General features: G+C 49.8%; 18 protein-coding genes across 18 annotated transcripts; 10 read left to right on the top strand and 8 right to left on the bottom strand.

Annotated features, from left to right (window-relative positions):
• T310_6025 (uncharacterized protein) lies at positions 1-1229 on the bottom strand (the record flags this gene model as incomplete). The annotated part of the gene is made up of 3 exons (XM_013471149.1): positions 1-113; positions 225-1055; positions 1116-1229. Coding segments are annotated over 3 exons (1058 nt in total), but the record flags the coding sequence as incomplete, so codon positions are not given.
• A 909-nt stretch (positions 1230-2138) lies between these two features.
• T310_6024 (Nuclear pore complex subunit (SEC13)) lies at positions 2139-3081 on the top strand (the record flags this gene model as incomplete). The annotated part of the gene is made up of 3 exons (XM_013471148.1): positions 2139-2171; positions 2274-2632; positions 2757-3081. 3 exons carry the CDS (start codon positions 2139-2141, stop codon positions 3079-3081), a joined length of 717 nt encoding a protein of 238 aa, XP_013326602.1.
• Positions 3082-3484: 403 nt separating this feature from the next.
• On the bottom strand, positions 3485-10401 carry T310_6023 (Translation initiation regulator (Gcn20); the record flags this gene model as incomplete). The annotated part of the gene is made up of 17 exons (XM_013471147.1): positions 3485-3968; positions 4006-4030; positions 4183-4461; positions 4572-5178; positions 5234-5326; positions 5559-6558; positions 6622-6867; positions 6973-7265; positions 7489-7608; positions 7820-8066; positions 8129-8597; positions 8656-8742; positions 8802-8975; positions 9025-9328; positions 9384-9464; positions 9518-10249; positions 10339-10401. 17 exons carry the CDS (start codon positions 10399-10401, stop codon positions 3485-3487), a joined length of 5304 nt encoding a protein of 1767 aa, XP_013326601.1.
• A 1049-nt stretch (positions 10402-11450) lies between these two features.
• T310_6022 (uncharacterized protein) lies at positions 11451-16433 on the top strand (the record flags this gene model as incomplete). Its single annotated transcript, XM_013471146.1, has 6 exons — positions 11451-11461; positions 11888-12023; positions 12053-12298; positions 12599-12754; positions 12878-13196; positions 13369-16433. The coding sequence occupies 6 exons, from the start codon at positions 11451-11453 to the stop codon at positions 16431-16433; spliced, it is 3933 nt and encodes a 1310-aa protein (XP_013326600.1).
• A 1286-nt stretch (positions 16434-17719) lies between these two features.
• Positions 17720-19744, bottom strand: T310_6021 (MFS multidrug transporter; the record flags this gene model as incomplete). Its single annotated transcript, XM_013471145.1, has 4 exons — positions 17720-17917; positions 17982-18060; positions 18143-19261; positions 19320-19744. 4 exons carry the CDS (start codon positions 19742-19744, stop codon positions 17720-17722), a joined length of 1821 nt encoding a protein of 606 aa, XP_013326599.1.
• Positions 19745-23721: 3977 nt separating this feature from the next.
• On the top strand, positions 23722-26037 carry T310_6020 (uncharacterized protein; the record flags this gene model as incomplete). The annotated part of the gene is made up of 3 exons (XM_013471144.1): positions 23722-23960; positions 24037-25725; positions 25797-26037. The coding sequence occupies 3 exons, from the start codon at positions 23722-23724 to the stop codon at positions 26035-26037; spliced, it is 2169 nt and encodes a 722-aa protein (XP_013326598.1).
• Positions 26038-28823: 2786 nt separating this feature from the next.
• Positions 28824-30064, top strand: T310_6019 (uncharacterized protein; the record flags this gene model as incomplete). The annotated part of the gene is made up of 2 exons (XM_013471143.1): positions 28824-28842; positions 28926-30064. The coding sequence occupies 2 exons, from the start codon at positions 28824-28826 to the stop codon at positions 30062-30064; spliced, it is 1158 nt and encodes a 385-aa protein (XP_013326597.1).
• Positions 30065-30668: 604 nt separating this feature from the next.
• Positions 30669-35493, top strand: T310_6018 (uncharacterized protein; the record flags this gene model as incomplete). Its single annotated transcript, XM_013471142.1, has 10 exons — positions 30669-30686; positions 30773-31322; positions 31363-31493; positions 32019-32141; positions 32198-32248; positions 32355-32447; positions 32478-32561; positions 32719-34972; positions 35036-35199; positions 35272-35493. The coding sequence occupies 10 exons, from the start codon at positions 30669-30671 to the stop codon at positions 35491-35493; spliced, it is 3690 nt and encodes a 1229-aa protein (XP_013326596.1).
• Positions 35494-36014: 521 nt separating this feature from the next.
• T310_6017 (Peptide alpha-N-acetyltransferase Nat2) lies at positions 36015-36819 on the bottom strand (the record flags this gene model as incomplete). Its single annotated transcript, XM_013471141.1, has 2 exons — positions 36015-36166; positions 36237-36819. 2 exons carry the CDS (start codon positions 36817-36819, stop codon positions 36015-36017), a joined length of 735 nt encoding a protein of 244 aa, XP_013326595.1.
• A 343-nt stretch (positions 36820-37162) lies between these two features.
• T310_6016 (50S ribosomal protein L3) lies at positions 37163-38153 on the top strand (the record flags this gene model as incomplete). The annotated part of the gene is made up of 2 exons (XM_013471140.1): positions 37163-37958; positions 38047-38153. 2 exons carry the CDS (start codon positions 37163-37165, stop codon positions 38151-38153), a joined length of 903 nt encoding a protein of 300 aa, XP_013326594.1.
• A 297-nt stretch (positions 38154-38450) lies between these two features.
• T310_6015 (Cytochrome oxidase complex assembly protein) lies at positions 38451-39126 on the bottom strand (the record flags this gene model as incomplete). Its single annotated transcript, XM_013471139.1, has 2 exons — positions 38451-38543; positions 38659-39126. 2 exons carry the CDS (start codon positions 39124-39126, stop codon positions 38451-38453), a joined length of 561 nt encoding a protein of 186 aa, XP_013326593.1.
• Positions 39127-41355: 2229 nt separating this feature from the next.
• Positions 41356-44347, bottom strand: T310_6014 (JmjC domain protein; the record flags this gene model as incomplete). The annotated part of the gene is made up of 2 exons (XM_013471138.1): positions 41356-43991; positions 44080-44347. The coding sequence occupies 2 exons, from the start codon at positions 44345-44347 to the stop codon at positions 41356-41358; spliced, it is 2904 nt and encodes a 967-aa protein (XP_013326592.1).
• A 577-nt stretch (positions 44348-44924) lies between these two features.
• Positions 44925-46585, top strand: T310_6013 (uncharacterized protein; the record flags this gene model as incomplete). The annotated part of the gene is made up of 2 exons (XM_013471137.1): positions 44925-44994; positions 45258-46585. 2 exons carry the CDS (start codon positions 44925-44927, stop codon positions 46583-46585), a joined length of 1398 nt encoding a protein of 465 aa, XP_013326591.1.
• Positions 46586-47725: 1140 nt separating this feature from the next.
• T310_6012 (Glutaredoxin) lies at positions 47726-48510 on the top strand (the record flags this gene model as incomplete). The annotated part of the gene is made up of 4 exons (XM_013471136.1): positions 47726-47752; positions 47813-48095; positions 48203-48353; positions 48462-48510. 4 exons carry the CDS (start codon positions 47726-47728, stop codon positions 48508-48510), a joined length of 510 nt encoding a protein of 169 aa, XP_013326590.1.
• An 841-nt stretch (positions 48511-49351) lies between these two features.
• T310_6011 (uncharacterized protein) lies at positions 49352-50416 on the bottom strand (the record flags this gene model as incomplete). The annotated part of the gene is made up of 1 exon (XM_013471135.1): positions 49352-50416. One exon carries the CDS (start codon positions 50414-50416, stop codon positions 49352-49354), a length of 1065 nt encoding a protein of 354 aa, XP_013326589.1.
• A 418-nt stretch (positions 50417-50834) lies between these two features.
• Positions 50835-52378, top strand: T310_6010 (Ethanolamine-phosphate cytidylyltransferase; the record flags this gene model as incomplete). Its single annotated transcript, XM_013471134.1, has 4 exons — positions 50835-50958; positions 51016-51133; positions 51193-51967; positions 52019-52378. The coding sequence occupies 4 exons, from the start codon at positions 50835-50837 to the stop codon at positions 52376-52378; spliced, it is 1377 nt and encodes a 458-aa protein (XP_013326588.1).
• An 836-nt stretch (positions 52379-53214) lies between these two features.
• On the bottom strand, positions 53215-53876 carry T310_6009 (Mitochondrial protein sorting (Msf1); the record flags this gene model as incomplete). The annotated part of the gene is made up of 2 exons (XM_013471133.1): positions 53215-53637; positions 53724-53876. The coding sequence occupies 2 exons, from the start codon at positions 53874-53876 to the stop codon at positions 53215-53217; spliced, it is 576 nt and encodes a 191-aa protein (XP_013326587.1).
• A 1030-nt stretch (positions 53877-54906) lies between these two features.
• Positions 54907-55798, top strand: T310_6008 (Peroxiredoxin; the record flags this gene model as incomplete). Its single annotated transcript, XM_013471132.1, has 2 exons — positions 54907-55210; positions 55458-55798. The coding sequence occupies 2 exons, from the start codon at positions 54907-54909 to the stop codon at positions 55796-55798; spliced, it is 645 nt and encodes a 214-aa protein (XP_013326586.1).
• Between the last annotated feature and the right edge of the window lie 256 nt (positions 55799-56054).

The raw sequence follows: 56054 nt of genomic DNA, 5'->3' as shown, positions 1-56054 counted from the left end.
TCGTCGAATTTCCTGACGTCGTCGGCGGCGCCCGTCATCTCTGCCTCCGCCCTGTTGGACGGTCGGTGACCCTCAGGATAGTACCGACCACCTGGATGCAGGGGCTGCGCGGTCTGAAAGGCTGGTTAGCAAGGACAAGAGCCAACTCAGATGGCCGAAGTTATACCAGCGCCGATGCCACGCTTCCGAAAATTGCTTTCCCAAGTTTACGGAAGGGTACTGACTTCGCGAAACTCATCGCCCTCGATGTGCACCTCGCGATCACGGATCCGACGCATCAGGGCGAGGAAATTACTGTTCTTAAATTTCTGACTTTGTTCATGGCTGACGCTGTCGAGCAACTGTCCCGCAGTTTTTGCCAACTCGTCCGCATCATCTCTCCGCTCTTGAGCATCGGACTTGTTACCATGAAGGATGAGGTCGGAGCCAATTAGTATCTTCTTCGTCTTCTCCGTTTGTTCTGGGGGCAAATTCGTATCTGTTTGCAGCGACTCGCTTTCCGTGACGTCTTGCTGCGTAGCGGCTGCGTTTTCTTGTCGTTCCACCTCCTCCCTCGCCTGTTCAAATGCAGCTTCAAACGCAGCCTCATCGAAAGTCTCAGTCTTAGGTTGAATGTGGGCTTGTGATGTGTCCTGGTGCATTGGAAGAGGCTGCATCATGCCCCCACTCATTTGGTAATTTGGTCTGACAGAGGGCTGAAAAGTCGGCATGTGAGGTGACTGTTGCACTGAAGTTTGCTGCTGCTGCTGCTGCTGCTGCTGCTGCTGTCTAAGAAACTCGTCCTGCCAACCTCCGGGAGCAGCCTGGTTTACTGGTGCCCCTGGTCTAAACTGATGTTGAGGACCTTCATGAGAGGGTCCAGATAAGTGTAGCCTTTGAAAGTCTGCCGCCCAGTCCGCACCTCCTGCAGTAGGTAATATAGGATGCTGATGACCATGGTTGGGAGCAGCATAAGGACCAACATGTCCCGAGGCCGGCTTTCCCGCAAAGTTGGTCTCGAAAGCTTCGAATTCTGCATCCAGAGCGCCAGCATTGGGATTTGGGGACCGAAAGCCCTACAAAACCATTTAGCAATTTTGAGTCAAAATCGGGAAACGACGCTCAGACAGACTAACCTGGGCTGGTGACTGGCGTGTGACTAATCGGTCCTGCTGAAGGGTCCGGTCAACGGATGCATGCTTCTGGAAATTTTGGAGCGCATTCGAAGGTCCACAAACGGCATCCGCCATGGTGGCTACAGCAGCCCCGTGAAGTAGAGGCGGATTTCGGCGATGAGAAAGAGGACGACGGAATGCTATGAAGGCAGGTGAATGCGAATGTGCCGAAATCCCCCTACACAGGAATGACGCCGGTGAGAGAAGAGAACAAGAGAACGAGTGTGAAGTCGCGAGTTCAAACAGGAAGACAGAGGACGAAGATGAGAGAGACGATGGCGACAACAGCGAAGGTCGTCCTTCTCGCCGAGGCCTTCGCCTAGACCGAGGCACCCGTCTCACGTGGGGTTTGGCGGTCCGACCGGGGAGGGCTGATTGATAAGATAAGATCGGGTCCCGTCGCGGCCTCGGTTGGTGCCTTGCTGCTCAGGCGGAAATGGCCAGTCTGGTGTTTGGGGGTCCAAGCAGATCGTCGACCCAAGTCCGCAGAACGTCCATTGTGAGCTTCTCTGAACGAATTCTCCCACCCCACACTGTCCCTAGCAGGAAGTCGATCAGGGACAGGATCGCGGTGCTGTGTGAACACTGTTCCTTCCCTACTGTGGATTGCTTGCACCACAAACATGGTGCGTGAAGCTCCTCGGATTCCGTCCCCTTTCTACTCCGTGTCAACATGCTGACCTTGCAACTGAAGGCGCAAGTGATATCCAATTCCGGCCATGATGATATGATTGTACGTCGCGTCACCATCTATATCTCTCTGCAAAGAAACGATGAATATGCTTTCGGTGCTGGTCACATGTCTTGGACAGGTAACTAACGTTTGTTTAGCACGATGCCAGCCTGGACTACTATGGCCGGAGGCTAGCTACATGCTCCTCTGACAAAACTATCAAAATATTCGAGATTGATGGCGATTCACACCGACTGGTCGAGACTCTGAAAGGGTGAGCAGACTACCTGGTGTCTCTTCAGGAACCCAAGATGCTGATTCTGGACAATATCACAGCCATGAGGGTGCGGTGTGGTGTGTCGCATGGGTGCGTGGAATCCCACAAAATTCAGGGCTTTTCTTCAATCCAAAGCGGACAGGACTGATGAAAACTTCGGACCATCTAGGCACACCCCAAGTTCGGCACCATCTTGGCTTCCTCTTCCTACGATGGCAAGGTCTTGATCTGGCGCGAACAGCCCTCGGGCGCACCGTCAGCCACCGGTAGTTCATGGAACAAGGTTTTCGATTTCTCCCTTCACACCGCATCCGTCAACATCGTCTCCTGGGCTCCCCATGAAAGCGGGTGTCTTCTGGCTTGTGCCTCCTCAGACGGCCACGTCAGTGTTCTCGAGTTCCGCGACAACAGCTGGACTCACCAGCTCTTCCATGCTCATGGTATGGGCGTAAACGCGGTCAGTTGGGCACCGGCCGCATTACCTGGAAGCTTGATCAGCACCAATCCCGGAGCTGGCCAGCAGAGAAGGTTTGTCACGGGAGGCAGTGACAATCTCGTCAAAATTTGGGAATACAAGTATGTTGATCAACCTCAGCCCAACGTGAACACGGATGTATCCCCCTGCTAACTCTCTCTCTTCTACCCGCTAAAGCCCAGAGTCCAAGACATATAATTTGGTTCAGACCTTAGAAGGCCACACCGACTGGGTTCGGGATGTTGCATGGTCGCCGAGCATTCTCTCCAAGTCGTACATCGCCTCCGCCTCGCAAGACAAGACTGTCCGTATTTGGACGTCGGACGCGTCGAACCCGGGCCAATGGACCAGCACCCAACTCGAGTTTGACACGGTGCTATGGCGAGTCAGCTGGAGCTTGAGCGGCAACATCCTTGCTGTGAGCGGCGGCGACAACAAGGTCAGCTTGTGGAAGGAAAACCTGAAGGGCCAGTGGGAGAAGGTTAAAGACATCGAGGAGTGAAAGATAAATAAGATGTTAGTGGGGTTTCATTTTATTTTAAGTTAATCGTGGGCGGTTTCAGGCTTCTCTTGTAACCCAGTCTTTGGTGTAGTTCTTCTACAATTATGCTGTCTTACATACAAACAACAACCCGCATTGGTTGGTATCCTACGAGACTTGAAGAACCAAAAATAAAAGGGAAAAAACAACCATTTTTATGTCCCGTAGCTTGCTAATTGTTCTTTAGTAGAGTAATTGCAGTAGATACCCGCCAGAAGGGGGAAAAAAAAAGTTCAGTCCATTCCAACCCCATCTCATCTCAAAGATGTATGCTCATTATGTGCTCCCCTTTTTCGTCCCTTTATTTCTTTTCATGAATTTGCTTCCCCTATACATCCCAGAATATGAATGGCCCTCTACTGCACTATTCCTCGTCTGCCCTCGCCATATCAAGCCACTGGCCCAGCATGATCCTTCCTCCCGGGAGCAGGACGCCCTCATAGCCAAAGATCCAATGGAAGTCCATCCGGAGATCGACCGGTGGCCAGTCTTCCTCTGGAAAAAGCGCCTCTTTACTTCCATCCTCGCCATCATCGTCAGTATCAGATGGAACGAGCTTCAGAAAGTCGCGGTTCGCGTCGTAAATGACGAAGCAGATCCGACTCCAGCCGGGGATGCCACCCTGCGGAGAGGGAATGGGTTCGAGAAACCCACGGACGAGATAGCTGGGACTGTCCATGACCTGGTGGAATCTCTGGATTCCGCGGAAGTAGGTTCTCGACGATGCAGCGCCGAGGATGGGGATGATCCAGTCGAAAATGGCTGGCCAGTTCAGCGGATCTGGATCGATGGTCAGGTGGAGCAACTGAGAGGATCTAGCTGTTAGTTTACTTTCCGTTGTTCGCTTTCTATGTACACTACAAGTTCTGAGAATTATGGACATACGAGAGGAAATATCTGCGTTCAATGACTGTCCAGGTCAGCGCATGTCTGGCGTCCCTTGAGGAGCTTGAGCGTTTTCGGATACGGATGGATGCATGCTAACATCGACGATCGGCCTGTTAGAGTCTATACAAAAAATTTCCTTATTAAAACTGAATGAGAGGAAGAATGATCACTCACAGTAATAGCCCAACCAGAGACTCTTCAACTCCACTTTCTCATCCAGGGGACGGTCCCACGCTTTAGGTCTCTGGCTAACAGGCAGGCCTTCGAAGGAGCCATGAAAGGTATCTTCATAGGAAGTGGTCAGATGTCTCTGCCAGAAATTGCGAAGATGGAGTATCTTTTCAAGATCCACCTCGTGGATGGACACGAGTGGCTCTCGAGAGGGTACTTTGTAAGAGTAGACTTTCTGGATGTCATAGTCACCCCGAGAGCACCGATACGACCGTTCCAGGTCTAGAGACAAATAAGTCAAGCACTGCCATCAAAGGGTCGAAAAGAGTCAGCTCTAGTGCATTCTTTGAATTCATCAACAAGTCGGATTTTCAAGACGGGTTCTTACCAACTGGACAGCACAGAAACTGTCCGAGGGAGGGTTCTGTGAGCGCTGACCGTATCCGTTAACCGGCCGGTGTAGGAAATCGGAATGGCAGAGAACTTCGATGATCCTCGGTTCTTGGAATGGGATGGACGAGGATCACTGATGGTCCGGGAACGGTAGGACTCCAAATGAAGAGTCTTGATGAGCTCGAGCCATAACTCCTGCTCTTCCTTTTCCCCGTACCTGAACGAGATCTTCTGCGCCAAAACAATGGCTCGTGTTTGGTACTCGATCTTGATCTCGGCCGAGTTATGTCCCCGGGGCAAGTCGTACTGGTCTTCAAACCGCCTGCGCCAGATCGATGAGTGCGAGGGCAGCACTTGGTACGCCACAGATGTGCACACAGAAGTGAAACTTGAGAGATCGGCATCGTCGACGAGGAAACAGGCTATATGTTGGACGAGCTTGGAGGTCACATAGAAAGTACAGCGCTCAATTCCTCCTCCTTTGACAAGGAGCATCGAAAAGTCAAATACCTCAGCTGGTAACCTTCGAAAAGGGTTTGAGGGGCCCTCCATGACGGAAAACGATACAGGGCTCGTGGAGCAAGTCTCCCGAGATTGGAGAGAATTCTGAATAGTTGTTGAGTACAGCAAGTCTAATCTATCAAGAGTGAGATTGACATACCGAATGTGGCTCAGTTACTTCTGATGTAGTAATGAACTTCATCCGAAACTGTATTATGATTAACCTAACTTCAGTTGCTGGAATGACTAGATACTAAATTGGTCAGTTCAGGATGACATGAGAAAGTTGATCAGAAGCGCTTGTTGAAGCCCAAAATGAACACCAACTTTTACACGCAAGATGTCTAGTCAGAGTTGAGATGACGCCTTCTTAAGCTTTCTTCAACTCCCCATCCATCACTCAACAGTCCTTTCACTTCCTCCAGACTCAGCCCACTCATCTCTGGGTAGATGAACCACACACAAACCCATCCCACAGCGCATACCAGCGCATAGGCGACAAATGTCCAGCCAGGCGACAGAAGTTCCATCATTGGTAAAAAGGAGAGGCCAACGATAAAGTTGGATCCCCAGTTCGTGGCCGTAGCGAGGGATGAGCCCAGAGAGCGAACCGTCAAAGGGAAAAGCTCCGATTGTTGCCAAGGTACGTTTCCAAGACCAGTAGCATACGAGGCGGTGTATAGAGTCAAGGAAATAAGGATAATGAGTGGCTTGGATGAATCGCCATTTGAATTCCCTTCCCATCGCTGTCGAACGGCTAACGGCGATTTCGGCAGGTCTAGGGAGGAGAATGCGGCAGCACAAACGAGCAGAGCGAAGGTCATGACCGGAATGGAGTAAAGGAGAATTCGTCGGCGGCCTATGCGGTCAATTAAAGAGAAGGCGAGGAGGGTGAAGAGGAAATTCGTCATAGCCACGGTCAGGGACGTCAGAGTCGGAGACGAGAAAGAGAGCAATTGAAAGATTGTTGCCGAAAAGTACATGAGACTATTGAAGCCACAAAGCTGCTGGAGCCCTTGTAGCATCATCGCAATCGTCAAGGCTCGTCGGTTGCCGCCAACGCCTATTAGCTCGGAGAAAGTTTGTAAAGATCGGCTGTACCATGTCGCTGAGGAATTCGATGGCTTATTGCGGTTCATTTCCTCTTCTTCTTCCGTAACTTCCCTTTCGATAGCTCTCAGCACGACGTCTGCCATACGCTCCGCGTCCGGGTACGCTCTATAGACCTTCTCCAGCACCCTCTTTGCTGCGAACCCGTGCCCAGCTTGGACAAGCCAACGGGGAGTTTCCGGGAGTAAAACGATGACTGCAAGCTGCAAAAAAGCTGGAAGCGACCCAAGGCCAACCATCCAGCGCCAGCCCCCTGACATTGAAGAGAATAACCAGCCAATCACATAGGCGACCACTTGACCTCCCGTTATGAAGAGACTCAATATGGTGACAAGTCTGCCTCTCATTTCCGAAGGTGCAAGCTCCGAAATGTACCTGGGCCAGAGAGGTCAGCGCCGTCGCAGAGTGCAAGGAAAGGAGAAAGGCAGCGTTGCTTACAATGGAGAAACCAGACTCGCAGCTCCGACAGCCAAACCGACAGCACTCCGCCCAAATATCATCCCTTCAACCGACCCCGTGAGTGCTTGCCATAATGCTCCAAGGGCAAAGAGGCCATCAGCAATTAGGATCACCTTCTTCCGGCCGAACTTATCAGCGAGAACTCCAGCGAACGGGCTCGCAACTAACGCGAATAAACTGGTGCAGGATGTTATGAGACTCTTGTCAAGAGTGGTGAGAGGGCGACTAGATAGGTCAGAGCCGATTGACACGAGGGTCGAGGAAATCACACCTGTGCTGTCGAAGAATGAGAATGACGAGCTCTCATTGATGTGCTGGTGTTATACGTACTCATAGCCGAAAAGAAGGCCACTTATTCCCGCGGAGAACGTCAAGGCCCATATGAAGATACCTCCATAGGCCCTCGGCTCTGAGCTCAGCAGCAGTCGGTCTGAATCGTCATTGATGCCTCTCCGAACGTTCTGTTCGAGGAGCGGAGCATCTACCGCCGTCCGGTAGTCAGTATCGTGTGCTGCCATTTCCTCCAGCTCTACAGACTGTTCCGCCACTGGGCTCACTACCGTCGTGTCGCCATCGACAGACATGCGCGAAGATCTGGCAGGAAGTAATCTCCAGGCGGTAGACTTGTTGGCACGCCAGCAGCAATGTCCCTGGTATGGAGAACGGAGTTGCACACCGCACACTTGGCCATCTCAACTGCATTGCTGACCCACCGTCCGTGTCGGCACATGATTGGCGGGAACGAGCCCACGAGGTTCCGTATCCACGGACCATCCACCGCAACAACTCCCCAAGCAAGCTGGTCGCATGACCGTTGGAGACAGTCCAGCATTACCGTTGACTTACAATCTGGCGCTTACTAGTTCCTGATTGAGTTCTCTTAAATAGACTGTATCCATGGGGAAGAAGGTGGGATCTGGATGGAAAAACCATAGGCGTTGCCGCGTTTCCCTTCCTTACTATACCCTGAAGAGCAGTTCACACTACCAGGATAGAAAAGCTCGTCTTTGTCTTGCGTTTCCTAAGGCTAAAAATCCGCATGCCGATTTTGACAGGAATCATATCTATCCCGTTACTGGGGCCTCGCCACTCCAGCTGCATCTGCTTGCGCGGCGATCTTCCGCTTATACGCATCGACGTCCCCATCAAACTTCTCAACACGGCCGTTGTCACAGACCCAAAGGCTGGTGCAAACATTTTTCAACATGGTAACGTCGTGAGAGACCATGAGAACACCACCCTGGAACTTCTGAAGCGCCTCTGAGAGTGCATCCATGGCCTCGATATCCAGGTGGTTAGACGGTTCGTCCAGGACGAGGATATGCGGATTCGTCAGGGATAAGCACGCAAAGGCCACACGAGACTTTTGACCTCCGGACAGCAGTCCTAACTTCTGCAGGCCGGTCATACCGGTGATGCCAAACCTAGATTGTGTCAGTGCATCAATGTTTGCATGACAGGAATGTCTTTCAAGGGTGAGTCATACGCGCCGAGATGTCTTCGGTATTCCTCGTCTGTCTTTCCGGGATAGTTCTTGGCCATAAATCCCACTGCGCTGTCATTCAGATCCAGTGCGTCAACGTGGTGTTGAGCAAAGTAGCCAATGCGCAACCGCGGATGCTGGGAGATTAAACCACTGGTAGGCTGTAGCTGTCCGATGAGGAGTTTCAGGACGGTGGTCTTTCCGGCGCCGTTCGGTCCAACAATGCCAATGCGAGAATCAAGCTGGACATCCAAATCAACATTCCTGAGCAATAGCTTGTCTTTAGAATAACCAAACGAAACATCCGACATCTGAATAATAGGCGGCGAGAGCTTCTCGACTTCCGGGAACTTGAAGTGCACGACGTATTCGTTCTCTGGAGGCTGAAGGACTGGCATACGCTCGAGCTTCTTGATCCTTGATTGCGCCTCGGAAGACTTGGCTGCGTTATATCTGAATTTGTCAATGAACGCTGGTTGGATATGTCAGCAGGGAAACTAGAGAGCTTATTAAGGGGGATAGTGTTCGACCTTGCAAATGTGCTCGCTGAGCCATCTGATTCTCGTATTCCCGTTTAGCAGCCTTTCTTCGTTCCTCTTTAGTGGCGTAGAAGGAATCTGTCCAAAGTTAGACCGGATCACGCGTGGATGACTGATATGAGGATAGGTAAAAATACCGAAATTGGCTCCCCTGTAGTAGTCTAGCCGCTCTGAGTGCTGGTGGATGATATCAGTAGCAACTTCATTCAAAAAGGCCCGGTCGTGAGAAACGACAAGAACAGTGCTAGGATAGGTCTGTAAATAGTTCGATAGGAAAGTGATTGATGGCACATCCAACATGTTGGAGGGTTCTGCAAAGCGTTAGTTCCGTGCCTACTGAGCGGTCATGGATCGACAAACCGTCAAGCAGGAGCAGATCTGGCTCACAAAACAGCGCTCGGGCCAGAGCCAGTCTCATTCTCCAACCACCAGAGAATGTCTTGGTTGGTAACTGCTGTCGCTCGGGAGAGAACCCAAGACCTGCTAGAATACTGGCAGCACGAGATTCGGCCTTGTCAGACTCCATCTCCGCAAGCTTTGCGTGGATGTCACTTAGAGTCGTATCGAGGCCTTCACGTTCATGGTCCAACTTTGCTGCTTCTTTTGAGGTATCTGCCATCGACGCTCTCTCGGCATCAATCTCGGCCAACTTCTTAGTAATTTTCTATTGATTCTATTCAGTAACAAGCTTCTATGAAGAAAGGTAGGAAGAGACTGACCTCTTGCTCTTGAAGCAAGTGTTTTCGCCAGACGTCGGCATCCAGAACAGATTGCAATGCAGGGGTATCATCACCAGTAATCTGTTCTAAGAGGTTAGCAGCAAATACCGCAAAACTTTGTCGTGCCAACAAACCTCTTGCTCAACGTGCAGAATAGAAATGTGAGTCGGGATTGCTACTTCTCTGCGGCTCAAAGCGCGAAGCAGAGTACTCTTTCCAATACCGTTCTGACCCACCAGACCATATCTCCGGCCATAAGTCAACGTGAGAGAGGCGTCAGTCAATATCCGTTTCCCAGCAATCGAAATATCAATCCCGTCAACCTTAATATCCTTGCTCTTAGACTGTGAATCAGACCCCATCTGCAAAGGGTTGACAGCCATGAAGAACTCTTCATAAGATTGGGCGGGGTCTGGCTTAGTGAGCAAGCGCGACGCTTCGTACTCAACAGTTTTCATCGCCTTCTTATTCTGCTTGGCCTGAATCTTCCGCTCTGCCTTCTCCAGTTTCTTTCGATCAACGCGAGACTCCACCTTTCTAGAACTGGCAGACTCTAGGTCCACCGTTCCGCCTACAAGCCCCAGGGTGGAGGAAATGTTCCTCTGAGAGCCCACGTTGATTGTTTGATCAAGCTTCTTTGCAGCAAAAGGCATCTGCCTCCGCTCTGCATCAACTCCATCTGCGGAGCTTAGAGAGGAGATAAATTTCTCCACGAGATTGCGAATAGCCTCTTCATTCTGAGGAGAGAAATCCCCGGATGCTGACACCAAAAGCTCAGTGATGGTGTCTGCTGCCTCTGATAGTGGCGAGGGAGCATTGGGATCAGCATCCGCCACATATGCCTTTGAGGCATGAGTCAAATAGCCCTATAATCTGTTTAGTGCAAGTTCGTCTTTCCTGGTGAATGCGACCATGAGGGATTGGTGTGTTGTTGTTATTTCTTATGGGTACTCACCACTGAGTATTCTGAGATCACATGGTCGAGACCGGGAATTTGCGCTTGGAGTTCCGCCTCCATTCTGAGCGACCTCCTGGTGAATCGACAACCGTTTGATAGGCAACAACTGTTTAAAAACACGCTACACGATATGGATATGTCAAATAATATGACACAAGCTCCAATATCGGCAGGCGTCGCGTTCAATACCTCCCGATCTTAACCCAGTCAGTCTATGAGTGGGTTGGTTGAGAGTTTGTCGCGGCAAAGTTTTGGTTGGTGGAGAGGCGAACATAGCGACAACGAACCAATCACTGTGGCCATCTGAGATCTACATCTTCCGCTCCTTAAATTAAGTACGACGAATTCTTTGAGACGCTAGGCTAGGATATTAATTCTAATCACGTATCTCCGTATGCACCAAGCAAGATCCCGAATTGTATGGCTTTGAAGACGTTTTGCAGCAGATTGGTGGCCAAGGAGACGTAAAGCTGCTGATCTCAGACTGCCGTGATCATCATAAAAGCTTATGCGGAGTAGCTTTATTGTTTCAATTTAAACGTGGACTGTACTCAGTTGTCATCTGCAGGTTATATCAGCGGTCAGAATGGACAGCCTCCCCCCCCATCGTCAGAAAACGAGGGGGAAATGGAGTAAACAAGGATTTGATTCGACACGGCGCCATGAAACCCTTTGCCGAAATACATTATATAGATTTAGTGGCATATTAATGCGATCGCTCTGGTATCGGTGTCAGGATGAAATTTGGGTTCAGCAATAAAACATGGGAATACTTTTTGTTTGTTTTGTTAAGTTGATAGCTCGGGGCGAGATTTGACTTCAGCTATGGCTTAGAGGGATCTGAGTAAGCAAGAAATAATCTCTGGACTCGATATCTGATTCCAGAAAAGGAGATCAGCCTTGAGGTTCTGGGATAACAGCAAAAGCGGGTCTTGGATCTTACTTTGCCTACTGGCCCAAGGCGACTATGACAACCTGCAGAGATTCTTGAAGGTCAGAGTGCGAATATTCGAAGAGAAGATATAAGCAAAACGGCCACTATCTTGCATTTCGAGTCGCATATAGTATTGTCTGGTTTGAGTTACGCGACATTATTCCTGTTTATAGCTATGGCTATAACGTGCGCTCTTCTCGCCGCTGACAGGGATTGAATCAGGGCTGCTTCGATGTTTGGCAACGTGAGGATCGCCAAAGACCAAAAATGCACAGTCAATCTTAGAGACGCCTATTGTGAGGTATCAGACAGACCGGCCTGAGTTTATTACCAAAGGGATCCTTTCTGCACACGGAGTACTCCGTACACCGCACAAGAACAATGATGATGATGATGATGCTGGGGTGAAACCATGAAACGCGAATCGTCAACGCTAGCGAGTCCGGCCGCTGTGTGGCTTGTGCCCTCGACTAGGTAGGCGCCAGCCAAAGCTGCAAAGCCCACTTGTCGAGAGGCGACCCACATCATCTCTTTGTTCATCTCTTCATCGGCGCATCGAGATTCGCGGCCCTGCTTTTGCTCGAATCGTAATGTAATTACGATGGTGGCCAGATCGACCATGATATTTTATTGGTCGAATGCTGATCTCCTGTTTCTGGAAGAGGAGTTGTTTTCTCTCTTTGCAGAGAATGCCAGATTGTTTGGCACCGGTAAACCATCGTCGGACAGGGTCAGAATAATATTCTCCGTGTGTCAGTCAGCTGCTGTGTCGGAAAGTTTCGCGTCACGCCAACGAAGGGTGGTTGGGATCGGTATAGGCGCTGGGGAAGGCTGATGAGCGGGCTGATGCGAAGGGCTGAGCGCGATCGCCGCCCTTGGCAGCCGGGATCTCAGCAGGGCGAGCTGGGATCTCTCTCCAGGAAGACCCAGACACTAGGGACCTCCTGCGTCCCGCAGAAACCCACCTGTCTCTGCCTCACGCGTTCGAGCTGTGGCCCGCAAGGGGGCGCGACGGCAGCCCGTGTAAGTCTGGCATTATTGATGAGTTATTAGAAGCTATTGATTTCCTGACGTGCAATTGATTTCTGGGCGTCAGCTTTTCTCCTGAGAGAGCAATTCCTCCTGGACTAAAGCAGGGACAAGGGGTGTAGCTCCCACTCCATCGTTGTGATTGCAGATCGGTGCGGCGGCAGAGCAGAGTAATACCAAAACATACCAGTTCGCGCTACCAGATGGGGTCCGACAAAGAAGCTCTGGCCCAACAGGAGCTGTAGTTCTTCTTAATTGTTTGCCATAATATAATTCTTATAATAATCAGAGCAGGACAAGCTCTCTTCTTGTCAGCGTCTCAACAATTGCTTACAAACGCCCCCCCGGCCCTGTGTTTCCTTGCTCCAGGCTGTCTGGGGGCGTGCTGGCGTGATCTTCCCCGGCCTGTTTATGTCCACTGCAACCCGCGTCAAGAAATCAGGTGAAGAGGTCAATGTCCTCTCTCGTCCAAGGGAGCCTGGTCTAGCCCAGAGTTCTCTGTCCCATTTGTTTCAACTCTCCAGTTGATCTCCCTTCCACTCTGACGTCTGTCTGCCCCGCGTGTTCGATCAGCGTGTCAGCAATCTCGCCAGTCATATCATCGACGATTCTGCTTTGCACCTACGTGAATCGCGTGGTTCGTGTCTTGTCCACGGCAACAGCTCCGCGAATTCCGTGTCCAAAGTCGCTTTGCATCGTTTGTTTTTCGGAGTTTACGATTCGCGGCCAGATGTCCCTTCCTCGCTGACGACTACACGCCCATTGATCGAAGTCCGCCCAGCAATCGGGTCACAATGTGGATGGAACCTCGTTCATACAGGACGGCAGTGCTCAGCTGAGGTGGTGTTCGACGCTACTCGTGTTCCGGGCCAGGATGGAGCATGTGGCCACGGTGAGGATGCTTCCTGCCTCCCCTCTTTTCTGCCCTCGTTCTTGCCTGATGTTTCCCACGTGTTTACATTACGTGTCCTGTGATTCCACCGTGCAGTGCGATTTCCGTTCTTCGTTTTGACTCTCAACTGACCCGTCGTTTCCATCATAGCTCTGTGCTCTTAGCACCGTAGGCATCGCCGCTACCGGCTTTGCTCTTGGTTGCCAGGAACGACGCTCCTTCTCTGCTTCTGTCGCCAGACGCAGGAATACTATATCTCGATGCACCCAATCCTCCTATCCAGCAACGCCTACGGATACAAATGGACCTCCTCGCGCCGGACAATTCGTAACAGATGCACCGAGCAATTGCACTGCCCACGGGAATGATGCGCAGGCAGACAGTGGGCGACAGATCATTGGAGACCAGGGGTTGACAAAGCCGGCGCTATTTCAGAGGAGAAGGGAGCGTCGTCGGCGACAAACCTATTCAAATCCTCCCCTCAAACCTTCTAGCGATTTTCCCTCGCCGGCACCAAACACAGCGCGACCAGCGACTTCGTGGTTGCGGCGGTTATCAGCCCTCTCATCCAATACGGATAGTCCATTGTCAAGTCCAAGGCCAGCATCCTCGTCGATGCATGGGTCGACTGCGCCCATAAGTCCTCGGGCTGAGCAACCTTCCCGGGGGCCCAACAAACTTGTGAAACGTTCAACTTCGCAGCATTCGATCTCTCAACCGAGTGGTCGGACGTTCACCTTTCGTCGACCCGCTACGAGTCATCAGAGATCGGCGGACATGGAATATTTAGCAACCCTGAAAAGCAATGAGGAACTTCCACGGACTCCCGCCACGCTCGAGGGCTCACGCGGACTTGCGAGTCAAAATGGAGCTGACAATATCTGGAGACCGTATTTTGGTTCTTCTCGGAACGAAGCGTTCGAAAAGCCTCCTGGGACATTCTCGACATCAATTAGGCCGAAAGACCCGCCAATTCAGCTCATTACACCAGACCGTAGCAAATACCCGACTTTGATGCTCTCTACATCTCTCGACTCGCGGAAGCCTAGACATGCCTCCGTGATAGAAACTCCGATCCCTTCATCGCATCTGCAATTTAACGATCCCTTCCAGCTGGCTAAGGATACCACGGACAACGCCAACTCCCCGGCCCCCAAAGACCAGCAGGAACCAAGGCATTCATTCTCGTTTAATGATATGACCGGGGGTAGTTCGATATCCCAAGTGGCATCGAAGACAGGGACCCTCCACAGTCCGAAGGATGACCCAGTGTTCCACTCGAAAACTAGAAATGTGTCAAATCCTCTGCCTCAGCGTTCGGAAAGTTTGGACCCAAATGCGCCCGTCACACCTCGATTGCGTAGGAAGAGAAACTTTACCGACTCCAGTGTCTTCCGTCGCCCTCAAACGGCTCCACACGGGGAATTCTCCATTCTAAAATCGTCACAGTCCCGAGAATCCCATCCCAACCCGGTCTTTGCTCCTTTTGGCATGTACGCGCCTACGGAAATAACACCGGGTTATCTAAATGGCCAGGTCAACAATGGATCGATCCATCAGAGTCCACCGAACCTCCAAGGTCCGGGTTCTCCGCCAATTGTCCGATACCCCCGGATCAAGCGCCTATCGGTGACTACATCCGACCGGGCATCGACAGTGATCGGTTCCGATGATACTCGTATCTTCACTTCCGGAGACGAGGACGAGACAGATTTCCAGAGCGAGTCGGTCTTTGATTCGTTCCGTACGCGCATCACAGCCAGCAGCCTTTCTGGACGCCGCGGCCCGAATATTGAAACAATATTCCAAGACATTCCAGCGGCCGAGATTGTGAAAGATAAACCGGCAACTTTTGATGACTTTGTATTGCCGGATTCGTTCTTGTCACAGTCAACGCCTCAATCGCCTTCTTCCATCAGTAACCTAAACTCCGTTAGTACGCCTGTTCCTGTATCCCATGTTAGGGATGAAGATGAAACCCCGACTCCATCGGCGAAAACTGTGTCAAGAATTACCATACCGTCGTCCCCATCAAAATCTGCGGAGTTTCAACGGGCCTATCAGGGGGGATCGGCATTAATAGGAGAAGGGAAACAGCAAGACGTGCCGTCGAGTCCTCCGTTTCGGGCAGTTGAGGACATGGAAGATGTCAAACTCGAGATATCTCCCAAAACACTCCCAGAGTCTTTGCCAGCTACCGTTTCTCGATCTGATGCTTCTGTGCTGACGAGGAAAACATCTGGCATTGGAACCAAGGCGAGCGTTTTTGACTGGTCTGAACCATCACTGAATGAACGTGATATGCAAAACTCGAACAATCGTCCGAGAACTGTTGATGGAAAACAGTGCACTGATGTGAGAAGCAGCCTCGGTCCAGGTCGTAAAGCACCAAGTATGGTGCATCTACGGAGCCAAAGCGTGCCTGTCTCAAGAGATTCACCCCCATCTAATCAACCTTCATTAAAGTTTGGCACCTGGAGACTCGGGAATAAAGGTGTCAGCGAAGACTGGGACGGAGATTTTGACTTTGGCGATTCTGACGACCATTCTGTGGATGAGGATGGGAAGATCGGTTCCGGCGGTCGCGATCATCATCATACAATGAAAGTTCCTCAGGCCATAATAGAAACTCAGGCCAGTGTGCGTGGTCAGTTTAGCCAGGTCCAAGAGTTGATGCTCCTGGTCGAAGAGCTCAAACGTCTTCGTATGCAAGGGAACATGTTGCGCGTTGTCGATGGACCGTCAAGCGAGCTCTGGAAGGAAGCAGAGGGGATTATCAATCTCGCAACAGTCGAGGACGATGAGAACAATTGCCCTCCTCCACTTTCGCCGTCATCCCATCTGAGCTTTGATAGCTTCGATTTTGATTCATCTCCAACTCAAAAGACGCCTAAACGGAATGATAATGACGTGAGACGACCACCTCTCTCAGACTGGCCCAACCCTAGTCCCAACACTTCCCCTTCTCGGCGAAATGACACCTCTACAAAAGCAATGACTGTGCTAGAGACTATTTCCCAACACCGAGAATCGTCAGACTCTCACTCGCCTTGCGTGTATCCGCAGCAGAAGCTGCCATTTGACACGCAATCTCTCCGGGATCTTGTCGTTCGGGCAGGTGTAGTGACACGTGCACTGAAAGAGGTGATCCGCAAGGCCGAGGGTGTTGAACCCATTTCTGAACCTCCTTTCCCCCAAGATCCGCCGTTTAGCCGAATCTTCGAACAGTCTGCATGAGATACGTCATAGTTGACGAGCTCCAGCAGTTTGGACAGCTTCAGGCACGTCCATGTGATGCACGTGAATTATCCTACGATCCTTTGGTAATGGCATGATCCTTTTCTAGTGTACATTCTTGTGTCTGGAGTCGGTTGGCTACACTGGACAAAAGTGTCGAGCATAATGATCGGTGTTTCCCTTCCCTTTTTTTTTCTTTTCTTGTGGTCTATATTACTCCTTACGTCGTCTCTTGGCATTTTCTCTTCCTTTGTCTTGAGTCCATACCGCCTTTTCCTTTTTTTTTTCTTTTGTTTCTTTTGTAAGCCAATGGCAAGCATGGATTCTGTGGCTGTTATTGTTGGGATGCTATTATGTGTGACATGAGGGAAAACTAGGGTTGGGTCAACCAATGGTTCTTGCATTTGCATATTTCATGGCATGGCGGTACATGCATGAGAGACCTTTTTGTTAGAGTAAAGCGAAAAAAAAATAGCCTTGCGGGAAATAATCACTATTCTCATGCCAAAGAAAGACAGTACTGATTCATCTACATGGTATCTATATATTTCCTTTCTCTCGACAGTAATGAAAAATACAGTGAACGGAGCATATCGAATAACTAGCTATCCAGAAAGCAGTACGGTACAGTACAGTAGTCTGACCGCCATGGCGTTGCCAGAAAAGTTCGAACTTAACCAGCCCTCTGTCCCTCTTGTCAGCGTATCAGCACAAGAAGTTTGAAGTAGGTCCTAACTGCAAGTTAAAGAGATTTCTATCTATCCATCCATCTGTCTATTATCTAAGTCAGTGCAGACAGGAAGAGAGGTCAAAGCAAGAGCAAGGAGGAATCCTTGGTCACTGTAACTGCGATATGATCTATATAGATATATATATTCATCCACCGAGAGAACGACGCTTGTAATATGGGCTGTTAGCTGAAAGTTATAGAATATACTACAAGGATCAAACTGGTGTCATGGCATCTTCCTTTTTTTTTGGCTGAGTTGGTAACGCCAATATGTATATACATCTATACATACATGTACTGTACTGTACATGTGTTATACATACATACATACATGCAAAATTATGGCCACTCATATCAAGCCGCATAAATAATAACCAAGTTCCCACAAACCTCTTGTTTGATCTCCCAAAATAAACATATGGACAGCATATGCCTGGGTATCTCGTAGAAAAAGAAAACAAAAAATGGTAGTATGCACAGGCCCCAAATGTCAGAAAGCAATTCAGGGGCATCTGGTTACACACACATATATATGTCTTTCTTGACATTTACCCACCTATTCTTGGTGATCACGTTCATCTTGACGGTCACGTTCATCTTCGCTTGCCTGCACGGCAGGAAAGAAGGCGGGCGCAAATTTGCTCTTTGCACGCAGCTTAGGACCGTAGAAGTAGAACATTACCGGAATAGGAACCAGAAGAGAGGCGACACAACCAAGTAAGGTGCCGGCCCAATTGACACCCAGTCCGTGGAACTGGATCGAGATTGTTAGTTCGGTTATGCGAGAAAGGAGCTTACTAACGGAGAATGCTACATACCATGTATTGCGAGAAGAGGGGGAACCCTGCTCCCGCCATGGACCGCAGAAATGTGTTTGCAGCAACGGCAGAGGCAGCACTGAAAGAAGCAAAACAGTCAGTATCAGAGAAAGAATGAAGAATGGGTCGGCGGTCCTCCAATAGAGGGGTGGAACACATACAAGAGCAAATACGCGTCCACGATATAATTCAGAGATTGCAGAAAAATTGCCAGAAGACCAAAACCGGTCAAAAGACCAGACAGAGTAGGAACAATCCAGTGGATCGACGCTTTGTATCCCGCCCAGCCAAACCAGAAGAGGCCCCCAGCAAAGGCAACACCTCCAATGATGGCGGGAGGTAAACGCCACTCTGGAACAGGTATGTCATTGTTGGCTTGGAGTTTTCTATTGTATTGAGGTTGCTGCAAGATGATGAACAAACCCCCCAGCAGCTGGCCGACGACCATGCCAAAATATGGGAGACCGCCGACACCTTTATTAAAGCCGTGAATCTGTTGGAAAACTATGGGATATGCGGTCATGAAAAGATAGAGGAGTCCATATATGAAAGCCATGTAGATACTCAGGAGGAGGACAATAGGCTCGGTCACTAGGATTCTGAGGGGCCGGCTAAAATTCTTCTGGATCAATTCTCCAAAATCAATTTCGATCTCCTCCTGCTTGGCGTGGATGCCCCAGTTCTTGGTCCGGCGTCGCAGCTCGGCAGCTTTCTCAATCAAGACGACCGGGGGATAAGTTTCATGAAAGAAGAAAAGGTCGAGGACCAATGCCAGGGCACCCATGATCCCAGTAATGTACTCCGTCCAGCGCCAGCCGAGATAACTGTCCACGATGAATCCACCTACAAAAGGTGCAAAGAGCGGTCCCATGAAGACGGTCATGGAGAAAACGGTGATGGCTAGACCTCGAAGGCGGTTGTCGAAAATGTCGGAAAAGACGGCAGCAACAACTGCGATTGGACACGCGCCAAAGAAACCCCCAAAGAAACGACAGAGCATGATCGTTTGCAGGTCTTTGGCCGTGGCCACGGCAAACTGGAAGACGGTGAAGCCAAACATACTGAGGAGGATAGGTAACCTTCGACCGCGCAGCTCCGACAGGGGCGCCCAGCAGATCGGCCCAGTTGCAAAGCCAAGGACGTAGAGAGAAAGGCCGAGCAGCGCGACCTCGTTCGAAACATGGTAGATAGCTGCGACATTGGTGGTAGCGGTGGAGAAGATGCTGCTGGTAAAGGTCGAGACCAACGTCGTGTATGAGAGCATGACGCTCGTAAAAAACCTGGGAACGCAGTCAATATATGCACACGCAAAGCAAACGCAAACGAGTAATCACCGACTTTTTCTTCAACGACCAATTCTGGGGGTGTAGAGGGTCATCAGGCCCGTCGAATTCGACGACATAGGCCTCCTTCTCTGGCAGCGGCGGAGGGTAGGGCTTGCCAGCCCCAAATGGTGGCAGAGGCTTCTTCGAGACGCGGGTCTTAAGACCGGCGCCAACAGTCCCGCTGTGCTGGCTTCGCTGGGTTGCGATGCGGCTGAGGGCTGTGGGATGTCGCTCCAGGTCGTATGAAGATTGGATCTCTGAAGTCTGGATCTCTCTCATGTGCGGACCGTCCTGGAGCTCGGAGGAGGAACTGCTGGAGAAAGAATCGGACGAGGAGACAGAGCTGGAGCGAGCAGCCTGGCTTCCCTGGTCAACACCCTGGCGGGAACGGCTGGCGTCAAGCTCTGCCTTCTCCAGCTCCCACGATGCTTCGTCCATGATCGATCGGTCGTTTCCGGATTCGGATATATCCTATTTAATCGACGTGTTGCAGGATACTCCGCCAATGGTCTCTCGAAGAGATGGACCGAGAGCTCCTTTGGGACTTCGGAGAACGGCCTCTCGAAGGGTGACCATGGATATAAATCATAAACCAAATGGCCAAAGAAGGCAGCAAACAACGTGGGGGTAGAAGGCGATGAAACGCAAGCAATCCACAGCGCAACAACGGCTTGGCGGGTCTAGAAGCGGGCCGAGTGGCCGCGGTGATGACCTCACAGGCGGCAATCCGGTCAATCAGCATCATGGGCTGAAAGGGCAAAAAACTTTGCTAGAAGCCGGGTTGCCTTTGGATCCTGCTGGAGCTTGGAGTGCGGCACCAGGAGCCATGCCGCCATGATTGGCCCGTTCAGCAACGATCTGTATCGAAGACATGTCGTTCCGAGATCGATATCGATGTAGTTGTGTATCCCAGTCGTAGGGCGGTCTTGAACACAGGACAGGATACAACACTTAGAATTCTTTTCTAGAATTATCATTATCTCCCTGCTATCTTCAAAACATCATCAGCCCAACGGTAAGCTTTCCTACAGTGGCAACATTTGACCTAGGTACGCTTATCTTTTCCGAATAGTTCACCTGGCGGAGTGGCTGCTTCCCGCCCGGTTGTTGAGATTTATGCCCAATTGCGGATCCAGATTCCCGGAACCCTACCGAAAAACACTAGAAGCCCTAGAAGATTGACTTTGTAGGGAGTAGCGTTTTACTTTTTCCTTTTTTTGGCTTGTCGTTTATACCGCTTCCGGTCGGCTACTATCGGTAGGAAACGGCTAAACGAAGTCGGAAGCAACAGAACACGGAAGCAGGGAAAAATTTTTTTCTTATAGTACATTGCTATTTTATACTATTTACCAATTATGTCGGATGCCTGATTCTATTTTTGCCTTGTTGACTCACAGACAAAAAAGTCATGCTTGAAGGTTCGGTGATTCAAGGTGCGTCGATCCTCAGTGGGCCTCGGAATGGCCCGACGGGGCGGAACCATGACGTTGTTCTAGAATGCGAAGACGCCTCCATACAAGAAGAGAGATTGTTGAGTACGGAGACTAAACACAACAATTGACCCGGCTATCAATTGCTCTTAGATGTGACTATATATATAATAACTACAGTACAAAACAACTGGAGTGCAAGAAGTTGGGAATTATTGATTGATGGCCGTGCCCTACCGAGTACTTCGTAGACTTTTGAGGCTCTGTTACTAACTTGGACTAAAAGGGAATAGTCAAAAAGAAGCAAAACTCGCGGCAGATCCATCGGCAAAGCAGGATGACTTCTGCTTACAAGAACAGAGAACAAGAGAAATCTGCAGTTTAGAAATCAAGAAGGATGTCATATTTGTAGGTCTCAATGCTCGCGGTTTATATGTGAACCCCCCCCAAAAACACCTCCAAGGAGCAGTCATGCTATAATTTTGACGATGTGTGCGCATTGTATGGATGTAGATACTTTCGAGAGTTGGATACTGCCAGATTCTTTCTTCCACCCCACCTTTGATGGTGTGCTATCATCAGATTGGGCGTTTACACCGCCACTTTGCGCCAGAGATGATGAATGGAAGAAGGGGACAATGGAATCAAGGAAGAAAGTGCTTCTCTTTACATAATCTGCTGTCTCCGTCTGGACTCATGATGATTGTTCATTGAGGGGCAGAACCGTGCTTATTAACAATGTCTGTTGGGCATGCCGTCACCTGACCAGTACCTCCAAGGCTGCATTGAGCTTTGCCCGTCTGAGACGAGGATAAATCTGTAAAGGAAAAACCCATCCCTAATGATCTTTATCGCTTTGAATTCACAGCCACAAGATATGATTGCTACCAGAGAGATAAATTTTGCGATCTGCTGGAAATTTTGTTGATTATTTTCTTTCTTTCCATCTACCAACCGAAACACGCTTCCCAGTTGAGTTCATTAGCTGATATCACCCCTTGCCTTACCTGCATCATAATAATGACAACCACATGAGAACGGCTCTTGGGTCAACTTGCCGAAAAGCTTATTCTCGAGTTTATCCTGGAGGTGTACGTAGTGCTCTGTATGGTTTGAGTAACCCCATAAACGGCATAAATGGACCGAGCAAGCATTTGTGGTCTACTCCGTAGACTGAGGGCTTCATCTAATAGCCTTACCACAGATCATGAATCGTGATAGATGAAGGATGATTTCTTCTGCAGCCATTTCGCAACAAAAACTGCTGATGCTACTGCAATTTGGGTCTAGGTCCCTGTCACAAAAATAATGAATCCCCTTGAGGCTTCTGATAAGGAGACTATCCAAATCGGTAATTGCTTTGGCTGCACTGGTGTTCCAAATTAAGGATGTGTGCTTCGATTAATATTGCAGGCATAATGTAGGGATGGATTCTGCGAGTATGCAGAGTCGATCCTCGTCTGCATTGTGCAGCGCACTACACTCTGGGTATCTGGCGTCGAAAGCGAACTACTCTCCAATCAGGAAATAGCCCGTAGATTAGAACTTGCAAGATTCTGAGTCATTGAAAAGGAGTTGGCAAAGAGTTCACCTCACTCACTCTCCTGGTCGTTATCTAAGATAACAGCAAGCGCTTGGTTATCATGTGCCACTAAGCCCTCTCGGGTAGATTTGCGTGTAGCCCGGCTGTGATGGGCTGACAACAAGCCTTGCCGCGCCTGGCGTCTCACGTCAAAGCAAAATTAGAACAGACTCCCTATATTTATTTGTGCCAAAATATTCTGACTTGGTTGAAACGGCCAGGCGCAGCCACACTCCTGGTGGCGCATCACCGACTCTCCGACAGAAGGCGCGATTCTGCGAGACGGGCAGCGGCAGCCCGCTGGGCCGGGGGGCTGAGCGGCTAAGCCGTTTGGCGCATCGTGCAGGCGGCCGTCGGCTTGGCGCCGGCCTGGCCCGCCACTATTGGATGATCTCTGGCGGCGTTCCTGGCCTAGCGGGCGTAGCGCCCCCCCGCTCCTGCTGTTCGCAGCATCCCGACCGTCGACTCCTGAATCCTGTTCCTGCCTGATGGGGAAGACGGTGCTGCCATGTGTCGCTCCTCCCAAACCACAGCGACATTCTGTCCGTCAGGAAACAGACTCCATCATGGCATAGAGTACCGTCCTCTGAAGCAGTCTGAAGCAGTCTTGTTCAGGAAGCGGTAATTTGTTCGAGGATGGCGAAGACAGCACCCATAGCATGTCCTCCGTATGTCCTCCGTATGTATCTGTACCACGCACCGAGCCAGGCGATCCAATGAAACAGCCCGCTTGTGCACTCCACTCCTCCGCCCTGTCTGGATTCTCCCTACTGGCGCCCTGTTGGCTCCATATCTGCACTAGGCTTCGGCCGCTGAACGCGATGAGGGTCCTGGTCAAGAAGGGGATTCCGGAACAGCACCGTTCGTCTCCTCTCTACGGTGTAGCCGTAGGCCCCGAACGGCCTAGCCCTCCTCGCTCTCATTTCACGTCTCGTTCTCTCGCTTCTCTGTGTCTTCTCCAACTCTTCATCCTACTACACCAACAGGAGTGCATCTCCAGCCGTTCATTCCCATTCTTCACACGCTCTCTTTTTCTGCTGGCCCCTGGCCGCCGTTCTTTTCCCGGGACGTCGATTGTCCCATTTCATTCTCTTGGTTCTTCTATCACCTGGGTCACTCGTTCGGTCTCGCACCCGAGGTCCTCCGGCCGCGTAGTCACCCGTTCTGTTTCCGGTTTAATGTTTGAATTCTGATAGATACTTGTCGCATCTTCTTCTATCTTGCCTTGACGATCCTGGAATGATCTGACATTTGCCATTTCGTCGAGATTCGAGTGTTGACACCTGAAAAGCACATGTTGGTTGTTTCGAAACAACCCTGATCGACAGCTGTTCTGCATCAATCAGTCAACTACGATTCCCCCAGATTCTCGAGTGCAGAATTGTTGAATCAACGAAGGCAAAATGCATCATCATTTGCATGCCAGGCACCATGCAATCCACCACCCGGAAAAGAGAATCGCCCGGCCAGAACCGGTGCCCCAGGACCGTATCCCTCATCTCACTGTTGTTCGAGAGACCCCAAGTTTTGTCAGAAGAGCAGCTCCCAGCTCAACCTGCGGATCCGATAACAACTCTCCGGCCTGTGAGAAACCCACCAGCTCGAACCTGACTACCACTTTACCCGTCGTTCTCGGAGCAGTGTAAGTCTAGATCTCGTTTACTCGCCGCTGGGAGCTCAACAACAAAAAGGGGGAGCCGGTACTGACCCAGATCTAGGATCCCGATCCTCTGTGCCGTGATCGTCTTGGTCATTCTACATAGACGACATGTGAGAAAGCTTCAACATGAGGATGCAAACGACAAGCACAAGTCGTTAGATTTTGGCATGGATTATGTAGAACCAGGTAAAGGGAAGGGCGGAAAGGGACCGGAGATGTCGACGACCGGCGAGAAGAGCTCACACAAACGCGGGGGAATGTCATTGGATATTGGCAACAGCCCTTATCTGCTTCCGCCTGGCCTCCACAATTCCAGGGAATCGTTGCGTTCACTTTCGCGATCGATTAGTATTGATGATGACAAGTATCGCCCTGCCACGAGCTTGGGCGCTGGCGACAATGCCTCTCTACGATCCTATCCAAAATGGGGTCAGGATGACGCCTCCAGTATTGCGGGATCGGCCAGACGTGCGCCGGTCGATGACATGCAACAAGGTCTTCTCCGGAATGCTCAGCGAATTTCGACGTCTACCCCGCCTCCTGAGGTTAAGCCTATGGACAACAATATTCACGGACCTATGAAGGCCGAGCCGGATCACATCCATACGGAAAACGGGCCGTCACGAAGCGTGGGCCGTGAAAATCCGTCTCCTGAAGCAGCTCAGCTGGCTCCGAGCCATGCTAGCGTCCACGGAGGGGATCTCCCCAAGGGCAACAATGACCTGGGGCCTGTCAGTCACAGCCAAGAACCGTCCTCGGATGCTCGCAAGGAAGACGCAGATCATCCGGCCAGCCCCGTCAAGGACGAAGGGCTTCCCGGACAAGCATTGACTACAAGAGATTCCGCTCTAGATGACTTCAATTTTTCATCCCATGAGCATGATTCGTCCCCCAGTCATCAGCCTATTCCAACGATTCAGGAAACCCCGGCTGCTTCTGGTTCTGCGGCTCCTCCCCGAATCTCACTTCCCATGAGTGATGGCGCCAGTGACTACGGAGATGATTCGAAGGCCGAGCCTGCAGCTCCGGCGGTCAATGTCTCTGCGGAAGAACCGCCCAAGCAGACAAACCGAGTCTCCCAGTCCGCCAATCGTCTCACGCAGAATTTCTCCAGCTTCGATGACGGTTTCGACCCGCACCGGTTGACCGTCGGTATTCGGCCTCTGCCTCCCGAAGATCCTTCGGACAATCCCGAACAGCGCGCCAACAGGATTCGGTCCTTTTACAAGGAATATTTTGACGACGCCAACAAGGGCGGTCAAGAAGAGTACTCGGAAGACTTTGGCCCCGAGTTCTATGAGGGCGTTGTATATGATCCCGCTACGGGAGACTACCTCACGGGACCACCCAAGCCGTTTGCTCAACCGGATGGTCGCCGCGCCATGACTCCTCCCCCGCGCTTTCAAGGACCCCCGAGGCATAGGGCGTCGAATTCCGTCGCTGGTAATTTCCGGCCTCCTCCCGGTCCTCGCGCTTTCTCGTCGGCTTCCGGTCGACTTGCAGCAGGACCGCGAGCACCTCGGAAGCCCGCCCCTCCTCCTGAGCCGCTTAAGGTTCTGCCATCTCCTCACATGCTCAAGGATGATAATATCACACCCATTGATTACGCTCCTGGAAAGACGATTAAAGACCAGAAGGAAGGCCGGCCAGACACTCCTAAGGGTGGGCTGCGTCCGTACACGCCAACGGTACCGGCCCATGTCCCCTTGGTTTCGGCGTTCGATGATCTCGCAGCCATACCGAGCCCGTAAGTTCCCTTATCTAGTCCTCTCTCCCCTTTCTGTCTGAATGGGATCGACTAACTGCTTTTTGTTGTAGTCATGCGCTGCGGAAATCGGGAGTGTACGGGACATTGGACTTTGCTCCACCCGTGCGATTTAAGAATAACGAGACGGGCAGTGACGCTGGCAGCATCCGCAGCAACCGAACCGGCATCTCGGCTACTCACCTTCACAACATCCGCACTGGTGCGTATCGGGTCAGTCGTCTCCCAGCAGACACTGTGGGTACAAAAGATGATATCGCATCCAGCCTGCGTCCCAAGTGGGATATACGCTAGACGCCGCAGCTGCCGGTTTGTTGCCGTCCATCTGTGCAATTTTCTTCGTTCCTAATGATGCTTTGTCACTACCCTTGCGGGTCACATCATGACTTGTTTTTGATCGGTCCAGTCCTTTACTCTATCTGATATATTGGGGTTGCAACTGTGGGTATTTAGGATATCGTTCCAATTTTTTGACGTCAATGGCGTACATAGACTACTGTGTATCATTACTTTTTCTTTTCTTTTCTTTTCTTTTTAGCCCTTACTCCGCTGCTGTGGCCGCTGACATCTCTCCTGACCTCATTTCCTGATGATGTGTTCCTTTTCGAGAACGGGCACTGCAGAACGAGAAGCGAGCGGATGCATCGAGAGCGGGTTCTGACTGCACCGCCAGGGATATTTTGGTTAAGGGTTCTTTTTTTTTTATATGTATTTTGTCTTGTCTTTACCAATCGGCCTTGGACGTTAGGAGTAGAGAGATCAGGGAGGTTTTTCTTTTCTTCGTCCGTCCGCGCTTGAAAGAACGCCGCTAGTGTATGCACTTTCGGTGAACATATATATAATTTACTGTGGATGGATAATTTCAATAATCATGGAGTTTCCAGTCTTTGACGGAACGTCAATTGACTGCTATCTCAGAGTCGCTACGCGACCGCCGTGTTTCTCATTTTTGGCAGGCTCTAGATGTGGCTTGTGAGGATCCAGCTAGATAATCCCCACGTATTTAAGTTACCATGAGATCACCACTCTCCGCCATGCTATTCGCATGATAATTGGTACGGAGGGTTGGGCTGCGAATGAGACAATTACCTGCAGATTACTCTGTATTCCGTGCTGTTTGTCTCTTTCTGAACTGGGATAATAATGCATTGAAGGGATCCAGCCCAGTGGCCAATTACGTCCACTGGAGGAGGGCTGTTAGGTAATGCTGGATGCAATCATGTGCCTGCGTGGTGTGAGGGCTGCCGAATTTGGAATCGCGGCTTACTAAGCGGTCTGGTTCCTCGCGGGTCCGCATGCCGAGCGATTGGAGTTTCAATAATTAGAAGCACTGTAACGGCGTTCGGGTACGGTAAAACTCTAACCTGCACTTGGCGAGCTGATTCAAAAGTACTTCCGAGAACTTAGAGGTTGGCCTCATGACATCAAGTGCTGCGTTGCGACTTGCAAGTCCAATGATTGCTGGCGCCCTACTGCATGGAGCTGTATGTTGCTGACCTCATCTTTCGTACGTTTTGATCCACAGGCCGCAGACTTGTTTGTTGTCTTAGCGGCTGTGCAAGTGCTGCTCGTAGATTCCCTAGAGAATATTCCTGTTATTCTTATTATTCGGCACGTGTCAAAGACAATGTCTTTCTTAAGGTGTGGAAAATCCCATAACTAGAATCGAAAAAAACTGTAAACAACCTAGTGTTGCAATTGCGATTACCCGCCCATGCGACGCAATTGGGCCACCTGGAAAGTTTTCCAATCCCATGGTCTGCGCAATTGATTTCCGTTACGGTTTGGAACCCTGGTACATTACAAGCAAGGTTCCAGTCTAGTAGATTTTTTTTTATCTCGATCAAAGCTCAAAGCATTGTTGTTCGTTTATTGCTGCAACGCTGGACGGTTGTTTCCGTCCAGATCGCGGTGGGTCAACAAAGGCGTGCCTGTTGAACTGTTCGCGGGCTCCATGGGGTCGATCCTGTCCGCATGAGATACAAGATGGATCATGGAAGGCTTCGAAGAATGTACAGTACAGACTTCGATCAGATCCGATCCCATCACCCACCCGGTCAATGGGCTTCACAAATGACGAAACGGGTCGCCGAGGCCAGCCACGCAGCTGCTGGGCTGAGCCCGGGCAGGTTCCGGTAGCGATTGGTTCGCTGTGCACAGCCGCACTGGGTTTAGCAGGCGTTAGTAGTTTCTAGTGCTTTTCCACCTCCAATTGCTTCCGTGTTTTTCTGGACTCTCTGCAGCCCATCTCCACTCCTCCCCTCTGGATGGCAGTCGTAATAATAACTCGTCCATAGCGCCCGGCCACGCCGTTCTCCCTCCTCCCCCAGGCACCTGGGCTAATCATCACTCCAAGTGTCTACGCGGCCATAATAAGCGACCTTCAGAAGCCGGAGCCCTCTATCGCCCCCCTTCTTGCTCCCCTGGGCCGTGGTTACAGTCCTGCGGTCTGCCGTCGTCTTTTTCTCGAACGTCTTGTAACTCCGCACGCTAATTCTCAGGGGAACCATCGCTTGTCTCGTCGTTCCCTCGCACCCCTCTAGGCCCCCAATCCACCAGCCCCGTGCTCCGCTATCCTTTTCCCTCACTCGCGTCCGGGTTCCACCATTGACTCTCACTCTTATCAGCAATCTGCTCGGTGCTCTTAGGAAGCTTCTGGTGTGCTGCCTCCATACATGGTCGGACGGTGAATTGCACCGGGCAGTCACTCGTTAGCTCGCCTCTCGCGGCGGACTGTCTGCGCGCGCAGACATCGCAGCTCATCAACTCCTGCCTTTCGTGCTGCTGTCGCATAGATGCAAATTCCTGTTCACTCCTACCCATGTCTGTCGACCGTGTGCCTTCCAATTGACAGCCATCCTGCACCGTATACGGGAAACACCTGATTGGAGACGACGCGTGCTGCCGTTTGTTCTGGCTGGGTGCAGAGCTTGAGGATCCTGGTAATCCATCATCTGCATCGGGAGGAGTTTTTATAGCGCAAAGTCGAGGAATTATTAAGGCAGTTGAGCTCCAAGAGACTCGGCCGTTTTCGGATTATCGCTCTGCTCCCGCCAAGATATTTTTTACGTTCCTTCAAGATGGCTGCGAATCCTGGAAGTATGAGACACCCGTCCTTTGTGCTCCCTTTTGCCAGTTGGACATTCAATGGATGCTAACCTTATCTTTTAAATGATTGACAGCCTCCGCAGTAGCTCCAGTGGCGACCACGCCGCCAGCTCAGCAGACACCGTCAGCGTCGCCAGGGTCAGCAACTCCAACAACCTCCTCATCATCAACGACATCAGAAAGCTCCACATCCAGCACCACGTCCACTACCACATCGACAAGCACGTCTTCTTCGACATCAGAAACTTCGTCAACTCCGCCGCCGCCAACGACGACGCCTACACCTGTTATTACACAAGCCACATCGATGGTCACGTTAACTACGTCGAATGGTGGCGCTCTGACGACTATCATCATCACGTCGACCGCTTCACCAGAACCGACAGACACACAGTCGCGCAGTAACTCGGCGACAGCAACTGCAACAAGCGGAGCGGCCTTGCCTACAGTTTCGGATGCCTCTCAGTCTTCCGGCGGGCTCTCGGCTGGTGGGACGATAGCAGTCGCCGTGGTGGTGCCTGTTGCCTCTGTTACGCTTATTATCTGTGTTCTAATTTGGTGGTGGAGAAAGCACAAGGCCAAGAAACTGGCTGAGGAGCAACGTCGGAAGGAAGTGGAGGAATATGGGTTCAACCCGAACAACGATCCGACTCTGCCAGGCATGGCCAGCACGTATGGCGAGAGTGAGTCCAATTCGGGATATCGAGGCTGGGGAACGACCTCCAACCCCCGCAAACCGTCCACCAATCTTTCAAGCGGAGTTGGCTTGGCCATGTCGGAGAATGGAAGCGCAGGGTACCATCACCATGCCGCTTCTCCAAGCGACGGAACGGTGCAATATTCCGATGGCCAAGGAAGACCCGAGTCTGGTGATGCCGATGCTCTGGCCGCGCTGGGGACTGGACCTGCTGCATCGAACAATCGGACTACCGATATTCACCGCGGCCCGTCGAATGCGTCCTCCACGTATTCGGCCGGCAACCACTCGGAGGGTTCGGAGGATGGCCACATGGCAAGTTCCCCTCCTGGCGCACACTATTACGATGAGGGGAACCCTTACTACAACGATATTCACGGCCAAGGTCCGTACGACCACGGATATGGAGGCGCACCCCCAGTCATTCGGGATGTTCAAGCACGGCGGAACACTCGGATCGAAAACCCGACCATCTTCCCCCAGCAAGGCAATGCAGGTATTGCTCAGAATTTCTAGAGGCCCCTCTGGAGTGCCGCATGCTACATTGCCATCCGCATCCCCTTTCCGCTCTTTCTGTTGACGCTGGGAAGGCCTAATCATCGACTACGGCTCGTTTTTTCTTTCGTTGTCGATCGTTTATCGCATGTTGTGATTCGTACTGGTAGCTTTAATGTGCGAGTCTCTCCCTTGGTCCACAAGGCCTCCATCCGCTCCGATCGAAGCCTATCCTTTGCCTGATTCCCAGCGAATTCGTGATTCCTTTCTTTCCTTTTTTTTCCCCTCTCCCGACTTTACTTCTGTTCTTGCATGTAACGATTCTTTTGCCGTTGTGTCATTTAATTTTGATCATATTTCATGGATACTTTGCGCACTGCACAGATTATTTCCCTTTCTTGTGGATCTTGTCTTGCACACTGCATATTCTGCTGTGATTCGAAAAAAAGTTATCCTTCGCTTTTTTTTTTCTTCTCCTTCGCTGTCATTTTTACCATGTAACACGAGGTCTCTGTTGCCGTCCGGTTTTGGAAGATATGCTCGGGGACTTGTAGCCATACATACGATTCAATCGTTCTTGTGTTTCCTATTGTTTGGGCAGAATCGAAGTTGGAATGCAGGCTCCATGGTCACGTCCGTCGATGTATGTATGTAGGTACAGTTAATCCCGGTTATTAAATGTTCGTTTCGACCTGAATTGAGGCTGTAATCGTAGCGATCTGTGTTTAGCGCCAGATCTCCGAGGCTTTAGCGCGGGCCGTTGGAGCGTCCGGCAGGCTGGAACGTGCTGCAGGCGGCGACGGCGATTGGTGCGCCGCGGCGTCGTCCATCGTCCATCGCCGGCAGATCGAGAGACAGTCGTCGAGCTCTCCCAGCAGCCGGCCAGTGCTTGCCAGCTTGCCCAGTGCCTCCCTGCCTCGTCCTGCTGAGGCGCTTTTGCCGCCCCGTGCCCCGCAGCATTCTGTTCTTGCAGAGACTCAGCCCCTCGGATCTCTCGTCTCTCGCGCATCCTCGATCCGGCGCTGGTTCCTGGCCGACTTACTGCATCGGCTGAGTCAACCTCTGCATCAATCGCTCGCTTCAGAAGCATTCCCGGACCGTGTGCCTTTTCTCGCTCGCTTGTCGCGCAACTGCTCCAGTTTTCCGGCCTGGTCAGCCCTTGTGGGACATTTTCTGCTGCATAAGAAGAGCACGAAGAATCCTCACTGCCCGCGGCACACCACTGACGTCGCGCCCCTCCAACAAGCCAACGACGGATCTTCGCTTCCTGTGCAACCCTGTGTGCTATGGACGCTGTTTAATTTGCAATGATTTTGTAGCCCCGTCCGTGCCGCCTGCCCATTTTCTTGCTGTCACCTGGACCCTGCGGGCCTGGCCTATTATTCTTTGCCTCGGTTCCATCTCCTGCGGTATCTCTGGAATTGGACAGGTACTGCGCTGGGGGTTGTCTGTGTGTGTGTATGCGCACATTCAAGTGACCCGCTCGCTGTCCCTGACGAAAGTCTCATGCGGTTGCAGTCCTATTCGTCGCTCTCTTCTCTATCGCTCGTCTTGTCCGTTCTGTCTCCGTCCTACCAGACGTGTGAAGGACCTGGCTAGAGGGGAATCGAGTATTTAGGCCCTTCCGTGCGCTGCTGGCCACTCCACCATGTACGTTTCCCCCGTGCAGCTCCGATCCCTGCGAGGCTTCAATGCGCAGACATAGCGGTTGGAGTGGACAGTTCGGGGGAAAAAAATGGGGATCTCGCTGTTGCAAGAGAGTAGCAGGCGTTTACCCACCTGTTTTTGTCGGATACTGATTCCTATGGTGTCTGTGCAGGAAGTTCGGAAAGCAGATTCAGCGTAGGCAGCTCGACCTCCCCGAGTATGCCGCCAGCTTTGTCAACTATAAAGCCCTGAAGAAGGCAAGCATTCCAACCTTGCGCCATGCGATAGCCACTCAACGTCACTCTGCTGCTAACTTCTTCGTCTTCAGCTCATCAAGCAGCTGAGCGCAACCCCGACGATCCCTGCTCAAGGTGCCACGAATGTCACCCAAGACCCGCTTGATCCGCAAGCCGCTTTGCGGGCAAACAAAGAAGTATTCTTCTTTCGATTAGTATGTGTCCCATATCTAGAATAACTACGAGTCGCGTGCTAATGGATTACCTGCAGGAACGCGAGATTGAAAAGGTCAATGCCTTCTATCTACAGAAAGAAGCAGAGGTGAGATATTCCGTCAATGCCGGCATGAGTCCGTGCGGCGGCTGATCCTGGGAAACAGTTCTCCCTACGGTTGAAGACGCTTCTTGATAAAAAACGGGTGGTCCAGTCCCGTACAGTGTCGAACTCCAAGGCTCCTGCCAACTTCGTTTCCCTGTTTGAAGGCTTCCAGCAATTTGACAGCGACTTGAACAAGCTTCAGGTAAGACCGATATCCATAAGACAAGCTTAGGACCCGAAAACTCACAAATGGGGGGGGGGAAAAAAGCAATTCGTCGAAGTCAATGAGACTGCTGTATCAAAAATACTTAAAAAGGTTCGTCGATTTATGGTGGGATACTGGGCTTGCTCGGTTCGCGATGTGGCTGACGAGAACGGTAGTGGGATAAAACCTCAAAGGTCCGAACTTGGTGTCCTCCTTCTTGATCGATCGCAATCCTGTCCTTGGATGGTCTTGCTAATACTGCCTTTAGTCCCGGATGAAGGAGCTGTACCTCCATCGGGCGGTCGAGGTTCAACCCTGCTTCAACAGAGAAGTGCTCCGTGATTTGTCAGATCGAGCAACGACTACACGGTTAGAGCTGGAAGCGTGGGCCGAAGGCGAGAACATCCAATTCGATGCCGCCCGTCCCTCCGAGCGAACAGGAACGGGACAGCATGTCGGAAGTGAGGAGGATGAGTCGGATCTGCAAGTCCTTCAGACTTCGGCTGCTTCGGGAAATCCGCAGATACTGCGTGAGTGGCTCGTGAAGCTCCAGTCGTCCCCGGACGGTAGGGATCGAACAACGCGACTGTTTCTGGCTGCCATCAATGAGTTCTCAGATGATATTCTTTCTATTCTGCTTGACAGTGGCCTGGTGGATCTTCATGCGGAAGACGATATCAACGGACGCAACTGTCTTCACGAGGCCGCTATCTCCGGCCGGAACTTTGTCTTTAAAGCCGGTCTGTCTGGAGGTGTTGATATCTCAAGGTCTGACGTGTACGGCAGAATTCCGCTTCATTACGCCTGTATGCACGGCCGGGTGGAAATGGTGAGTGATCTACTCGCGGCAGGGCCTGAGACGGTGAATATGTTGGATCACGATAATTTTACGCCACTTATCCATAGCATCGTGCGAGATCAGCTGGCTTGCGCAGAGCAACTCCTGCGCAACAAGGCGAGGATTGACCCCGCCTCTGAATCCGACCACATCCCGCTCAACTTGGCTTGCCAGCACGGGTCGATACCCATTGTCAAGATGCTCCTCGAAAGAAACGCATCCCTGCTCCCAGATGCCGAGGGTCTCTACCCCCAGCATCTGGTGGCCCGGTCCGGTCGATCTCCTGAACTCCTGCTGCTCCTCAAAAACCACGGGGCCGACCTCAATCAGAAAGACAAATTGTATCAATGGACGCCCCTGTTTCATGCGGCAAGTGAGGGCTGCGTGGACTGTCTGCGGACTCTATTGGAGCTAGAAGTCGACACCTCCGTTGTGGACGAGAAGGGCCTCTCCGCAATGTATTACGCCGCGTGGGAAGGGCACCTCGAGTGCATGGTCCTTCTGTGGTCGAATCGCGCCAATTCAAGACTTCCACATCGGCCTCTGGATGTTCTCAGCGGCCTGCAACGCGGAGGGTTGACATCGGCACCAGACGAGATTCCGACCGAAACAGCTATGTCGCCTGACATGGAGGCCGCAGACGGTATCCCGGATCTGTCCCTTCCACCACCCATCATACCCTTGCGTCGTTACGGACATAATTTCCTGGATACCAAAGCATTTATCCAAATCTACTTCGACCCATCGGGTCCCGGGTCCATTGTATTCGACCACACTGGCCGCTATCCGGCCGCTCGGCTGACCATGTCTTCCAAGCTGTCCGATGTGATTCCACGGACCATTATGCTTCCTATCCAGGAAGACTCCCGAACGGTATCCTTCCAGGTCGACAACCTTGAGACGTTTGCCATTGATTTCGAGATTTTCCCAACGTTTGGCTCCAAGGTGATAGCCAAGACAGTTGCCCTACCGTATTTGTTTGCGGCGGAAAATTCGAGCGCGGGGTCCTGCTGCTTGCCATTGTTTGATCCCAGGCTTAGGTCAATTGGTCATATCCGCTTTAACTTCCAGGTCATCAAACCGTACTACGGTGACCCCCTCGAGATCACGCACTTTGCCACATACTGGAAGGCAACCAGCGCCATTGACTCGGATCACAACGGGCTGATCACTGGCTCCAGTCTTTCTGGAGACTACGTTCAGCTTTTTGTTCAGCTCACAAAGGACCGGCATCCGGTCTTGCATCCATTATTTGCTCTTGACCATCATGGTATCGACATACCCATCTGCTCTCTAACTTATGAACAATTTACGGCCATTGGTCAAGCAAGGGGCGTCGATCGCCTTTCAATACTCGAGTCGCTGCATGACAAAACCGCTGACGATATCGCTGAGATTCACCAACAACTTGCTACATCATTCCTGTCCTTGCGGGATGTACTCAATCACCTCCCTGTTGGGATCCACGTGAATCTCTCTATCCTTTACCCATCCATGGCTGAAGAGCAGAGACTGGGCATGACATCCTTGGCCGACATTAACAGCTTTGCGGATGCTATACTCACTGTTGTCTTTGACCACGCGCGAGCTTCTCGAGAGAAAAATCCTGATTTTATGCGGTCGGTCGTCTTCACATCATACAATCCCAATATCTGTACAGCATTGAATTGGAAACAACCCAACTGTAAGTATTGTATCCTTGTCTTTAGAGGCTATGTTCATCTGATTGACTCTGCCACAGACCCAGTTCTTCTATGCAACGATCTGGGGCAGATCAGTGATTTTACCGGCGACGTGGAAGCGCAATCTGCGGTTCAGTCCAGTGGTCGTGCTTCGATGTCAATAAAGGAGTCCGCGCGAATAGCTCAGAGCAATAACTTTATGGGATTGATATGTCGGTCAAGTCTATTGGTATGTCAATTTCTCTCTCTGTTGTTTCAATTCTTATAGGAAATTGATCGCTGACCTTGATTCGCTATGCAGAATGTGATGCCAGCACTTGTAGAAACCATCAAGGAACTGGGACTCGTGCTTGTGGCAGACACCTCCGACGAGGTTGATGGAAAGCCAACTCGACCCAGTGCTCTGGCGACAGCCAACGCAATGGGCGTTGCTGCTGAGTGGGCATACCGGATGCCCGAGGGCGTCAATGGCGTGATGAAAGCCAACGGTGTCTTGAGGTTTAACGACACTATTGACATGTGATGTTACTTTGCTCTTCCCATCTTCCTTCTTCATCCCATCTGGCCTTGTTTATTACCTATATAATTGTATTTCCCTTTTTTGGGTTACGAAAAAGGATTCAGTGTAGCCATCATAGTATTGGGCCTTTGTTCCGGTATATCATCTATTTTTGTCTGTGGGAGGCTTTGTGATTTTTTTTTTGCTACGCATTTTCAATACCACTATGACCTGTTCTCCTGAGTCTATTTCTCCATCTATCCTTGTCTATGGTACACAAAAAAAAAGTGGATGAGGGGTGCGTGGGACACAATGCCTGTTTCTTCTGATGTCAAGGCATGTATGCGATGTTAGTAGATTGAGAGTCGAGTTGGAGAGGCGACATGAAATAAAAACAATTAGAATACAATCCGTCTATACACGTATACATAAAGCGCGGCATCAAAGATGTCCGATTCGGTACGGGATGTCGCTCGAAGAACCGCTCTCTATGTGGGAGATATGACCCGCAGTCTTCTCGCATGGGAAGGATAATCTACAACTGGCTAGCTGCTCTTGGGCGTTCGTTTGCCGATGTCCCAACCCCATCGTCTAAGCGTCTTGACGACTTTGGGGGTGACAGCCGCCGTCAAAGGCACCCGGATGAAGATGAAGCTCTTGTGTATTGCGTATGCCAGGGCGAGCTGTGTCAAGATGCCTATATGTGTGGAGAGATCAGGTCAGCGCATCTCAATAGCATATAAAAGCAAGAAGGCGCCACCACTTACTTGCTCCTTCCCCGGAATTGTTCTTCTCTGCCTCCAAAACCCCATGGCTATTCCCAGGCTTGATAGCTTCGTCCTTCTTGATGGGAGAATCGCCCTCTTCCTCAGCGCCGCTGGGACCCTTCCTGCTTGGAATCGGCCAAATACTGCGCAATAGGTCCTTTACTCCTTCGACAACCACATGTTCGTAATATCCGATCCGCTCCACTCCGAACAGTCTCACAGCTAGAAAGCAAAAGGGAAAGTCGACGGCCGAGAGCAACAGATAAACACCCAGCGCGGACCACCCATATTCGCGGGACAGCGTCTTTAGCCGCTGAGATAGCGAAGGCTTTTGAGACGGCGCCTGTGAAGAATAGAACCTTTTCGGCGGGCTCTGCTGGCGGACGAAAGGATCTCGTTTGGAAGGGGTCACTGCACCAGGCCGAGTCCTTAGTCGAGCTGTTCGCGCGAACGAGGAAAATCGAGCCGTCGGTTGCTCCCAAGGAAGCGGCAATAGTGGTCTCCAGACAGAGCGGCCAACATGTCGAGAGGATTCCACCTGTTGCTGCAATAGTCGAGGTATGAGTGCAGGCCGCGGAGACATTATTATTATTATTATTGCTTGGTATATTGTTGACAATCGCCTTTTCTCATTCCCTCCCTCTCCGCAATGAAAATAAAACCGGGTTATAGAACCCGTACACGATAAAGCAAACTAATTGCGACCGAGAGACTATAAAAATAAGCCCTGCATAAGCTACGATGTTCCGTCAGAAAGGAAAAAGTCGCTCCGCTCCGGCCGATGCGGCATGCTGTCGAGCTCCGTCGGAGCCGCTAAGAACTAGTCTTGGCGCCTTCGCCTTCTCTCCGCAACCCATGGGAAATCCTTGACCTGCCCTGAACTCGCTCAGAGTCGGCGGGCTTTCTACCAACTTTCCCTCTTCGCCATGGCTCCGAAGCTCCCAGTAGAGCTCAGGTGGCTCAGTCGGCCTATCTGGGCCGCTCAATTCTTCTTCAACTTCACCCCGAAGAGGCAGTTTGGTATCAGGTCTTTGAACCCGCCTAAAACGAGTCGCTTCAATGTCGGACCTGACCTTCCCATCTTGAAATCTACCCCCGCGGCCGCCCTGGAGCGAAAGATCAAAGCAGACACGCTGCCATTGCGGACCGGTGCCATTGCTATCAAGAAGGGCATGACCGCCATTTACGACCCGGAGACTGGGAAACGAACCCCATGCACCGTCCTGCAGCTTGACCGAGTCCAAGTGGTATCACACAAGACACGCGAGAGGCACGGGTATTACGCCGTCCAGGTTGGCGCCGGCTGGAAGCATCCTCGCAGGATGACAAAGTCTTTGCTCGGGCACTTTTCCGCCCACGGCGTCTCGCCGAAGAGATACGTCTACGAGTTCCGAGTCAGAGACGAGCGCGGGCTCCTACCGATTGGGCAAGTCATCGGTGCGGATTGGTTTCAAGAAGGCCAATATATCGATGCACGTTCGAAGACCAAGGGAAAGGGGTTTGCTGGTGTGATGAAGAGGCATGGTATGGGCGGTCAGGACCGTAGTCACGGTGTCAGCTTGACGCACCGTTCTCTTGGATCTGCGGGTCCGAGTCAGGGAGGAGGATCCAGAGTGTATCCGGGAAAGAGAATGGCAGGTAACATGGGAAATCAGCAGAACACGGTGCAAAACTTGAAGGTCCTGAAGGTGGACCCCGAGAATGGCATTGTTGTCGTGAACGGTATGTCGTTATTCCCTTGTCTCGAGAGTTTCTTTTGCGTTATTTTCTCGTCTCGCAGCAGTTGCTGATGAGAAGCTGGGTTCTGCAGGCTGCCTCAGTGGACCCAAAGGTTGTGTCGTGAGAATACAGGATGCCCTCAAAAAGCCTTGGCCCGAAATTGCTTACAAGCAGTTGAACGAAACTCCGGCTTCTTAAGGTCCTTATGTTTGTTTTTTTATTGTTCATGAAATGTACTATTATACATGTATTTGAGCGGCGCGAGGATTATAGATACATGATATCCAAATTTGCTTCCCCATCTTCCTTGTCCAGAATCTGTCCCAGGAAATAACCTAGTATTTCTATCGAGTCACGGCGACTCAGTCCTTTATAGTTCCCCACTCCAAACGCCAAACACGATGCAATAGGACAAGAACCGGGGAGTGAATTCTCCATGTTCGGGGCATGTGACACATTCAATAATGTGAGGAGATTCAAGGAATTATGGAACTCTCAGCCTGCCTTGAAAGGATCTTCTTCATTGTCCACGAGGAGATGCACAATTCTTCCGTCCTCGGTCTCAAGGCTCCATTCCTCGGTGCGGAACTACATTATGACAAACCATAGTCAGCTAGATGTCTTGTTCCCCAAAGCGGAATACACCATAGGCGGTTTAAAGCAGCGGAAAAGGAAGTTTCTTATTAACGGTCAAAAAACTCACATAGCTCAATCGATCCGGCCTCACACTCCTGAATCTCATCTTGCCTTTGGCTTTCGTACCCTTCACCCAGAAGGATATGTCGATTGTCCCGTGTAATTGATCCATTTCGCCACTGATCCAAGGGATTTTATGCGCGAAGTAGATCTCGTCGCCCAGGATTTCACGGGCCCGCGGAGACGTACGGAGAGCGTATAATGTGCTACTGACGACACTGGACGACGACCGTTGGTAATTGAATATACCGAGCATCGCAGCCCCCACAACGACTGCAAAGAAAGGAAGCGTGCGAGCCCATCGCCAATTCGACTCGACCGCAGGAAGCTCACGGTCCGGACGGCGATCTAGAAGAGGGCCCGAGTTCGGGGATGGAGCGGGGATGAGGGTACGCTGATTGCAACGAGAATAACGACTGAGCACTGGTGCCGGTCGCGGTCGCGCAGGGCCCCGTAGAATTCTGAAGGAAGCCATTGTTGTCTCTCTCGTGTGTATCTCTCTCTGTGAGAGAGGGGTTTCTCTGACTCGCCGTCGTCGAGGAGGCGAAGAAATGACAGTCAAACAACTCAAACTCGGCTGGGCCGAGTTCCAGTTTCCAAGCCAAGTTACTCCGTCCCTCTCCCAGTAATAGTGCATAACTACGTTTCCAACATTTTCTCAGCTCTCGGTTTGAAGCTCTTCTGCCAATATGGCCGCAGCCCGGCTACGGAAAACCTTTCGCTATCCTGATGACTCCGAGCAGGAGCCCGAGGGGAGAGAAGAGCTCGATGAAGAAGGTTTGGATTTGACAACTCCCACCGTCGGCTCGACGCTGATGCTTCCTCTTTCTTTTGGTTTAAGAACAAGAGCGACTTATCAAAGAGCTACAAGTGGAGAACGATAAGCAAAATTCCCGCTATCATGTATGTTTTTTTTTTAATTCTCGTGATGACTGTTCGTATTCTTTTTCGCGATGACTGAGCAACAAGGGTTAGCTTGCTTTTACAATACTCCCGCTCATAACCACCATTGCGTATGTCCCGTCGATACTTTCACCAGCCGCCACGGCATTTCAGAGATTCAGTTCCATCCTTTGTATCTTGTCTCTCCTGGCGACAGCATGCTTCATGAGATACGTTCCGCTTCAACGGCCCAGTCGTAAAGACAGGGAGCCTTTCAGAGATATCGGACCAGAGAGTCTTGTAATCGCAAGGAAGTATCTCACTTCTCTGAATACCGCTGTCTGCGCCTTTCTTTCTTTGGTATTTTGGAGCATGAGCGGCAACAGGGATCAAGACCAGCTCTGGCCGGTTCTTTATCTCGTTCCTGGAGGTGCGTTTCTCCCATTTCGAAGAATCCCATGTGCAGACAAAAGCGCTGTAAAGAAAGCTCTGGCAACTTACACGCCTGGTTATAGCGGTGCTTGGCATCGTGGTGATGGCTCGAAGAATGATGCTGGATGTTGACATTGGCCAGCTTGAAGAACTTCGTTATGAGTATAAGGGGGCCTAGACTTTTTTTTCTTATTGACCTTAGATTTTCTACACAGATGGACTCTTACATAGGTTGGACATCTAGTCATGATACACGATTTCCCTAACCTCGAACATTCTGACGAAGCTCTGGCTGTTAGAAGTCGACTGATTGATCGGCCAATTGTAGCACCTTCTAATATAAATACAATGTCTCTCGAATGCGTGTCCTCACGAATAAGTTCTATAGAGCTCGCTTTACACTGGAAAGCTTGCAAGCCAGGAAAAAAAATCCGAACTGAGCACAGCACACGATCGAAATATATATATGTATATATAACCTGCATTCTGATCTTCTTGTCCTTATTTTATATATTCTTCAACAACTGCAAGTTTTCTGACCCAGGTTCGGAATCGAATCGTTATCTTCATACCTATATCGCGAATACGTCGTCAAAAGTTTTCCATTACCTCTTAGACCCGGTAAATCAACCCCATTTCAATAATAGATAACTCACCAACAAGAAGATTACATATATAAGATGCAGAATATATCCATGAATAACATACATACGGAATGTATAATAGGGTATTATCTAAGTCATGCCTTTTATTTTTTTTTCAATCAGGCTTATTTCTTAAAAACTCGTGTTTTTTTCTGTAATGAATGATTGATTAACTGTTTTTTTTCCCCTACCAGAAGAAAACCGTCCTTGTTTCATTAAGGATTAGAATTCTTAGCTTATAATTTTCACTGTTAATGACATCAAGGTTGCCTTTATCAAATAACCAGTCTTACCACTTGTTTACAATGGCTGAACTAAAAGATGCTTTCATACAAGAAGAAACCTTGTTTAACCATCAGCTTCCATGAAGTGGTATATTATACCTAGCACGCGATGTCCTCGGGGCGCACAGTGGTATCAGCTAGAACTAACTTAAGAACCTATCTTGTTTTACTTGGCGCCAATTAAGTAGGGAGTTTAATTAATAATGATAGGACTAGAGCTTCCTGGAATGCTACAAGGATCCAAGATCAGCGTTGATGTTTAAAATAATACACAGGTATCTCATTAACTCCATCCAGCGCAGACCTAATTATCTGTGTGTCCTTAGGTCACCAATAAATGTCCCACAAGTCCTACCAACGAATTACAAAACGTCCGGCTATTTAACTGCAGCTTGACAAAATCGAACAGCATGTCCCCTTCCCGAAGACTTGCAGGGCTTTGATCAAGGGTAGATAATCCATTCATGAATCATCCGATACGTCGGAGTCCTCAAAATAATTCACCCTCACAGCCCTAGTTGGCTTCGGTCTATCCAATTTATTATTCGGAATCTTCACCGCCCGTCCTTTGCCAGGAGTAAAGTCCTCGTCCTTTTCACCTCGACTCTTACGCGCCTTCGGTAGATTAGATTTGGGGCGCAAAGGTTGAGACACTGAATTGGGATTCGTCAGATCTGACTGGATAATCGCAGAACTTGTTGTTGGTCGTCGTTCTTTGTCATGATTATCGGCGGGACGCTGCGAGCGTACGAAAGCTTCCATTCCTTTCCTACCAATCTTGAGGCGAACAATGAGCCTCTTGGACATGCCTCGGCTTCCACCAGATTTCAGAGAACTGGAAGCCCCGTCTTGCAAACTTGAGTCTCCATTGAGCCGGCTGTTTCCCTCTATTGCAGAACTCAAAGCCTGTTCGCTGTCATTGGAAGGCAATGGTGGAAACATTTCCGAGAGTGTAGGTCTGGGAGCCTCTGCGGGCGGCGCAGAAGATGTATCCTCTAGATCAGGATACTCAAATCTAATTGCCGCCGCATCACGGAAGCCATCATCCTGGCCCTTTCGAGACGCACTCGTGAAGGTACGATCATCTCCGTTTTCGGTTGAAGGCACCCCAACTGCTGCGCCGAGGGCGGGGTCAATTGGGATATTTTCATAGTCTACCATATGCGGATTTTCGCCTTCCACAGGGCCCTCATTCTCAAGTTCATCGTAGTCTTCACTTGCTGCGAGGGCATGCATCTTCGCCATCTCAGCCTCCTCTCGATGCCTTTGCAGTCGACGGGAATCGTCCCGGTTACCATCGCCAGCCTTTTTAAGCCACACGATATTTGAATGACTGAAATTCACCAAAGCTTCTACACTGCGAGGATCCGCCACCTTTCTCGTATCATGACCGAGTAAGAGACCCTTGGGCTCATATGGTGTCATGGTAGGATCTCGACGACAAGCACCGCAGCTGCAAATCTTGCGACACTTCGGGCATTTCCAGCTATAGTCCTCCAAGACGGTCTGCGGCATGATCTCAAAAGCTCTGAAGAGGCTACCATAGCAATAGTTCAAGTCGCACGACGTACAGGAAGCAATTTTCCACGTCGGTTCTGGTGCCTTACAAATATGGCATCTTCCATGTTCCTTGTGCCACTTTTCTGATCGGCGAACTTTTCTTCGCTTTCGAGGTCGACCATCGTCGTTGTCATCGATAATGCTGTCATCATTTTTTTGGCGTGCAGGCGGTTTGGTAATGTCTACCCATGGTCTTCTCCTTAGCTCTCTTTGGCAAACTTCAGCCAAGGTTCTTTTCCCCAGTTTACTCTTCTCGACTGCAAAAGGCTGGTATTGATCACCACGGTGGCCGGTGAACCTGAGGATCTGCCTTCTCCAGCTTTCGTGTTTTTCGATCAGTTCTCCCCAACGAAATTGTTCCACCCACTTGAGTTTCGAAATGCAAGCGCAGCTTCGGCCCATGGCATAACATTCCATGCAGATATCATAGTAATCGTCTTCGCCATTAGGAAGTTTACCAACACAAGAAGGACAAGTGAGAAACCGGTTAAAGATATTACACCGACAATAAGCACAAGTCACATTGCTTTCAAAGGGAAGGAACTGGACATTTTTCTCTTCAGGCAAATCCTCTGCAAAACTCTCTGAGAGTAAGATCCGTGTGTATAAGGCAAAAAGCCTTCGAAAATCTTTCTGCAATTGGCGTATCTTGGGACTGTTGAGGTTGCGTTCCTCAGCAGTGCGAAGGAGCTTGGAGTACCTCTCAAGGGAATAAAACACGATTGCCTTGTTCTTGTACTGCTCGTCCCGACAGACAGCCCTCGCGCGGGGAAGGGCTTCGTCCAAGGCCATTTCCAGGGTCTCAGCAGTAGTGCGATTCCAGGCAACTTTCATTGTTCGGGTTCCTCGATTCCAGACCTGATGGGCCGCCAGAGGTGGAATGAGGATGAAATCACCCACTCTTTGTTCTACCACATACGTCTTGAATGGTGCTGCCTTCCATGCATTTATTTGGGCAAAATGATCCTCGAGATCAATATCGTGGCCAAGTACAGATGACCAATATTCCGACACGAGATGACGGTCTTTAGTCTCAGTCATGAACCAAATGGATGAACCTGGTTTCGTAAGCTTTCCATGTTCGACAAGTCCAGATGACGCTTCCACCATTATGTTGTGACCAAGACTGGCGCACATCTCTTGATGACAAGGCGTATATGTACCCTCATGACCAATATAGCACATGAGATTTTCGGCCCTCATTTCCGGAGGAAGACTGCTCATCAAGTCACCTGCCCTCGCAATTCCTCTTCCTGCCTTCACTCCAGGGCCGTAGGGATTTGGTTCCAGCGTTGCTCCGACACCCCCAACATCCCCCGTGGATTCATTGAGGTAAAAGAGAAACGGGGGGATGATCTCTTTGAGCTTTTCGTGCCAGACGTCTGGACAGTCAATATCCTTCAAATATATTCTCTGACGTGTCGGATCCGTGTAATTTGACAAGTTCCATTGGTCGGTCAAAAGAGACATATTGTTCAAGTAATGGCCGATAGTGAGAGGAAGATTGGATTTTGTTGTGAGATTTCGCGCATTTTCCGCTAAATGAGAGAAAAGTCAGCTGGAATTGCTTTGAGAATTGACGAACCTTGAAATCTTGATCATGTAAACAAACGATAAACAACTTACTCTTCGTAGAGTAGTTATCCCTAAGCCATTGTTCTGAAAATATCCACTTCTCTAGTCGCGTGTCGTATCCTTCAACAACCAGGGGCTTTCCACCAAGTATCACATGAAGAAGAACCAATTTTTCGAAATTCTCCAACCCCTGTTCATCGATCGCATCACAATGTATCCTTACGACGAATTCAAAATTCGGCGTTGATTCCACAAGCGCTGTGACATCGATATCAGGAGGAATCGGCTCAAAAGCCGCGCGGGGTCGTTGAGCAGGCATATTCGTGGAGTCGTACCGATACGCGCGTGATATTGAATGCCCTCAGAGTCAGAGACATTGATGGAAATAGTCACAACTTGCGGATCGCGGAGACTCTTCGAAGAGTGAATTTAATAAATTGCGCATAGCCTCTGGATGACGAGCACAGTCGTCTTAATGAAACGGATGCGAAAGCGGGCTGTCTATGGTCAGCTGTTGTGGCAGCATCACTTCTGAGAACCTAACACAACAAGCTTTGCGCAGTATGCTAATAGCGACGCGCCTCAAAGAACGCTGCTCAAAGCTGCCTTAGACTCGAGAGGCAAGTGCATGTAACCGTCACCGTAGTGGCGGGAGTGTGAGCCTTCTATTCATAGGAAATTGATGAGACTCGCAAAAGGCTTCACGCCATTAAAGAACGCGGTTCCGAAAAGGAGCCTTTGGAGGGAATGGAAAGCTCGCTCAAGGTCAATCCAAAGACAGCAGCTGTTGATTGTGATTCACAATCCGCATCTTGAGTTCGCGATGGTACTGTTGTCCCAGGCTTTCAGTTCATCCGAATGATATGGGGCGCGATTGGCTAATCCCTTTTTGGGCAATGCCTACCGAGGCACAGTTCACCGACCAATCACAATCATCTTCGAGGACGGTTAAGATAAACTCTGGAAGTAATAATTATTATTTCCGCGTAGGCCGGTAGAACGATCAGCTTCATACTGAAGGCCTGTTGTGTTTTGCTCCGAAAGAAAAGTATGAGCTCACACCTTCAATATACATCATTGGCTATCTTAATCACCCAGTACCTCTTTCATCGCTTTAAAATAACCGACATTTCCATTTCGCATCTCTTGTGATAGGGCAATGCCCACGGCGGTGTTAACAGTTGCGCCTAGCAATTGTTTCTGATTGCCTGACTTGCTGAATTATCCAGGGCTCTATTCGCCTCAGTTATTTGCAATGATATCTGCTTCATCATGCTTAGTTATGTCACTCCGTCCGCAGCTTACACAAAGCCTACCGCAATGGAGGAATATTACTTTGAGCTGCGGACATTGCTTATCAACTAAGCCTGGACTTCGATCGACGGCGCCGTTTTTCAGAACTCTGGTACTCGCCAGTTCTCATTGGAGGTATCGAGGCCAAGCATCGCGACGTACACCTACCGGGCGGTCACTAAAGCTTCGTGCTGTGTCTCAAACGTCTCTGGACCGGTATGCAACAAATTCGACACAAACGCCCGCTCCTGCGCAATATTCGCCGCCTCAAACCGGTCTAATTTCGCACCTTCCCAAGTCTTGGATACCATATGCCGAATTAATACGCCTTGACAAGCCGACTGGTACATATTACCTCTTTTTTCCTTGCCTATTTTCGACACTTCTAGCCGGCTCGCTTGCCAATCCGATTGTACCTCCCGTCGAAATACTCGCAAAAACAGGTCTATTCTTCACTGGAGCGTTGATTATGCGAGGCGCAGGATGTACTATCAACGACCTTTGGGATAGGAATTTAGACCCCCATGTTGAACGGACGAAGTTTCGGCCACTCGCTAGAGGGGCAGTGACCCCTCAAAACGCGATAATCTTCACAGGCTTCCAGCTCCTTGCTGGTCTCGGTGTTCTCCTTCAGTTTCCTACTCAATGCTTATGGTACGGAATCCCTAGTCTTCTCCTTGTTACAACCTACCCATTAGCCAAAAGAGTCACGGATTACCCGCAATTCGTTCTGGGATTGACATTTTCTTGGGGAGCAATAATGGGATTTCCGGCATTGGGTATTGATCTTTTAAGCCGCCCAGAGGCTCTGGGGGCTGCGGCAGCACTATACTCCAGTTGTGTCGCTTGGACAGTGTTGTACGATATGATATATGCTCACATGGACATCAAAGATGACCTCGCGGCTGGAATCAGGTCAATCGCCCTACGTCACGAGCATAATACTAAAACTGTGTTGTCTGGTTTGGCTGTGACTCAAGTCGCACTTCTTGCCGCTGCTGGAGTAGTCGCGGGAACTGGACCTGTCTTCTTTGTTGGCAGCTGTGGCAGTGCTATCCTTACTCTCGGCATAATGATTTGGAGAGTTCGCTTGAAGGATGTGAAGAATTGTTGGTGGTGGTTCAAGCACGGTTGCTGGATTACAGGCGGAGGCATAGCACTTGGTCTGCTCGGCGAATATCTTGCTCAATTGTGGGGCTTGTATGATGGAAAGGCCGAATACAGCATCGAAAAAGGCCGCAATGCTACGCAAGACGCCGCATGATTCTCATATAGGACTTCTTGTACTCTAGTTTCGCATAGTTCTCAATAGTCCTCATTGTTTCTTTCGGGATGTAGTTGTAAGCTCAATATCGTAAAGTACTCCGTAAATCCACTCGCATTTAAGTTATTATGAATGCTAGAGCCGTAAGATACTCGGCATTGTAGTTGCCAACAAACAATCTTTTTCTGAAAACCACGGAGTAAGAGATACGGAAATTTGAGTGACGCGGGGATCTCAGACATAGACTCATAGTAAGCTAGTGGCGTAACTACCTACCTTACCTTTCCACCAGCACACGAACACTGCTTCAGCTTCAATCCCTTAGTATCCGTCTTGTACATTATCTCCAGGATCTTAATCAAGTCCTGGGAGATCGTGACCTCCCAGACCCCTCCATCCATTTGATTCCATATGTAAAACTTGCTGCCGGACTGGAACATAACACAGCCTTCACTGGTCGCAGCGGCACTGCACATAATTGGTCGTGGTGAATTTAGGCCATATTCTCTGGCCATTGCCTGACCAAGGCCATCTCTGTTCTCCCAGAGGAATTCAATATCGAGCTCATTGCTGTCTGTTGTCCATCCCTCTGGTGGTATGATTTGACCTTACAGAATATATGCCAGAAAATGATTTCCCTCATTCACGCAGATTGAGCATCAACATCTCCAGGCGAAGCCATGGTGAATTGAGTCACACCCTAACTTGCCTAGGCTTGTATTTATCGATACAAGTGCCGAAGTATCGAAAGAGCCAGAAAGCAAAATTCTGATACTGAGAGACAAGGCAACGGAGTGTTGAGAAAGACAGGTGGCTAGGTAGATAGACAGGTTTTATTATTGTCGTATTTGATAGCGTAAGCAGGGAGGACGATAACTAAGTGCTCACTGGATGGGCAGCAAGCTGATCTTAGCCTCCCGTCCCAGGACGGAAATGGCATTCGGTGCGCTGCATTTCCGGGGACAAGTATATAGGTACTCGTGAGTCTTGAGTAGTAGGTACCTAGGTACCTACGTAGGTGGGTCATGCAGAGTCGGAATCGAGTAATCTATCACTCGCTGCATATCCGCGACCGCCAACTTGCCGGACTTAGACGTCATATCTCATATTGTTTGTCACATTTCTGAAATAAGCCAGAATATGTTTTCGAGGACATTATTGTCATCTGTGAGTCTTCAACTGTATTATTCCTACTTCGGGAAATTGCAAGCTTACTTAGATATATAGGCTTCCGTGGGTGCTGCGCGGTCAGCGCAGAGGTTCGCGCCACCACGCTCTTTCTCTAGACCGAAAATACCTACTCTTCAAGCCCGACTTCTCTCTTCAGAGACAAAAGCAGCGATCGAAAAAGCTATAGCATCAGCTCCCGTCGTACTCTTTATGAAAGGAACCCCAGAGACACCGCAGTGTGGCTTTTCGCGAGCAAGCATACAGATTCTCGGTTTGCAGGGAGTGGATCCGAAGAAATTCGCTGCCTTCAATGTCTTGGAGGACCCTGAGCTTCGACAAGGTGTGTTGTCATCCCGATGATCCTTTTTTTTAATCAATGATTTCGTCTCTTTTGGGAGAGTGGGGATCTCGTTCAAAGTTCAGAGGCTAAGGAGTTATCGTTAATAGGCATCAAAGAATACTCGGATTGGCCAACCATCCCGCAGCTCTATGTCGATAAAGAGTTCATCGGTGGCTGTGATATCTTAATGTCAATGCACCAGAGTGGAGAGCTTGCCAAACTCCTAGAAGAAAAAGGTGTCTTGGTCTCGGCTGAAGAGTAAGCAGCAAAACTCGTCGTCAGTGTCAAATGTATTCAGCCCTTATATCGGTATAGCGCAACCTCTGCCTGGCATGTTCATTGTATTTTTATATCTTTGCTGCCTAGCTGTTTCTTATTGTGGCTGTCAGAAATACATTTAACAGGGTTATGCTAGCTTCTTGTCGCAATTAATTGTCTGCAAAGTTTGTTGGTATGAAATAGATTGAGTACTTTTGACCCCCATGTCTAGACAGGGACGCAATCAGGCCGACATTGATGGTCATTGAACATTTCGTTCTATACAGAAGGCAAGTTCTTTAAAGTCCTTTAGATTATTCAGCTCGCCACCGCATGGCATCTGTCACACCAAGTGATGGTATTATGCATGAATTATATTAGTACATGGAACGACTTGAATTACTCTCTGTTTCCGATACTGTAAAGTTCACGGCCTCAAACATGAAAACCCACTGGAATTGATTTTAGTTACATACTTGGGATCTCGATATAAGTATACCAACACTTGAACTGAAGGTTTTTTCAGCTGGCAAATTTACATATCCTATTAGTAAAACATGCAACACCCAATGGTGGCAGCTTCTTCTATTATCGATGATTCGAAAGTTTTTTTTTTGTGGAGGCTTGATGGCTCAAAGCATGATAAACTATTGCACAGAGTAAACCGTATATCCGGATAACCCGGTCCCAAAGCCATTTTCTCAGTACTGAGTAAATGACCCCAGAGTTAGCTGAGGTTCCCTGTTGCAGTCAATTCTCTTATATCAGGGTATATAATGGACTCTGGTATTCGAATATGACAGTAGAGCCCTTCAATGCAAATTCGTCAATATTGTTCCAACGCTGTCCTAAAAGAACACCCCATTTGAAACGCCATATTCAAAGCGCAAACATCATAGTTTTTGAACATTCAGCTAACTTGCTCAAATCCCAAAACACCACCACTCCATGAAAAGCAAAAAGAAGAAAAGGCGAGGCACTTTTAACTTGATATCGCATTAGCCTAGAAGTCCCCCTAAAACAACACGACTAACTCCCGCAATCTCGTTCTTTGCGCCGCTCCTGCTGGCATCCTCAAACTCTCGCACTACTCCAGCAACCATGATTTTCCGAAGCTTCGCGTCAGTCTTGGTGAACAGCTCTCCTAATGCAGCTGTGCAAACAGCAGGACTAGACACCAGGGTCACAAGCCTGGTATAGCAATCAATCAACACATCACATAGCGTTGCAAATGTCTCAAAGAAGTCAGGGTCGAAAGGCAGGGAAGGTGTTAGAAGGTATGAGTATTCTTCTCCAGGGAGAAGGTCTGAGGAGTCTGCACTGGGGAAGGATGTGACCGCTGAAGCCGCCGTCGCTGAAGACGCCAGATTCCCGGTCATGGCCTTGACATCCGAAGAGTCGCTAAAATGCATAGGTAAGCCAATCTCCGTGGCAGAGCTCGTCCTCCTGGCTTTGTTGCCGGCATGCGTTGCCCTTTTGAACATCTGCGGTATTCTTGCTCGAACAAGGGTCGAAGACGAACTACCGTCCGGCGGATGCGCTTGTTGAAAAGTCTCAAACTCAAGTAGTAGAGCGTGAAGGGAGCGGAGATACTCAAATGGCGTCGAGCTTACGTCAAGGATCGGAGGAAGAGAAAGTCCAAGGAGCAGGTAATTGATTGCGCGACGGGAAAGCTTTCGCGAATCAAAGTAGGGCATGCGCATGAGATCTGCTTTCGAAAAATGAACCGTATTGAACCAATAGACTCGGCCTTCGTGACTGTCTTTCAAAATGAGTTTCACAACTGAAGCAAACCAAAGCGGATAGATGTCGACTGACGCTTTACGCAAATAGTCCAGAGTCGATATTCGTTTCGCAGCTATGTCATGGATATGTTGGTAGATTGCGCTGGCGCTCTGCGGCCCGAGTGTGCCACCACCCGATGCAGAAGGAAGGGGAGGTATCCCACCGCTGCCTCCATGGGCATTCTCCTGACTGGAATGGCCCGCGCCCGAAGATTTACTCCAGGTAGTGTCTCTGCGCGTCAGGCCGTGGGCAAACGGCGAGGCGATCATTCCGTTCATGGCGCAATGTTGTTAGCAGTCAACTATGAGAGAATTGGATTGAAGGCAAAGCTCTCATCTATCGGCAGATAGACCGAGTGATTACTGTAGATACAAAAACCGATGATGTGCTGCCGGGGGTCACTTTTAGCGCAGGAGACACGCAGTGGACTCGGGGTCTATAATTAGATCGGCAAGGACCCCGCGGAGCACTCTAAAGTTTAAAGCAGACCGCCGAGCCCCTCCTTTTCGTTCCGGGGGAACATTCGTTGAATAGATGAATCCTGAGTAGACTTCGCTGTTTTATTTTTCCCGACCAGTCTGTCTTACTTTGATTAGATAAGACCACTGTTTGTCCGCCGTCTCCAGGTGTTCCTAAACGATAACTGCCCTGTTTTCCTTCTCTTCTTTTCTCTTTTTACCCCACTGAGTGCTCCATATGGATATCTCCCCTGAGGAGGAAGTTCCCCTCCCGGGGAAGTGGCCCGTTGACCCACAAGATGATGTTCCCATTTCCAAAGAGCGTATCTGGGTAGACGGATGTTTCGATTTCAGCCATCACGGTGAGAAGGCTAGCCTAAAGCTTTGACTTCCTTGGTAGTTAATCAAAGGATGCACAGGACATGCTGGTGCGATGCTTCAGGCCCGCAGGCTGGGGAAGGAACTAGTCGTAGGAGTTCATTCGGACGAAGCGATCCTCGAAAATAAAGGCCCGACTGTTATGACTCTGAAGGAACGGTTAGTTCAAAGACGCAATGAAATTGCCCCTATACTCATACTCGCTTTGATTGCTGTAGGGTGGCCGCTGTTGATGCCTGCCGTTGGGTTTCGAAGTCCGTTCCTTATGCTCCATACGTGACATCGCTTCCATGGGTGTCACATTATGGCTGCTACTACGTTGTCCATGGGGATGACATCACCTCGGACAGCAATGGAAATGACTGTTATCGATTCGTTAAAGCTGCAGGCCGTTTCCTGGTGGTGAAGAGAACTCCCGGGATATCTACGACAGATCTTGTTGGCCGCATGCTTTTATGTACGAAGGGACACTTCATCAAGTCGTTAAAAGACACTTTGGCCGGTATAGAAGGATCTGGCAGTCCAGAAGAGCGAAAAGAGTTTGGTGCAGATCTTCTGCAGAGAATTCGGGACTACGCAACAGATGAAACTGGCCTCAAGCCGGGCCCTGAGGTGTGGACGTGGAGCGGTACAGACTCAGCAAAAATTGGTCAAACGATTGAGGAAGCCGGGATCTTTGAAAATCTCGTCCCAGGTAAACCACCGAGACCAGGTCAGCGCATCGTGTATGTGGATGGTGGGTTTGACCTTTTCTCGTCTGGCCATATCGAATTTCTTCGACGCGTGCTGTCGAAAGAAGAGGAAGAAGGTCGCCAACGTGGGTGGTATGAACCCGCGGAAAGAGAAAAAAGGTGCTCAGAGTATGGGGAGGATTTCGGACCTGCATACATTGTCGCCGGTATCCATGACGATAATGTTATCAATCACTGGAAAGGTCTCAATTACCCCATCATGAACATCTTCGAAAGAGGTCTTTGTGTTCTTCAATGCAGAGTAGGTTTCGGATCTTCCTAATTGTATTTCGACCCGAACTGACGAATTCAGTACATTCATGCGATTATCTTCTCAGCCCCCTTCACACCAAACCAGTCTTTTCTGCAATCCATGCCCTGGGGGGTCCCGAGCGCAGTGTACCATGGTCCCACGACGTTTATTCCACTCACCTATGATCCGTATATCGCACCAAAGAAAATGGGTATCTTTAGGCAGATCGAAAGCCACCCTTTTCAGAATGTGAATGCTGGTGAGATCGTCCAGAGAATCTTAAAGAGCCGTGATGCATACGAAGAGAGGCAGCGTGCGAAATTAAGGAAGGCTATTGTGGAGGAGGCAGCTAAGCAGAAAGAGGCATTGGAGGCTCAATCTAACATTGATGGCAACTCGAATGGACAAGAGCAGGCTTAACAGTTACTGCTTATGTGGTTTAACCATCATTTTTGGGCAATATAAAGCTCAGAAGCCGATTTTGATTAGGTACTATCAGACGAACACGGTCTCTGAATATCGCGCATCCTGCCTGGTCTTACTTTGTGGCAACGACACTCTTCTTCCTATAGATAGCCTGTGGTTTACTCCCTAACTCTAAGGTAAGACTCTCATTTTCTTCCCTGTTAGCAACCTAGGCTATGGCCACATAGCTAGCCAATGAATATCTACTGAAATTTCTGCTGACCAGTAAATTGCCTGTGGTAATTGGAATTCCTGAGAGGGTAGGTCCTTCTTGTGAGCTCACAACCAGAGTAAGGTTGGTGGCATCATTTCTTTTTGGGAAATGTATAAAATCCACACACCCCGACAGGAACTGTTTAGCTTCCCTTCTATTACCTTAATTTTGCAGTCATAGGCGCCCGGCACATTTTCAACCGGACCTTCATGTCTCCTTGGCCATTCTACAGTGATTACTAACTCACTACTGCCGGTTTCTTTTTTCATGTATATACACTATGATATTTCTATTGATAAATAATGAAGTTCTATGTTCACAACATGAGTCATGAATCGTGTCCAGAGCAGAGGGTTCCAAAGGATAAAAAATACAAGCCCCCCTCGAAAAAAAAAAGATTGTGTCGTCAATTCAAAGCAGACCGTCATGCAACAAAAATTATAGAGATTCCAGCAAAGAAAATCCAACGCCAGGTCGAACAACATAATAACGCCGAGCTGATGCCTTAGAAACAAAGAAGAACGTCGAAATCTGCAGTCGGTAATGGCGAAGGTCCTGTGGAACACCGAAATCAAACTCAAGAGGACTCGATCTTTTGGTTTTCGCGCTCTTTCTGCTCTCCGAAAACTCGCCGACTCATTTCGAGGACAGCCTCAAAGCCTTCTCGTCCTCTCTTTGCATTTTGGCTAAACCTCTCCACACTCGCCTCTTCGACCTTGTTCTTTATTTTTTGCCAACCACTGCAGAGGGCAGTAATCAGAGCTTCTTGTTTAAAATCGGTTTTTGTATCGGGCATCGACGGGGAAGGCTGATACACAACGGTCTCTCGAACATTCAGAACATTCGACCACGTGAGGTTGGTGGAGCACATCGTAACTTTCTTCGCAATCGGATCGACATAAGAAACCTCATAGACATAGGACAAAGAGTTTCCTCCGAAGAGTGAGATTACCCATCGTGGAACAGATTGACTGCAGGTGATGAGGCGTTCGGTACGAAGCTATTGCCGGGCGTCCTGGTCAGTCACAGCAACATCCCTTATCATATGGGCCAAACTTCTACAGGAGAGGAAGGATATTGACTCACAATGCCCGTGGACGGCTCTACCGTCCTCGATAAGGTGTCCACAGCCACGACATGGGTTGACTTTTGGTTCCAAGGACAGTATTTCCGCCAGTTCGCTGTCGAGACCTCCTCCCAAGAGTAGTCAAAAGTGCAATTAGAGGCGAAGACCTTCATCCCGAGTGATCGCACTACCACCCAAACTCCCGTCTTTCTACCCGGTCAACCTTGTTCTCGGGAGTGGTTACAAAGGAGTTTTTGTTCGGCTGGGGTGCAAAAGCGAAAAAGATGCGCGGAAGTTTTCTTGATAGCGGCTAACGGGTGGCGCAACAGGACGACGGTGAAAAAGACAAGAAAACCAGGTACGGAAGCGATCAATAGTAACGCTGGATGTGCGGGAAATGATAATTTACAGAAGCAGCTAGAGAATTATTAATTGCTGTCGTCACAGATGTTGCGAGGACGATGATGGAAGGAGAGCCAAATCCTCGGTCACCGTCATGCATGGGCGGGCAAAAAAAAAGCGTTTCTTCTCGTTCGGGAAGACCTGAACCGCCCGGACGTGGACGTGGTAGCCCTCCCCGCATGGACCAATGAGAAAGAAGAACCACCAGAAGCCAGGGCCAGTGACTAGGGCTTTTCGAATCGCTCCGTCACCCGGCCTTGGGTTGTTCCCGGAACGCTCCGGGGAAGCGTCATGGTGGATCGTATCGATCGTGCGCGTTATTTTCACATGACATGATGGCAATGGGAGCAGACCCAGCATTACTCCGTACGAGTTGGGGTGAGGATAGCATACTATTAATCATTACATGTTGTGCACTTACACCTGGTGTAATTAGTTAGTTAAACTAATAATAATTATTGTCATGATTGGACTAATTAACCTGCGTGTCTTTCTGGCGTCCAGAGGCTGAATGCCAGAACTCAGGGGCTAGCACTCGTAGTTCACGACGCGTCGCGAACACGACCACCCGCTTTTCGTCTAGGCATTATTTTCGTCAAAAAATTTCGATCAAGGGATATATAGAGAGAGAGTACAGAGTATTATAATCTCTTTCAGGAAAGTCTGCTTGAGGTCATCCACCCCTAACCGCCGGAGTTAAGCCGTATCTGCAGCGGTATTACCCTTTTGCATAGATCCGGTCTTAACCTCTGCCCGGCCACTACATTACTTTCCCCAGAATCGACGCAAGCAAACATCGCAATGGTCGAGCTGAGGAAGCGCAAGGCACCTTCCGACTCTATACCAGCGCAGGAAAAGAAAGCAAAGCCAAATGAGAAAAAGGCTCCCAAGGAGAGAAGCGCTGAACCAAAGAAACAGTCCGACGATGATCATGGCCCCTCTCCACGAGGGAGTGTTCCGAAAGCCGGTGACACGCTTCCTCTGGATGGTTTTGGAGGCGAGATCGAGACACATGAGGGTGTCACAACCTCTTTGAAGGCTTTGATAGACGCTAGCAAGTCCGGAGTCGTTCTCTTCACGTATCCGAAAGCCTCAACACCCGGATGTAGGTACACCGTCTTTTTTTCACGTCCTTGTCTTTGAATCTTTTTCGGTACCATCCGTCCTTGATTTGTTATATACCCGATCTTGAATTGCTGGTTTTTTTTATTATTATGGCAGATTATGCCTGCAGACAACGGGTACTCTAAAGATATCTTAGATACATTATTACTTTTCGATGTCTTCCATTTTTTTTTTCTTTGCTTCCTTTGTGGATCTCAATAGAAAGATACGATACTAACTATTTCAAGGCACAAAGCAAGCATGCATGTTTCGTGACGCTTATGATCACCTTTCGTCGACTGGGCTATCCATCTATGGACTCTCAACCGATTCACCAAAGGCAAACACAACCTTCAAAACAAAGCAAAATCTGCCTTACCCGCTTCTTTGTGATCCGAAGGCCACACTAATTGCAGCTCTTGGGCTCAAGAAGGTTCCTAAGGGGACCATAAGAGGGGTTTGCGTGATAGATAAAACAGGCAAAATACGACTGTTGGAACCTGGTAGCCCCGCGGCGACGGTAGAAGCTGTGGAAAGATTGGTGTCTGAGAGCTCAAATGAGGATCCCTCAAAAGAGTTGCAGACATGAGGGTCGGCCCTACAAAGGAAAGTGTGAACTACCTTGCGCAAGGTGGGATAACAACATGATTCGACAATATATTCTTCGTTAACTTTTCTTCAGTTGGCACTGACTATGAAGGATCTGTTTCATATAACGAGGTTTCATTTGTTCTTGCATGGGGGTTACCTCTCATGTCAACCTCGAAGGACGAAAATCGACAACATTGGAATAATATAAGCAACACCTGTGAGCAGCACATACATGTAGATACATACACAAATAC

This window comes from Rasamsonia emersonii (assembly GCF_000968595.1).
Source record: "Rasamsonia emersonii CBS 393.64 chromosome Unknown ctg1118621760356, whole genome shotgun sequence".
Taxonomy (NCBI): domain Eukaryota; kingdom Fungi; phylum Ascomycota; class Eurotiomycetes; order Eurotiales; family Trichocomaceae; genus Rasamsonia; species Rasamsonia emersonii.
Note: the sequence above shows the minus strand (reverse complement) of the source record. Positions and strands in the feature narration are given on the sequence as shown.